The sequence below is a fragment of the Danio aesculapii genome, chromosome 23 (genome assembly GCF_903798145.1).
Source record: "Danio aesculapii chromosome 23, fDanAes4.1, whole genome shotgun sequence".
NCBI lineage: Eukaryota > Metazoa > Chordata > Actinopteri > Cypriniformes > Danionidae > Danio > Danio aesculapii.
Genome location: NC_079457.1, coordinates 5475300 through 5547388, shown reverse-complemented (window position 1 = coordinate 5547388; position 72089 = coordinate 5475300). Strand labels below are relative to the sequence as shown.

The following is a 72089-nucleotide window of genomic DNA, read 5'->3' as shown; positions in this document are numbered from 1 at the left end:
AACTACATATAGCAGATATTTCGTCAGTATTTAGGTTCAAAACAACACAAATTATAGCCTACAGTCAGTGTAAACCTCTTGTCTGTGTCTGTAAGCTTCAGCAGCACATGTAGCCTCTGTTAGAGAGTAATTCCGTCATTCCCGGTTCATGTTAGTCCAAAAGGTGAAGATAATAAGTTATACATGGCATTTTGTTCATGTTTGCAGAGAAATAATGTGCTTTTTTTTCCGGCTTCTCCTTTGTTTCTTCACGCTTCACTCTCGCGTTTGTCAGTGTCTGACAGGATCGGGTTTCAAAAGCATGTCAATAATCAAGCGCAGGTTATTATCATCAGCTCAAGAAGTTTGTTATTTCAGATATAATGTTAGACGCGCGCGAGCGCTAGCAAGAAAGAGAAACCGCTCGCGCCTCAGACTGGCTCGTAAAAAACTACAGGGCACAGGGTAAATCTGCTCTTCTTCTTGGCTTTGTGGCTGTTCATCAAGATGACAACAAGGTTTGTTTGAGCCCGGATCGACCATGGCTCGTTATTATATGTATTTATAATTCCGCTAAAATCTCTTGCTGTGTATTTCAAACATGGCGGCTTTTTTGTTTTCATTCTGGCTTGTTGCGTAAGCGAATGACGAATCTCTGTAAACCAATAGCGTTCAGCTGCGCGTGTGGCTCCGCCTTTTGGTACCCTTTCTCGTGCTTGGTACCCTTTCAAAAGGGTGCCGAAAAAGTGGTACGGTACGGTTCGGTACGCATTTTGACAGTGGAAACGGCCATAAAAGCGTACCAAACCGTACCGTACCACTCAGTGGAAACGGGCCTCTAATCAGAATGTATACAGCAGCGCCTCCGTTTTCAGATGTCTCCATTTCCCCCCATCTACACTGAGACAGAGCAGCAGCATTTTTGAATGAAAATGTTTTTTAGCACTCGTAGTGTGGACGGATGGCGTAACCGTAGCAAAACTTATGCAGTTCAAAACTAAAACGTATTAGTGTAAACAGGGCCTAAATCTACACTTCGCTGAAAAAGCTTAAACTCTTGAGGGGCAGCAACAACACTACCGTGAATACAGCCCTGCATGGGCCTTAAATATAAGCCCTAGGCCGGCCCTGGCCTGAGATGCACAGGCTGTAGCCCTGCCCTTGTCCAACAGCTTATCAAAATTTTTGGCTTGAGCCTGTTTTTTCCCGTCCAACAGCTTCTACTGTTACAGCCATTAAACTAGACCAGATTTGTATTCAATAGAAAGTATCAAAGATTTCCGCATTTGGTGTTTACATGGAAGCAATAATGGTGGCTTTTTCAAAAACTTGCACTTAGAGACCCCTTTTCTATAATACATTTAGTTGTGAAAACAGGAAAATGCATTAAAAGTTTACAGTGTTTTGACTAAAGCTTTGTCTTGCTAAATGCCTCCTAAAGCACAGGCAGTAGTCGCTGGATTGATCTGTGTGTTTGTTTTTTTAGGGCTGAGGGCCTGTCTGGGTGAATCACTGGTGAGGACGGAGCTCTTCCTGTTCGCCACTGTTCTCCTACAGAGGATTCATTTCTCTTGGCCGCCTGATGCAAAGCCCATAGACATGGATGGCATTGTGGGTATAGTCCGCTATCCTCAAACTTTTAGCATCATCTGCTGCAGTAGAGACACCAAAAAGTGACTCGAAACACATCAAGCCATCACATACAAGGGAAATAACAGTAACACCACAGCCGTTGAGACACAGAAGAGCACTTTGGCTCATCTAAATCATGTATTATTCACAGTTCTCAGGTAACTCTGATAAATGTTCAAGAAATGTTAAGACCTATTAAGTACAGCTGTATTTTAGTCTTCATGCAGTCAAAATTTAATTAGTTTTTGGGCAATGTTTTGACTTTATTTTAATTGTTTTATTATTAATGCTGTACTGTAATGATCTTTCATCAAATAAAGAATTCCATTCAAATGTAAAGTCATTTTTTTTAAAGACTCTGGCCTGCCATTTCATTGTTTTTAGCTTCAAATACCCATTTTGCATGAAAATCACTGGCTAATTGTCTGCTAAATGCAAGGAAAAGTATATTTTCTGAAGGCGCTACTTATAAACATCTGCATCTAAAAGAGTCTGTTTTTATATTGAGAAATAATTTTTGATTTTATCTATTAACTATAATAAAGAGCCCCTATTATGTTTTTTTTTTTTTTTTTTTGAAAATCACCTTCTATGCAGTGTGTAACACAGCCAGAAGTGAAATATCCAGCTAAAGCTTAAATCTGAAAGTGCACCGTGTTTAAAACTATTGATTCATCTATAAAAGAGTCGACTCATAATGGTTCAAATGAATCATCTTAGTAAAGAATCTTTAGCCATGTCGGCGTGACGTTGATCCGTAACTCAAGCCCCGCCCATTTGTTGCACGCATAGACCCGAGAAACTTGAAACCCCCGGCCACAAACACTATAGAAAAAAAAACAAGACAAACACTAGCAGATCCCGGATGAATCATGTCGCGAAGACGTGTGCTCTGAAGTGTGAGGGGAAAGTTAGTGTTATTTTCCCGACCCAAAGATGAGGCTGTGAAGAGTCAGTGGTTGAGGTTTATTTTTGCAGAAATACCTCAGCATTTTGATGACCCTTTGATGCAGTCAATCTATTATCGTCATTGTGCGCCTGCATGCTGCAGTGCGTGGCTTTTTCAGCCAAGGCTATCGTGCACCGTGTGTAGGCTAGTTTATGGAGACTACAGTGAGAAAGGCTAGAAGGATGACTACGCAGATGAGACATGGGAAGACGGCGAATTAACATGACTGATGCTGTCCTGTTTACATGCTTATAAGAGACATTTTGCTCGATCGGATCACAGGTAAACAAGAGAGACACATTCCAGTTCAAAAATATGCCGTTTAAATGCTTATGGTTAAAAGGCTTTTGTCCAATTCCTATCATACTGCACAGGATTTCTCTGATCTTTCAATCTAATACCGCGAAAATTAATTTGTGTTATTATTACTTTTTAAATTTACTATATGATTTTACATATAGGCATTTTAATCTTCAATTTTTTTTAACAAATGATTTACAACAATAAAAGTAACTTTACTGGGCAATTTGTGAATAAAACATAATGCAAAGGATCCTGAATTTATAATAAAAGATCATGTGCATGTTTTGTAGGTTGTAGTCACGCCTGTGTAAGTAGCTTTAAGAATAGAATAAATGTATTAACAGAATTAATGTTTAACCAATAAATAAAATATCCACAATACCCTCGAAAAACCCCACAAAAATAACGGCTTATGTGCGAGAGCTGCTAATGAAAAAAAAATTATTCGTTTTTTTTTTTTGATGACCTGCTTACATCATCTTTTAAAAGTGACTTGTATCCGATCGTCTGCATTTACACAGCACACGGCAAAGGCGCAATGACCAGGGAAAAAAGAGCAGGCGCTGACTGACAGCGGATAATTAACGAGGGCTCTTTTCTCTATTCCTGTATGTAATCTGTTCACAGCTTTTGACAAGCTGTTTTACTATAGTTTATGACAGAAAGGTTCTCATTTGGCCATCTTCTTTTGTTATATAGGCTTTTGTAAACCTTTAGGCATCTTAATGTAATACCCATGGCGTGATTTATGCATGTGATGTATGCGCTAGTTTATATTGGTTACGTGGCGGACATTTCGCTTTCTCGCTCTCATTAACATGCTTAAATCTCATACACAAGCTTTTATATTGTCATATAGCACAGGTATTTAAGGTTTGGGACTCTGCTGAAGTCTGTTCTGAAATGAAAGCGTCAGAGTTGACGTCATTCGCTATGGTTTTTAATGACGCGCGACTCGCATTGACAGGTGAAAATCCGATCTACCTGCTTACACTGCAGACACGAGGGCACAGATCCGATTCATATCGGATAAATTTCCACATACGAACAAGGCCTGAATCTGATTTGAGTTAATCGGAATCCATGTGATTTGTTCCTGCTTACACTTACATGGGCCATATCCGATCTGTGCCACATAGCAGAAAAAAATCGGAATTGAGTCACTTGTGCAGTGTAAATGCAGCCTTAGTCATGCAAAGCTGATGTAGTTAGTGTTGCATTATGAATGGGTTATATGCACAGAAGTGTTGTTCAGCCACTGAAATCTTCCGGAGAGAGATTAATGTGAGTATTCTCAGTTTCATAAGAACCTTTTACAGCATCAATAATGTCTATTTTTTTTTAGAACACAGCAAATACACATACAAATACAGCTTAAAAAACAAACAATAGTCCATTTCACTCTTTGGACATAAAAATAAATTAAAGTTTTTGATTTAAATGCGAGTGATCATTTTACAATGAAAATAAACGACAGAACCATGAATAAATAATAAAAAAGAATAAATAAAAATAATATTTGTCTAATGCTAATTTAAACTATTATATACATAATATTATATAAACTATATATTAGTTATTAGTTGTTATCGTCTGCGTTCACACATATATAATCATTTTAATAGTTTGTAATAATTCAACTAACATATGTTTTGCACTGAAAGCCACGCACAACATCTGATTTCTACTATGTGCGCCTGGAGGTCCGCTTGCGAGCCGTGCATGTACCGCTCGCAATATGTGCACGTCTCCATTGGAAATAATGAAGTTGCGTGAAGAAATAACGCAATATGTGAATGGCCTGCTGCTATTGTTGACCCAGTGTGTAATAAATTAAAGCGCGGTTAATAGTTAAATCAGCTAATCGTTGCAACACTATTAACGATATCAATGCATTGTGCAAAAGGCCTTTTCTACAAACATATCCAAATGTTTGCGGCTGCCCGCGCCACTCCCTTAATGTCAGGTGACTCATGCTCTGCGCAGCCTTCAACTGCAGTCGGGCTGTATTGAACAGACGCACGTCACTTCATATTTTGACTGAACTAAATGAATTTTTGATGTCTTTGTCGCACTATTTGGAGGGCCGGAACAAATTGCCTCGGGGGCTGGGTTTTCAGTACATACTTATGCGCTTTTCTGCTCCATTTTGTAGTATAAATAGTGCAAGTTGTGCGTTCACACTGAAAACTCTAAAAATAATAAGTGCACTTTAATTACCCGGACGATGCACTCATTCAGCTGGTAATATGAAGTGTGGAATGATGGACACTTCACGCACTCAACGACTGCAGGTTTGCTCGCGTAGCGGAAGGGGCGGAGCTATCGGGTGCACATGTTGGAGACCTTTATTTATTTTGGATGGTAAAAGCAAAATTCTCCTATTAGCGCCTCCCAATGGTGAATGCGGTTATACTCATGGCAGGTATTATTTGATAGTTTGGTCATTTATTTCACTGATTTGGCAATCGTCAAACGTCATCAGGGAAACGGTTTGAATTTCCGCTTAGTAAAAAAACATTGGTGCTCCATTTGGGACGACACTACATACATATGCTATGCTGTTGAGTGTATATGTGCACAAGTACATAGTGCGCCATTTGGGACGCAGCTTATGTACCAGTAGCCGCTAAGCCATGCTTTTGCCCCTTGTAAGCTATTTCTTCTTCTACTACTCACCCTACTTATTCATTACAATAATGCTCTCTAGCGCCCCCTTGTTGATGGAAATTAATAATACTTCACTCGCAAACATAACAGGATTGTGACTGTTATAATATGTACCATATTTTTTGTTTACTTTATCCACTTTCCATATATTTTGTACTAAATTTGTCAATCCGATAACAAGTGGATGATGCCAAGTACAAGTATGAACGAGGTGTGAAATGTTTTGAATTGGTCCACTTTGACCACTTCGAGAGGTAGACAAAAGCACATTAGATCAGATTGCTCTAACAGTGTGAATGCATATGTGATTGAATCCGCTTTAACTACCGGTTTAATGCTCTCTAGCGCCCCCTTGATGATGGAAATTAATAATACTTCACTCGCAAACATAACAGGATTGTGACTGTTATAATATGTACCATATGGGAGGCGCGCAAGATGGCAACCAGTGTGGAGGTAGTTTTGAGAAGCTGAGGAGAAAATTAGTTTCCTGCACTTCAAATTTATTTGTGTTGCTTAAAAGACTCACCAGTCGAAAGCTTAAATGTCAAGGCACATTGTTGATTCAACATTTTAAATAAAACAGAGTCAAATGGCGGAAAAATGGAAAGAGAGAGAGAGTAAAGTCAGAGAAAAGATTAACGCCATAACGAAACCGATCGCAAAAGGTAGGAATAAAGACGACGAAATGGACACTTGCCGCTCTGTTGTTCAAACATTGCACTCATATGTTGTGCAAGGCGATGTCATTTACCCACCGGATTCCACCCCAAGCACACCTGATCCAAAAAAAATGTAAAAATGAGCCGTCGCTCTCTGAAATGCAAGAAAATATCATGCGATGCATACATGAAAGAGTGAACGGATTAGAGGAGCTCTTAAGGGCAAATACGGTGAGCATCGAAGCGTTGAAGAAAACAACAGAATTTCTTTTCAACGAAGTGAAAGATGTTAAAGATGACATGAAAAATGTGAAGAAGGATATGAAGACAATCCATCAGGTCAGTGACCTAAATGTCAAGAAAATGTCGGAGATGGATTCCAGGCTCTGAGAAATTGAGAGGTATGAACGGAGGTGGAATCTAAGATTGTATGGTTTGACGGAGCGGGCAGGTGAAGATGTAAAGGCACAGGTGGTGGATATCTGTTGTGGAGTTCTCCCAGAGTTCAGCAGCAAAATAAAGCAAGATGTCGATGTCGTGCACCGTCTTGGACGGAAACTTGAAGAAAACGCCACGAGAGGGAGAACCGTTATCATCCAATTTATATCTAGATCCATACGTGATATGCTGTGGAAAGCAGCAAAATCCAGCACCTTCTTGAAGACAAAAGAACTGCGATTTGGAGAGGATTTAACAGCTATGGACAGAGCCATAGGTAAACAACTGTGGCCGAAGGTGGAGGCTGCTCGGCAGGTGGGAAAGAAAGCTTACTTTGTCGGCGTGCATGCATTCATCGATGGAAAGGAAATAAATAAAGATTAGAGGTCAATACTATACCCATTATATATCCGTCTCAAGAACTAAACGTAAACGGACATGATGTTTCTTTTCTTCTCGATCATGATAAATGCATACGCCATTTGCTTTATATATTTAACACAAGAGTTTAGTTTATGAATATTGATCTTTATTTTATTATTTGATTATCTATATTAAGAGTTAACTACAGTGTTGGCTGGATTGAGAAATAGTTATATTATGAGGTGTTGCAAACATGGTTGCTTTATTTGGTAAGTCTTAAGTGTTGTTAATAAAGCACGTTGGTAGCTTTATCAGTTTCATCCTTAAATGTCAGGGGAATTCGTGAATTGCTAAAAAGGAAAGCAATTTTTTAGTTTTTTCGGAAATTTAAATGTAATTTTTTTATTTTATTCAAGAAACGCATGCGTCCTTGTTAGACTATAACTTTTGGAAAAGCCAGTAGGGGGATGATTTATGGATGGCATATGGGAGTAATAGAGCAGCAGGTGTTGCGATTTTGAGAGGTTCATTCAAAGGGAAAATTGTTCAGACAAAAATACACGATTCAGGTCGATGGATAATATTGGTTATCGAAAAGAATGCTGAATTATATGTGTTAGGAAATATTTATGCAAATAACAGTAGCACACAAAACAAGTCTTTATTTTTGAGTTTTAAAGACCAAATTGAAAAAGTAGTGGAACAATATAATAATGTTAAAATAATAGTTGGAGGGGACTTCAACACAATATGGGATTCTGTAAAAGATTGTTTACCGCCTCGTCCTAATAGGTCTGTTCTTCCAGAGTTGAACAGTTTATGTTCTACCTTTGACCTGATTGATATATGGAGAAAACCAGCCTGATCTCACGAGAAAACGTAAGTATTTTAAGTTTTGACAGTTTAGTGGATAATTCGTACTAGTTTAGTCGTACGAAATGGTGCGATTTTAAAAAGCACCTAACCCCGCCCCTAAACCCAACCGTCATTGGAGGATGAGCAAATCGTACTAAATTGTACGAATTAGATCGTACGAATTAGCCACTAAAAAAAACGTTACAAATTGCCGTGAAATTGTGTTGAGAAAACAGTATCCTGAAAAAATTCAGTTTACTTGGGGTAATAAAAATCTGTCTCAACAGTCGCGTATCGACTATTGGCTAAATTCAAGGGATTTAATAGAGTGTTTTAAAGAGGTCTCTACAATGCCCTTGTTAGGGAAGCAGACGGACAAACAAGGTGAGTAAGTTATGAAAGATGTTTATTCCAACAGTGGAGCACACAAGGATAACGTTGGGGAAGTGAATGGAGTTTGGTTGAGCTGATGATCCTTCTTTGTGCCAGGTTGGATGACAGACACTGAGGAAGACCCAATGCACACACCAGAGGGCTTGCGGGGAAGACAGACTGACGATACACACAACTCTGACAGGACACCGGGAACACTGGACAGACTGGAAGGAAACAGAGATCAGGTAAGTTCAGACGATGATATATAATGATAGTGACTACCAGGAAGTACTCGCTATGAGTCCGCTTCGTGGGAACGAGACCGGACAATGAGTGAGGTGGGGTGTGAGCTTATATAGTGAGTCTGAGTGATTGGGTGCAGCTGTGCGTGGTTAATACTCAGGCGAGGATGCTCGTTGCGTGATACTGGTGGAAGAGCCTGGCCAATCTGTGACAATGGGATTCTGTAAAAGATTGTTTACCGCCTCGTCCTAAAGCTACGGTCACACCGGGCTTTGTGTGTGCGAAATTCTGTCGTGCGGCGCTGCGAAAAGGGGCGGGATTAAACAAGATGATTAGACATTAAAAAAGCCAGCGATTGCTCCATGTTTTAAATTTCTGTCCAGAGAGGTCCTGTTTTGATCCTCGATTGGTCTCACGCAGTCAAGTGATGCGATTTCGCAGGTCAGAGTTCACCAAGCTTGAACTTTGCACCGCAGTAACCTGCGAAACTTAACGTATGACCCCGCGTTTCCGGTCTGACGTATTCGCGTGCGTATGAATGGAAGTCTATGGGAAGAAAAGTCAAGTGTGACCGCACCTTAAAGCTGCGGTCACACTGGGCTTTGTGTGCGCAAAATTCTGTCGTACTGCGCTGCGAAAAGGGGCGGGATTAAACAAGCTTATTAGATATTTTAAAAAGCGAGCGATTGCTCCATATTTTAAATTTCTGTCCAGAGAGGTCGTGTTTTGATCCTTGATTGGTCTCACGCAGTCAAGTGATGCGATTTCGCAGGTCAGAGTTCACCAAGCTTGAACTTTGCACTGCAGCGACATGCGAAACTTGGCGCATGACCCTGCGTTTCCGGTCTGACGCATTCGCGTGCATATGAATGGAAGTCTATGGGAAGAAAATTCAAGTGTGACCGCAGCTTAATAGGTCTGTTCTTCCAGAATTGAACAGTTTATGTTCTACCTTTGACCTGATTGATATATGGAGAAAACAGTATCCTGAAAAAAATCAGTTTACTTGGGGTAATAAAAATCTGTCTCAACAGTCGCGTATCGACTATTGGCTAATTTCAAGGGATTTAATAGAGTGTTTTAAAGAGGTCTCTATAATGCCCTCTGTTCTTACAGACCTTTCTGTCATTAAATACAACTACACACAACAATGAAAAAGTTTTCATACTGGAAAATGAACAAAAATTTACTGACAGATGTCAAATTTAGAGAGGAAGCAAAATATATAATTATAAATAGCTGGAATGAGGCAGATGTAACTAATAATTTTGGTAATAAGTGGGAAATAATGAAGTTCAACATTAGAACTCTAGCTATAAGGAAAGGAAAAGAAATAGCAAAATGTAGAAGAGAAAAAGAAGAAACAAAGTGAAAGTGAAATTATAAGCCTCTCTGGAAATTATAACAGTAATCAAGATGGAAAAAACAAATTAATGCAAATACAATTAGAATTAGATAAAATATATGAATATAAAGCAAAGGGCGCCTTCATTTGATCAAGGAGAAAATGGTTAGAGGAAGGAGAAAAGAATACAAAGTATTTATTTAATATTGAAAAAAGAAATGCAGAATTAACAGCTATGGTCAAACTGAATATCAATGGAAAGTTAACAGAAAACGTTAAAGAAATATCAAAATATGTGGCAGACTTTCATGAGAAATTATATTCAAATAATAACCATTTAAGTAATGCTCAATCATCTTTAGATAATATTAAAGAAGATGTTCAAAAGATAGACGAGTCCTCTGTTCAAATGTGTGACCAAGATGTTACTTTAGATGAAGTACTGAATTGTATCAACAAACTCAAAGATAATAAGTCACCTGGGAACGATGGTTTAATTAGTGAGTTTTATAAATATTTTCAAAGGGAACTAGCACAATTTTTGTTAGCTGTATTTAGAGAGGCTATCCAGCAAGGTTATTTACCTAACACATTAAGACAAGGTTTGATAACTTGATTACCTAAGCCTAATAAGGATATATTATGTTTAGAAAATTGGCGGCCAATTACACTTATTAATAATGATGCAAAAATATTTGCTCGTATATTTGCAGAAAGAATACAAAAGTGTCTTGACCCTATTATTGATACATGTCAATCAGGTTTTATGAAAGGGCGACACATTTCCAATAATATAAGACTCATTTTAGATTTGATTGATTACAATGAATTAATTATGGATAATAGTTTTATTTTTTTTGGTGATTTTTTTTTTAAAGCATTTGATACAATTGATCAGTTTTATGTTGGAGACTCTTAATTTTTTTGGGGTTTGGAGATTATTTTAAAAAGGCTATTCAAACTCTATACAGTGACTGTAACAGCTCAATTAAATGATCACATGGAACAACATTAAGATTTGAAATCAAGAGGGACGTACGTCAAGGTTGTCCTATTTCACCCTTTCTTTTCTTACTGGTAACACTAACTATGGCCCTATATATTAAAAGAGATCAATTTTGTGGTATTGGAATTTTAGAGAAAGAATTAAAATGCTCTCAATTAGCAGGCGACACTGCCATTTAAAAAAAAAAAAGAAATAGAAATTAAAAATGCTATTGATTGCCTCAATCTTTTTTCATCTGTATCTGGTTTATGCTTAAATATTAAAAAGTGTGTGTTGTTCCCTCTGAAAATATGCAATGACAATGATATATTTGGTGTTCCAGTAAAGGAGATGGTCGAATATTTGGGTATAAAAATGTGTAAAGATCAAAAAGAGAGACGTAATCTGAATTTTACACCAATTATTAAGAAAATTAAACAAATTAAACTTATGGTTAATGAGAGATTTGTCAATCAAAGGAAGAATATTATTAGCCAAAACTGAAGGTTTGTCACGTTTAGTATATACGTCTCTTGCATTAGATGTTCCACAATCAGTCATAACAGAGGTGGATAAACTTTTGTTCAATTTCATATGGAGGAACAGACCACATTATTTAAATAAGATAATTTTGTGCAATCCAGTTGAAGATGGAGGTCTCAATGTTCTTGACTTTAGCACTGCTAATTGTGTATTTAAAAACAAATGGATTATGAATTACCTGAATTCTAAAGGCCAAATTTGGAGCATCATCCCTGAGTTAGTTTTTGACCAGGTGGGGGGTTTAGAATTTTTTTTTTTAATGTAATTTTGATATTAACAAGGTGCCGATAAAACTTTCCTCTTTTCATAAACAGGTATGCTTACTATGGATGCTTATTTATAAGCATAATTTTTCTCCACATAAATCAGTAATATGGTAATATGGAACAACAAATGTATAACCTTTAAAAATAAATCTTTATTTTGCAGAAATTGGTACAATAATGATATTATATTGGTGAGACAGTTATTCAAAAGTAATGGACAACTTTTTAATTATTGTGAATTTCTCAATTATTACAAGATCCCCATAACGGCTAAAGAATTTGCAATCGTATTTGATGCAATTCCTAGTGGAATTGTTCAGCTCTTATCTGGTAATTTATCCTCTGAATCAAATCTTTTACATAGTAACCAGTTAAGTATCAATGGTGTGAAAGTTATAGGCAATAAATTTAATAATTGTTACATTAAAAAGTTATGCAGAACCACATTGTTGCCTAAATGCAAATCTTTCTGGAATTCCTTATTTGAGCAAAGTGAGTGGAAAAAAAGATGGGAAGTTACCTAGTAAATACTGTCTCACCAATAAAGTTAAAGAAGTGACATATTCAATTCAATGCACCTTTATTTGTATAGCGCTTATACAATGTAGATTGTGTCAAAGCAGCTTCACATAGAAGGTCATAGTAAATAGGAACAGTGTAGTTCAGTTTGTAGTGTTTAAGTTCAGTTCAGTTTAGCTCAGTTCAGTGTGGTTTATTAATCACTAATGAGAGTCCAAATATTGAAGAGCAAATCCAACAATGCGCAGCTCTACAGATCCAGAACCATGTAAGCCAGTGGCGACAGCGGAGAGGGAAAAAAAACTTCACTAATGGCGAAAGTGAAGAAAAAAAAAAAACTTGAGAGAAACCAGGCTCAGTTGGGCACGACCATTTTAATTTCTCCGCTGGCCAAACGTCTTGTGCAGAGCTGCAGTCTCAGTGGCGGAGGCTGGAAGCTGGCCTCAGCGAAGACTCGTCTGTCTCTGGAGCGTCACAGGAATCAGTCTCATGTTCTCCACTCTTCCATGACCATCACAGTAGCTGCTCAGGATACGGCCTGGTCGAGGATATGGAAACCTTGGGATCATCTCGTCGTTGGTCATATAAACGAATACATTTAATTTATCCAGTGAAAGAAGTGGTTAAAACTTTTTTAGAGACATGGAATCTACGTGCACTTTTTGTGAACTAGAGGAGGAATCGATTAAACATCTATTTGTTGAATGCACATATACCCAAATGTTTTGGTTTGGTGTTGAATATCTTATATTTATACTTACAAAATTGAAAATTCAGTTTTCTTGTAAAGATATTTTTTGATTTACGACAATAATAACCATAACGATGGAGCAGAATTTGTTTATTAATTTGATGATAATATATGGGAAGTACAATGTACGCAAACAAAAATGGTCCAGTGATAAGCCTAATATTCATTTGTTTAAAATAGATCTTAAGCATTATATTGAAACCCTAAAAGACACACAAAATAAAAAAGCTATAAGAATGTATGCAATTTTGGAATCCTTATACAAATTTCTTGTAATTTCTATATCCCCTGTAAGTTTATTATTATTTAATTATTTATTTTTTTCTACTGATTTGTTCCTTTGATGTAAAAAAAAATGTAAACATTGTGTTCCTCATTTTTGTATACTATTGTTCTTGTTATGCAATAAAATAAATAAAAGTATGTACCATATTTTTTGTTTATTTTATTTATCCACTTTCCATATATTTTGTACAAAATTTGTCAATCTGAACAAGTGGACGATGCTAAGTACAAGTATGAACGAGGTGTGAAATGTTTTGAATTGGTCCACTTTGACCACGTCGAGAGGTAGACAAAAGCACATTAGATCAGATCGCTCTAACAGTGTGAATGCAAATGTGATTGAATCCGGTTTACAGCCGCTAAACACAGCCATCTCTCTGCCTATTGAGCTCATTCATAAACCAGCTGCTGGATTAATCTGCCATTGATAATGTTTGCTAATGTCCTGGTGAGGTATAGTTCCTACACCTCCAATACTCATCTCTGCTATGCAACTTTTGTTTTGTTGGTGTCATTTGATAGTTTATGACCTAAACTATGTAGTGGTGATGAAATCAGTAGAGGCATTGATGTATTTTAATGGACAACCTATGTATACCACTATGGCTTGAGGAGAATGCTGTGTGTTAATGTACTTCTCCCCCTCTTTATCTTATCACATTTGGTTTCGTAGTGGTTCAGCTGGATTTGAGGGTTGGTATTGCTTAAACTGGAAGAAGAAAAAGTCATCAGAATGAATGGCGTCACATTTAAAGGCAGTTTCACAGTGTTTTTAACATACCATGCGATACAGTTAAGTTTCGCTATGCACTGTGTTTTATTATATTATTTCCTTTATTATTCCTAGAAGGTCCTGTTGAGATCAACAGGCGTTTCATTCTACTATCTGTATATTTAAACATGTAACTTAATGTCTAACTTTACCTGCTTCAGGGCTATGAGGTTATTTCTCATAATTAATGATGATAACAACTTTAATGGAGTCAGATTAATCGTAACAGAGTCTGATGAATAATTATTTTATACACACTATGACTAAACTGCTTATTGGTTTAGAATAGCAGCGTAAGCTTCCAGTCCTACAGTGCACTAATATAATATGATACTCTTTTCACTAAACAAAGTTTGTCATTGATTGTTTTAATCAAATTAGGTACTGTGGGTAGTATTTTGCAAATCCCCATCTGTATGAGTGGGGATGAAGACTGGACTGAAAGGCTTCACAGCACGACCAACTCTTTCTGTCTCCTCCTCCTTCCTTTGTTATAAAGCTCCTGATCCTCTACTGCTGTTGTGTTTGTCCTGAACTCAATCTGTCATCATGTTTGGGGCTCTTGTAAGTTTAGACTTGGCCTCTGTGGGCTTGACTCTGATGATGGGCTTGATTTTTCTGGTTATGCTTGAGATCTTCAGGATTCATGCTTACAAAAGTCGATTTCCACCTGGTCCAACACCTCTGCCTTTTGTGGGAAACTTACCACATTTATTGAGGAACCCAATGGGCTTCAACAGATTAGTAAGTTTTTGCTGTTTTCTCTCATTGTGAAGCTCCGCTGCTGTATTCTGAACAACAAATACATTAACCTTGCTGTAAATGTTCTCCAAACAGTTGTCTCAGTATGGAGAAATAACCACTATGTATCTTGGGAGAAAGCCAGCAATAATCCTCAATACAATCCAGGTGGCTAAGGAAGCCCTGGTTCAGGAAGCTTTTGCTGGAAGACCACATCTGCCAGTCATAGACTGGATATCTAATGGATTTGGTCAGTAACACTTTTCTTATTAAAGCTTCCAAAAAATAACTTTTTTTTTTGTTTCCACAAAGAACCTTTCAGTAAACGGATCAGAATCAGTTTATAAATGTTAACACCTTTTGCACACTTTAAAACCTTATGCACAATAATAAGGTTTAATATATGTTAAAGGTTCTTTATGGAATCAACAATGCCAGCATTTATTTTAAGACTGTACAGTTCAGCAAAATGTAATCATATCACTATGCCAAAGATGTGTAGATATAAAGGTCTGTTTCTCTCTTTTTAGGTATAGTGATGGTCACATTTACCAACTCCTGGAAGCAGCAGAGACGGTTTGCTCTGCACACGCTCAAAAACTTTGGTCTGGGAAAGAAATCAATAGAAAGTCGCGTGTTAGAGGAAATCCAATATCTGATGGCTGAAATGCTCAAAGATGAAGGTATGACATGTTCATATTTTGTTTAAACACAGTTTAAGACATTGTGTGAGGCTCCAAACAAGCTCACCTGTGCTTTTAAATATCAAACAGAAACCAATGACCCTCTCTGAAACATTTGTGACAAGAATATGTTGTAGAATATCAAAAGCTTCATGCTTATTTTTGCATATTACAATTTTTACAAACAGTTTTAAATCTATGTTTCGTCTTTCTTTGCAGGCAAGCCAGTTAATCCCCATCATACCCTACAGAATGCTGTTTCCAACATTTTCTGCTCCATCATGTTTGGAGATCGCTTCGACTACGATAACAAACGCTTAGAGTACCTTCTGAAAATGCTGAATGAAAACATCATGCTCACAGGATCAGCTATAGGACATGTATGATCAAATTCCCAATTTATGACTTTGTCTTATACAGTATATATGCACCTGACATATTCATCCTCATGTAGTGTTGTAACTTATTCATTATTTGCCAAGGCCAACATATGTAGAAAATATTTATAGACAGAATTTAAATACCGAACACATCCCTTCTAAAACATTGTAGTGTGACCTGCACTCCCTGCATTGCCATATATTTTACAGTATGTGTTAAGTTTGTCTTTTTTTGTAAAATATAACTTTATATGGAGAAGAAAGTGCACATGTGGAATACAACAGGCCTGTTAGCTCATAATGCTTTATCTGTCTTAGATTTTCAACTTGGCCCCCTTCATCAAGCATTTCCCTGGTCCACACCAGAAGATCAATAAGAACTCCGTTGAGTTATTTGGTTTCATTGGGGATGAAGTTGAGGAACACAGAAAAACTCTGGATCCAAGCAGTCCACGAGACTTCATTGATGCCTATCTGCTGGAGATCGAGAAAGTGAGATTATGAAAGGATTCACATATGTATTAATTTAGTTGTAGTTACAATAAACTGACAGCTTTCTTCTATCTGAAACAGCAAAAGTCCAACAAAGACTCCACATTTCATGAAGATAACCTGATTGGTTCAGCAACTGACTTGTTATTTGCTGGAACTGACAGCACCGCAACCAGTATCAGATGGGGACTCCTCTTCTTGATTCAAAACCCAGATATACAAGGTACTAGAGTAAAACATCAACTGCAGTAATGACTGAATTCTGTTTATGTTTTCCGCTGAAATTGTACTTTAGGTTTCACCACTACTCTGAACCTTTAGCTTAGATGTGTGGTGATTATACATTTTAGCTTATCTGCTGATTTAGACCAGCATCTTAATAAAATGTTTCCTCTATGTTAGAAGAACGTATTCAGAACATTCTCTTTTAGATTCTATTTAAGTTGTTACAAAAACCCTCCCTGGAACTTTTCGGAAAGTTTAGTTTTTGGTTACCAAAAAAGCAAATGCTACAGAAAATGTTTGCCCCCCCCCCCCCCAATAGTATCCATATGGGAACTTTAGGAGAACATTTGTACTATCTGGGTCCTAAACGTTTTTCCCTTAACCGTCTGTTGCACGACACAGAGAGATGTCATGAGGAGATTGTTCAAGTTCTGGGTTACGACCGCTTGCCCAGCATGGATGACCGTGTCAGACTACCGTACACAAACGCCACTATTCACGAGATTCAACGCTTTGCAAAAACTGTACCATTATGTGTGATTCATGAAACGATTCAGCCCACAAAACTACGTGGATTCGACATTCCTCAGGTAATGAATGGAGCTTGAGTGAGTGGATGAAGCTAATGGATTGTAAAAATGGAAATTTGCCCTGGCTTTTCATATTCAAGTTGTTCTTATCAACGCAAATCAGTTCTTTCATGATAAAGATTAAGATTTAGGCATTTTGAATGTATAAAGAGTTTATACAGTTACTGTGGCACTAAATTGGTCTCCATAATAATTATCATTAAAGATATGATTCACACATGCATATACAGCTTATATATTTCAGGCTCCAGGTTATATTACATCAAAAGAAGGAACTATCATACAATTCATTCATTTATTTAATTATGCTAATCTTTTTTCTCATACAGGGAACTATGATCATGACAAACTTGGCTGCAATTTTCAGCAATAAGGATCACTGGAAGCATCCTGACACATTCAACCCAGAGAATTTCCTGGATGAGAACGGACACTTCAGCAAGCCGGAGTCGTACATTCCATTTTCCCTGGGTGAGTCGGGTGTTTGTGATATTATAATGATAAATGTATCATTTGCTGAAGTGTTTTATTGACTAAACATGAGGTGAAAACCTGTATTTGTATTTGCGGGTTACAAAACCTCTGTTTAAATGAGTCATAGCACACACACATCCCATGTCTAATCCAAAAACACCTTTTAAAGACACTGGTGTGTATTTAGAATTTGCTGTGTGTAGAGTGTTTGATACATCTCCGCTGCTTGTCGTAATGTTCCTTAAATAAAGCCCCATTTACACCAATACGTTTTAGTTTTAAAACGGCGTTTTAGAATGAAAACAATCCACGTCCACGCTGAAAACACACATCACGTGACCACACACACTCTCTGGCATGCACTGCAGCGTGCTTTGAGCATATAAGAGCTGTGCATGTCGCACGGTTCATCAAGGATCTACCGCTGGATCTAACCTCACTATATTTGTTAAACGCAATATTTTATTCATCTTGTCTATATCTAGTGACATATTCCCTGAATTTGGTCTTTTGAATCTATTACTTGTTCTCAGGTGACGTGTTTTGGCTGAGCGCAAAGATAAGTTAGGTTAATATATTAATTAATGTAACCGCGTACACTGATTCTGCATATTGACTCATTACTTGTCTTTATTTCCTGGATTGTATAAACTTATTATTGTACGTTATACTTTTATAATGGCCATTATTGATTATTAAAACTGATATTCAGCGAAAGAGAGGGTATGTTTCGTATTTTCAATGAAAATTAAAGGAGGCAGGTCTGTTATAGTTTTGTTTTGTTATAAATATGCATGAAGATGACGGTCATGTAAATATGCAGCTACACGACGCCTCAACATTTTTGGTGTCTGTTAAATTGCTGATATCAAAATAACAATAGGCAGTTCCTTATCATGTTACAGCCATTAAACTAGACCAGATTTGTATTCAATAGAAAGTCTCTGTTTTTCAAAGATTTCTGCATTTGGTGTTTATGGAAGCAATAATGGTGGCTTTTTCAAAAACTTGCACTTAGAGACCTCTTTTCTATAATACATTTAGTTGTGAAAACAGGAAAATGCATTAAAAGTTTACAGTGTTTTGACTAAAACTTTGTCTTGCTAAATGCCTCCTAAAGCACAGGCAGTAGTCGCTGGATTGATCTGTGTGTTTGTTTTTTAGGGCTGAGGGCCTGTCTGGGTGAGTCACTGGCGAGGACGGAGCTCTTCCTGTTCGCCACTGTTCTCCTACAGAGGATTCATTTCTCTTGGCCGCCTGATGCAAAGCCCATAGACATGGATGGCATTGTGGGTATAGTCCGCTATCCTCAAACTTTTAGCATCATCTGCTGCAGTAGAGACACCAAAAAGTGACTCAAACACATCAAGCCATCACATACAAGGGAAAAACAGTAACACCACAGCCGTTGAGACACAGAAGAGCACTTTGGCTCATCTAAATCATGTATTATTCACAGTTCTCAGGTAACTCTGATAATAGGTATAACATTTCTTGAACATTTAAGTACAGCTGTATTTTAGTCTTCATGCAGTCAAAATTAAATTAGTTTTTGGGCAATGTTTTGACTTTATTTTAATTGTTTTATTATTAATGCTGTACTGTAATGATCTTTCATCAAATAAAAAATTCCATTCAAATGTAAAGTCATTTTTTTAAAGACTCTGGCCTGCCATTTCATTGTTTTTAGCTTCAAATACCCATTTTGCATGAAAATCACTGGCTAATTGTCTGCTAAATGCAAGGAAAAATATATTTTGTGAAGGAGCTACTTATAAACATCTGCATCTAAAAGTGTCTGTTTTTGAGATATAATCATATATCTCATAGACAGCTAATACATTACCATTTATAGCCTATCAAAAACATTTTTCAGCGTTTATTTAGCAAATAACATGTTTTAATCGACGCACATATGGCGTTTAGCATGCTTTACCATGGCCCTCTATGTGTGTTCATTATTGAATCCTGAGTTTTCAATATTGTATTGCACTACTGTTAAGCACAACAGTGAACAGTAACAGTTTAAGACAGTCTAGTGTGTATATGTTTTTGACGTTTTTCCCTTGTCAGCTAAAAATCCAAAAACCGAGGGAGATCACAAATAATAACTTGAGAGATTTAAAGGGAAAATCGGCAATCGACAGCACTATATACGACTGTCTTATTTAAGTAATGGAATCAATGATATTGAAATTAGTTCAGTTACTAACAAGCATTGCCCCCTCAGAAAGAATTTGTGCCCCTCCAGTTTTCATAAAGGATTGTTCAGAACTGAAAATGATTTCTGTCATTCCAACCTCCAGAACACACATTTAGATATTTTATAATATGAAATAGCAATTAAATTAGGAAAAATGTGAGATTAAAGATAGGCCTATAGTACAGAGATCTGGTCCCCGCATCAGGTCAGGTGTGCTCATAGCCTTTAAAATGCGCACACGGCGGTGGAGGCACACTCTAAACTCACACAGTAGAAAACTGAAGGCGAGCTGCCTAAGTCATTACATGTTTCGGTTAACTTATTCTTTAAATATAACTGTCTTGAGCTCTAAAAGGAAAAAATGCAGAAGAAATTTGCTGTAAACTTAATTTAATCTAAAGCAGAGACGCAACTACCAATCATTTTCACATTAGTTTTTCAGTTAGGGGATATGTAGCCTAATAAAAATGTTTAGTTGGACACTGCTTATTCCCACAGCAGTCTACACTATAATTAGTATTTTAATTTATTATATGTATTTTTATTAATGTTGTTAAAATTAAGCTAAAATTGACAAATGCAGAACCCTTTTGGATGATTGCTTTCATTTTGACATCGCTAAAGCGCACCTTAACAGTTGTGAAAAGAAACATGCCATCATGCAGCAGACGATGTTTAAAGATCATCGGCCTGCGAAGTCAAGTTTACAGTGTTAGAAATTAAATTGGTGTATAGTGTGTGAGTGGATTTGCCGCAGATCAACCTCCCACACCTCTCGCTGCAGGTAGGCTGAATGATAATCTTTAAAATATGTGATGTAGACTATACTGCTATTTTAAGAGCTAAAATACAGTTAGCATATCTTGTTTTGACTTAGCGCATGGCCCTAAAAAATGAAAATGTAACCTGAAAACAAGTTATTAAAATAGACTTAATAACTAAATAAAATCACAGGTAAGCCTAGTGACCTAATGGTTTATGATGGCGTTTTTACAACCAACCGGACAATATCACGAAAAAACCTCACTTATAGCCTAACATAAATCTTTATTTTTACCGTTAAAACTATGAAAAATGGCTATATAGCCTATTGAGTTGCGTGTTATCCATGCCAATTTCCCAAATTTAACCAATTTTCACAGTAATAACTGTGAATTTAGACGTCTTTTTTTTTTTAGGTATTTTTCTAGCTACACTAAAGCCTTAAAATGTAACTAACACATTTAGCTACTATTTTTTAACATTTAACTTTTTCTTAACACTGATATTGGTTGGAGAATAGGTAGGCCCTCACAGAATCTGTGCGCGCAGAACGCCACAAATTTTTAGGCCATCGTTGATGCTGTTTATTTACTTGTGTAAATGTCTGAAAATGTATATTTATTCAGTTTTTAAATTAATTTCACTAATATTATTGACTAATATGAAAATATTCATATTAATTATTTACAATACAGTTTGTAAAGTAATATTTTTGTCTTTTAGTAGATATATTATATGAGAAACTTGCTTTGTTTACCATCTAATTGGATTTGCATTGTAAACATTCAATAAAAGTTAAAAAGATTTTACTTCTTATTTAATATATGAAGGTTTTAGTTATGATACTCCCAAAATAATTCTGCATAAATCCGCAGATTTTTAAGACAATTCTGCGCAGAAATAGCAAAAAATGTCCGCAGGTTCCTTCTGGCCCTGGTAATAGGCTATGTGAAGCGTGATGACTCTGTTATGCTGATTTCCCTGTATTTATTTAGCGGTTATACGAATAGTCTAACCATGGGTTAGCTTGCTTGTGTGGGCATAGTTTGACGTCTGTACCTAAAACTTTAAACATTCCTATTATTTAAAATAAAATGGAAAGAAATAAGGAGAATAAAATATGATTTAAAGCACTCATTCGGCGCCGAAGCCATGATCTGTCTGCGTACAGTATATGTAAATGGTATCGTTGCATTACCTTCATTGATAAAATCAGTAATTGCAAAACTGTGCATATTATTATAACTATAAAAAAAGCATATTACTGCCTTAAGTCAATAACTTAGGCAGTAATGCAAAGTAATAATAAATAAGTGAATAAATAGCCTAAACGAAAGGAACAAGAGGGACTAAAATCATTCACTAGGTCTATGATTTATCAGTCACCCCCTATGGGATTAAAATGCCCCCTCAGTTATAACATCCAGGTGCCGGGCCTGCTGAATGGTTTATAATTATTAAAACTGAATACTTTAATCAAGATTGTAGATGAGTCTGGCGTGCCAAAACATGTTTTAAAGCACATGGTCACATCGTAGCCATGTTGCTTTCTCAGTTATGAAATGCCTCACAAAAAAAAAAGCAGCAGAATAATTGACCCTTGTCTGTTTGATTACTGAATAATAATAAATAATGCACAACTCGAGTTGTAACGGCCACTCAGACATAATATGCCAGTCTACAGTGTGGGAAATTTATCCATGAATGAAACCATTGGTCAAATCCCATAATTCATAAGTTGTAACCAAGAGACTCCTGCCAGTAGCAGAAACAGAGAAACTTTAGCGCTGCTGGACTCATTTATATTCACTATTAGTTATCATTATCAGTTTTTTACCATCATACTGATAACTTTTAGTCATTCGGCATAACTACAGTTCAAACCGCTGTGGCTAAAACCCATTCTTACATTATGTACTATAAGGCCCTTTTCACACCGGGTATTAAGATGCACTTTTGTCAGTCCGATAACAAGTAGACAACGCTAGGTGTGAAGCATTTTAAATTTCTCCATTTGCGCCCACTTCCAGAGGTAGTTGAAAACACATTAGATCAGATCGCTCTAACAGTGCGAATGCAAATGTGTTTCAATCCGGTTTAACAGCCGCTAAACACAACCTTCTCTCTGCCTATTGAGCTCACTCATAAACCAGAAGCTAGAGAGAATGATTCAATCTGTCATTGATAATCTTAGATTTTGTATTACAGGACAAGAAAATGTATAGATTAGAATGATCTTTTAACAGTCCCCATATGTTATATCTCCTTTTGGGTCCCACTTTATATTAAGTGTCCTTAACTACTATGTACTGTAAGATTGGGTTTTAAAACCACAGCGGTTCGAACTGTAGTTCTGCCGAATGGGCAGTATTAATAGCTATAAATGTGGGAGAGCGTTGACATTATGTGATTGTATTGTATTGCAATATGGAGCAGTTAAGTGTTGATGTTAAATCAAAAGTAATTCACAAATACTTGAAAATGAAATGATTTAATAACAATTATTCTCTATGGTTACAACTGAATTAATTACAAAATAACTGTATAAAATGATCAAATATGAAATGATAAAAGCATATGATATAAACTGTACCCAGCTTAAATGTAAAATTAAAGTTACCAGAGGTAGAAGGAGAGACACAGGGGGAGGGAGAGAGAGACAAAGAGAACAGGCCCAGAAGTTAGCCTGATTGCAGTAGAGTCAGAGAAGATAGACTCCAGACGAGGAGAGGAGAAGAGCAGACCAGGAAAAGACAGGTCAGGAAAAGAAAAGAGGCAGAGCAGCGTTTTACCACCTATTTTGTATCTTTCTTGACCATGTGACTAAAGCCCAAATGCTGAGACATTCAAACTGACCAATCAACATGTGACCACATCGTAAAACCCCCAAAGTCCACATACCAGGCCCTGATCTTATCAGTATCTGCCTTTGGAGTCAGTATGGACCTTCTTGAGTCAAAAATACATGTTTTGTCATGTGAACAAACGCATATAATAATTTAGCCTCTTACAATACTTACACCGAAATGAATAATTCGTTACAATGTACTTATTGTGTAAATACATGGATTTACTGTGTAATTATGCTTGATTAAATACCTGTGTGTGATTACATCTGCAATTCAATTCTGTAATTACATTTGTACGTACACTGGTGACCATTCCTTACACCTTAACCCACCCTTAAACCTACCCATATCACCAAACCTGTCCATAACCCTACCCCTATCCAAACACTCAAGAGCACCACGAGTGTTCTCAAATACATTATAACCCCAGTAAGTACATTGTGTTTATTTTTTGATGCAACTACATAGTAATTAAGGACACTTGATATGAAGTGGGAATAATAAACAGATTTTTGAAATATGGCTGTTTAATTCTCTTTAAACAGCAGATCCCATGCAGCACCAGAGAACTAGTGTTTCTATCAACTTCTAAGGCCTAGAATATAGACGTGTTCTGTTTAAAAGAGCCCCTATTATGGGTTTTTGAAAATGAGCTTCCATGCAGTGTGCAACACAGCTCTAAGTGAACGAAAACATCCAGCTGAGGTTTAAATCTAAAAGTGCACCTTGTTTAAAACTATTGCATCTTTAGTGAAATATTTGACTCTGAGTCTAATAAACGAATCGAGTTGGGTTTGGATCTTTAGTTTGATCGCATCGACACGGTACATCAGCAAATATGTAGTTTCAGTTCCGGTAAAATGTGCACATGCTTTCCCTCCACACACTAGCAGAGGCGCGGGGGATCACAGGACTGATCATGCCGCGAAAATGATGATCACTGACAGATGGAGATTCGGCTGAGGGGAATAAAGGGTTAAAGTTCTTTTACACAACAACACCACAGTATAGCCAACCGTGTGCTGTTTGTTACTGTCATTTTTCTGATTTTTGATACAATAACGTACGCTGCAACTTGGGATTCGTCAGCCGTTTGTTATTGAAGGAGCAGCAGAGACTATGGGACTTTGTCAGACTTTGACAGGGATTTTGTCAGTAAATTTTACATTTCAAATGGACCAGTTTCTTCTTCCTCCGGATCATATCATGTAAGTTTCATTAAAATTGTTGCCTCGTTTTGTGTAGTTTGCAAAATATGTGTTTAATTGTGTGTTATACGTTATAACGACTAGTAATCACATATCTATTATAGATCAGTGCTTGTACTGTATCTCTCAGATTAAATCTGTATGGGGCTGTCCTCCTTACACTGGCTGCCTGTTAGGTTTCGTATTGAATTTAAAATATTGCTTCTTACATATAAAGCTTTAAATAATCTAGCTCCTGTTTATCTAACCAACCTACTGTCTCGCTACAATCCAACTCGCTCTTTAAGGTCTCAAAACTCAGGGCTTCTGGTAGTACCTAGAATAGCAAAGTCGAGTAAAGGAGGTCGAGCCTTCTCATTTATAGCTCCTAAACTCTGGAATAGTCTTCCTGATAACGTCTGATGGTCTGACACACTCTCCCAATTCAAAACTAGATTGAAGACCTATCTGTTCAGTAAAGCATACACTTAGTGCACCACTTAGCGGGCTTCCACACAGGTTCTGCATCTTGTTGATATACACTATGAACAACAGCTACGCTAATTATTCTCTTTATTCTCCATTTCCACCTGGGGATACTCTTTCCCAGGGCCTCAGACTATGCAGAGTCACTGATTCGATACAGGACCAACAATGAGATGATCCCAAGGTTTCCATATCCTGGACCAGGCCGTATCCTGAGCAGCTACTGTGATGGTCATGGAAGAGTGGAGAACATGAGACTGATTCCTGTGCCGCTCCAGAGACAGACGAGTCTTCGCTGAGGCCAGCTTCCAGCCTCCGCCGCTGAGACTGCAGCTCTGCACAAGACGTTTGGCCAGCGGAGAAATTAAAATGGTCGTGCCCAACTGAGCCTGGTTTCTCTCAAGGTTTTTTTTCTTCACTTCACTTTTTTTTTACCTCTCCGTTGTCGGCACTGGCTTGCATGGTTCAGGATCTGTAGAGCTGCGCATCGTTGGATTTGCTCTTCAGTGTTTGGACTCTCAGTAGTGATTATTAAACCACACTGAACTGAGCTCAACTGAACTGAACTTAAACACTACAAACTGAACTACACTGTTCCTATTTACTGTGACCTTTTATGTGAAGCTGCTTTGACACAATCTACATTGTATAAGCGCTATACAAATAAAGGTGAATTGAATTGAATTGTTCACATATGGCGTAAAAAACGTGACGCATGCTTCTTCCTTTACCGATTTAAATGCGTTTCTGAACTCGTGATTCTCTGCTGTTTGGCTCTATGGCCATCATCAGCTGTTCCTACACACACACGGCGTGGTCAATTTTCAAAATAGTTCAACTTTTGCCACTGTGTGGATTAATACTGAATGTGTGTCGTAATTACTTGGGGTTAGGGTTAAGAGTAGAGCAATATGCTGGTGTTCAACTGCATTGCTTTATTGCATTCCTGCATTGGACTCTCACATACTTTCTGCTACTTCATACTGTAGCCGTGGTGGGCATTTCTCTCTGCCTTGTGCTTAACGCAGTTGACCAATCGCAACATACTGGGTCATCGGACCAATCAGTGCAGACTAGCTTCGCACCAAGGAGGGGTTTGGGAACAACTGAATCACTGAACGAATCATATAGGAGTCGCCTTTTTAAATGCAAAATAGGTGCTATTTAACAAATTGGCTGTTGTGTTTATAAAATTAATTTAACAGTTATTTTAGAACATCTAAAGTAACTTAACTAGGTGTCTTTGAGTAAAACTATTATGCAAAGGATAACAGGAAAAGATGATCATCCAACACATGCATCATTTATTTTTTCCGATCAACTGCTTAGACACTTTACTCTGTTTTACAGCTGTAGTATGAATATATGCTGTTGTTTCTATAAAATTGGTCTAACAAATATTTCAGAACTTCAAAATTAATTCAGGCGAATAAGAAACATTATGCAAAAGATGAGGAATGATCACACAAAACAAAGACGGATCACTCTAAACATGCATTATCTAACAGTTTCGAAGCTCAAACTTGCGTTTCTGAAGGTAGCTTTGAATAGAATAAAATAATTAAAAGGACATTAAAGCCTTTGCACAGAAATAAAACTTTCTCAAAAATGGATCCTATGAAAAATCTATATTTTGATTAGTCAATACATAAAGTAACATATTTCTAAAGTATTTTCAATTGTTTTGGTAGACTACTTTTTATTTTGTGTAAGTTGTGAAAATTGCACTAGCTTTCCCAGTGTCAAAGCATGAAATCCAACACCCACCCACAGTCCCATCAACAACATTATCAGAAAAATGGTTGACAATGGACAAAAGAAACACATTTAAATGTCAGGTGTGAATGGCAGTGTGTCTCTTTTGTCCTCTAGAGTTCAGACTGATGAAAACACATCTTAATGCGAGGTGTGAACAGGGCCTTGTGGTCTCTTCTATGCTAATAAAGGACTGCTGGGACATTCCAAGCACAGGACGAGTTCCTACACATCCTATACACATCTTTGGCTTTTAACTTTTGGTCATGTTTGGTGTCATTTCACAGTTTATGGTCTCAATAAAAGACATTGAGTATTTTGTACAATCAGTGTGCACCGCTGTCTAGCCATGGCTTGAGGAGAATACTGTATGTTAATGTGCCTCTCCCCCTCTCTATCTCCTCACCTTTGGTTTCACAATAGATGAGCTGGTTTTGGGGGTTGGTTTTTTACTCATGTTTGACAATGCTTTGCTCAGGGTGTAACAAGAAAAGGCGATCAGGAAGAATTGCGTCATACAGTAATAAAGGCAGTTTTACCATGTTTTCAACATAGCAGTGCACATGTTACAGTTAAGTTTCTCTATACACTTATTATTGTTATTTCCTTTATTTTTGCTAGGATGGTTCCATTGAGATTAAGAGAAATACAGAAACAAGTTTCATGTTAAGATATGACAGATATGATATAAGATAATAATTATATTACTCACACCGTTCCCTTCAACTGCTCTCTCTTCTGATTGTTGGTTTAGAATAGCAGCATAAGCTTCCAGCTTTACAGAGCACTAATATAATGTGATACTCTTTTCACTAAACTCAGATTGTGATTGTTTTAATCAAATCAGGTACTTTTAGGTAATAATTTGCAGGTCAATAGATTTTATTTACAATATGCGGGGCTCTGGATGAAGACGGGGCTGAAAGGCGTAACAGCAGGTCAATCACTTTCTGTCTCCTTCCTCTTCTCCTTCTGTTGTTATAAAGCTCCTGACCCTCTGCTGCTGTTGTGTTTGTCCTGAACTCAACTGGTCACCATGTTTGCGGCTCTCATGAAGTTAGACTTTTCCTCTGTGGGCTTGTCTCTGTTTCTGGGCTTGATTTTTATGTTTCTGTTTGAGATCTTCAGGATTCATTCCTACAATGGTCGATTTCCACCTGGTCCAACACCTCTGCCTTTTGTGGGAAACTTACCACACTTATTGAACCCAGTGGAGTTTATAAGATCAGTAAGTCTTTGCTGTTTTCTCCATTTTGAAGCTCTGTTGCTGTATTCTAAACAAAAAACTGCATTGAGCTTACTGTAAATGTTCTCTAAACAGTTGTCTCAATATGGGGAAATGACCACTATGTATCTTGGGAGAAAGCCAGTGATAATGCTCAATACAATCCAGGTGGCTAAGGAAGCCCTGGTTCAGGATGCTTTTGCTGAAAGACCCCCTCTGCCAATAGTAGACTGGACGTCTAATGGACTTGGTCAGTAACACTTTTCTTAATAAAGCTTTCAATAGAGGGTTTTCACAGACATGGAGTAGAAGAACCATTTTTGTTTCCCCAAAGAACCTTTCAGCAAATAGATCAGAATCATTTTTATAAATCTAAATACCTTTTGCACATTTTAAAAACCTTAAACACAATAATAAAGTTGTTAAAGTGTGTAGATGTTAAAGGTTGTTTATGGAATCAAAAAGATCATACAGTTAAGCAAAATGTAATCATATCACTATGCTAAAGATGCCCTTACAAAAGAATACTGCAGTTTTTTAAGGTAATATTGCAGTTTTAGTTCATTTCTGAAAAGTTTTGAACACAAAAACTGTGTTATTTAAGTATTGCAGTATTACTGCAATACAACTATAGTACTACAATACAACCAACTGCAGTACATCTACTGCAATTTAACTGAATTACTACTACAGTACAACTGCAGTACAACTACTGGTCAGTGGACAATGGTTTCCAAATAAGGTTTCAGTACTTTAGTTGAATTGCAGTAGTACCACAATATATTGTATTGCACTTTTCAGAAGTATAACTAACTCCAGAAATACATCTGCAATATTGCAATACATAATAAACTAAAGTGTATTTTTAATACTTATGTACTTAAGTGCAATAAATAATGCAGTGCATCTGGAAAGTATTCGTAGCACTTCACTTTTTTTCAATTTTTTTATGTTACAGCCTTATTCCAAAATGGATTAAATTCATTTATGTCCTCACAATTCTACACACAAAACCCCATAATGACAATGTGAAAAAAGAGTTGTTGAAATTGTTGCAAAGCTCTAAATTGAGCTCAGGTACATTCTGTCTCCACTGCTCATTCTTGAGATGTTTCAGCAGCTTCATTGGAGTTCACCTGTGGTCAATTCATTTGATTGGACATGAAAAGGCATACACCTGTCTATATAAGGTCCCAGGGTTGACAGTGCATGTCAAAGCACAAACTAAGCATGAAGACAAAGGAATTGTCTGTAGACCTCTGAGACAGGATTGTCTTGAGGCACAAGGCTGGGAAAGCTTACAGAAAAATTTCTGCTGCTCTGAAAGTTCCAATGAGCACAGTGGCCTCCATCATCCATAAGTGGAAGATGCTTGGAACCACCAGGACTCTTCCTGGAGCTGGCCGGCCATCTAAGCGGAGTGATCGGGAGAGAAGGGCCTTAGTCAGGGAGGTGATCAATAACCTGATGGTCACTCTGTCTGAGCTCCAGCGTTCTTCTGTGGAGCAATCATCTGTGCAGCAATCCACCAATCAGGTCTGTATGTTAGAGTGGCCAGACGAAAGCCGCTCCCCACCTAGAATTTGCCAAAAGGCATCAGAAGGACTCTCAGACCATAAGAAACAAAATTCTCTGGTCTGATGAGACTAAAATTGAACTTATTGGAATGAATGCCAGGCATTTTGGAATAAGGCTGTAACACAAAAAAATGTGGGAAAGTGCTATGAATACTCTTCTTGATTCAAAACCCAGATGTACAAGGTGCTAAATTTAAACATTAGCAGTAGATGAGATTTATTTTAATGACTGGATTCTGTATACCTTTTCCACTTATGCTAAATTCAGACTGCATGATTTTTCAAGTTGTCGCGTCACAGATGTTTTCACATTGCATGACTATCTGGGGTAGCGTTCCGTCGCTGTTGTGTTTACACTGCAAGATGGATCATGACATTGACAACTTTGAATCGTTGACAACCTTGTCTCGGTCCGCAAACTATGTCTCACAGCCACACACACGAGAAGTGAAATAAAAAAAACAAACCTTTTGTTCTTAACTACATAATGAGAAAAGAGTCTGTAGTGGGGTAAAAATAGTACTTATTTTGCTCACCTGGCTTTTGAAGGGAATCAGCAATTGCTATCCGACTTTTTTCTTTTTCTACCCAGTTGTGGAATTGCTCAGATGACTGTCAAAAAGATACTGGCGCTCATGCCAAATTTACATAGTTTTTCCTCCATTTCATGGGTCTAAATAGACCGAACAGAAGCCCTTTTAACTTCTCCTCCAACCTCCCGCTGTCCTGCAGATACCCATACTAGTGGATGCTGCTCTCTCATTTGCTGTTGGTGATGGCCGATGTTATTTTCAATCAGAACATATTTCGCAAGGCATTATTTTGAATCGCAGACAGCTCCAGATATTTAGCATGCCAAATATCACACGGGTGTCAGCGACTCATCATGAATGAGCACCGATTTGCTTGTGATTTCAGGTATTTGTCAGCCATTTCTCAAAATCTGTCAGGGAGTTAAAATCAGGCCTAAAATCATGCAGACTGAACTCGGCATTATCTGAAACATTACATTAGATTGCACCACAGTATTTTGAACCGTTTATCTTGGAGATGTGACGATAATTTATTTTAGCTTAGATGTTGGTCTTGGCTAACCAACCGGCAAAGTTGGTTAGCCAGGACTAGTGTCCAAATAGAATGTTCCCTTTAGGTTAGGAGAACGTATTCAGAACATTCTCTTTTAGGTTCTATTTAAGTTGTTACAAAAAAGCCTCCTTGTAACTTTCTGCAAACTTTAGTTATTGGTTACAAAACAGTACCTACAGAGAACGCTATTTGGTTCACAAAAAACAAAAACAACAACAAAAAAACTAAAACAAATGCCGTCGCATTTGTCGCACAACACAGAGAGATGTCATGAGGAGACTGTTCAGGTTCTGGGTTACGACCGCTTGCCCAGCATGGATGACCGTGACAGACTACCGTACACACTCGCCACTGTTCACGAGATTCAGCCATGTGGAAACATCACACCTGTTGGGTTGGTTCATGAAACAATTCAGCCCACAAAACTACATGGATACGACCTTCCTCAGGTAATGAACGGAGCTTGAGTGGATGAAGCTGTTTAATTAATTTGAATGAAAATAAACATCTGCCCTGGCTTTTCATGTTCATATTGTTCATAGCAAAACAAATCTATTCTTTTTATTGAATCGGTTGATTCAACTCTGCTAAACTTTCCTCATACAGGGAACTGTAGTCATGGCAAACTACACTGCAATTTTCAGCAATAAGGAGCACTGGAAGCATCCTGACACATTTAACCCAGAGAATTTCCTGGATGAGAACGGATGCTTCAGCAAGCCGGAGTCTTTCGTTCCCTTTTCACTGGGGGAGTCAGCTGTTCAAAAATGGAAAAGGTTTTCCCTTGAACGGTCTACAATTTTCACACATACATCACAACATTTCTAAAACAGTTTGCATTTACACATTTGCAAAAACTGCCAAAAGTGCTGCATTGTGTATGACAGGCCAGTAGATGGCGATGTCACCTTGTTAGTAAACAGTATCTGTAGGGAACTGGCGATTACCGATTAAAATCCCCATCATTCAACAGCAAACAACTTACAAATTTTCAAAGGAGCATCTAATCAGAAACTACCTTTTTACCTTAGAACTCGCATGATCTGAGTAAAATAAATTTTGATTGTGTTTTTATATTTAGACTTTATAACGTACATTAAGTTATTAGATTTTCAAAAACCATTTGATATTTGAATAAAGCTATTTCTTGATAAATTATTATATCAGTTTTGACTTAATGATTTTTAGCGTTTTATACAGATTTCTGTCAGCTTGTTGATTTGTCTACACTGCTATTTTTAACAAGTAGGCAATACATATGCTCTTATTTTTATTTTTATGACTGCCTAAAGTTGATGATCATGATAGAAGCACATGCACAGTATATATCGGTGACCTATTTTTAGTTTTTTTTTTGAAGAATTTGACATTGTGCTTAAATACCCTGCTGAAAAATCCAGCTTAAACCAGCCTAGGCTAACTTTTTGGTTTTACAGGGGTTTTGGCCATTTCCAGGCTGGTTTCCATCCATTTCCAGCCTGGTCTTAGCTGCTCAGGCTGGAAAATGACCTGCTAAAACCAACTTGACCAGCCTGGTTTAACCTGGACATAGCTGGTTTTGGCTGGGCTCCCAGCCTGGCTAAGCTGGTCAAGCTGGTTTTAGCTGGTCATTTTCCAAAAACACATTTTAAAGACATGTATTTGACACTGGTGTATATTTGGAATTTGCAGTGTGTACTGTATTACCTCTCCGCTGTTTGTTGTAATGTTGGTGAAGAAAATATACAGTACAGCAACAACAGCACTACTATGCACTCCATCACTGCTGTATTTGTTTGTTCATGCTTGTCTTTAAAATCAGCATGTTCTGCACATCTACATAACCAATATGTACTATGCATCACCCTTTTCAAAGTTTCCCATATGGGGTGCTTACACATAGCAATAATGGTGGCATTTTCAAAAACTTGCACTGAGAATCAAAATTTCATGATTTCAGTCCCCAGATTTCCGTTGTTTTTAAAACAGGAAAGCTTTAAAAGTTTCCAGATTTTTGTTCAATGCCCCCTGAAGTACAAGCAATAGTTGTTGGATTGACTTGTGTGTTTGTTTTCAGGGCCAAGGTCCTGTCTGGGTGAGTCACTGGCGAGGACGGAGCTCTTGTTGTTCATCACATCACTCATACAGAGGATTAATTTCTCCTCACCACCTGATGCAAAGCCCATAGACATGGATGGCATTGTGGGTATAGTCCGCTATCCTCAAACCTTTAGCATCATCTGCGGCAGTAGAGACACCAAAAAGTGACCCGAAACATATCAAGCCATCACAGACAGAGGAAAAACAATAACAGCACAGCTGTTGAGCGCAGAAGAGCACTTTGGCTCTTCTATATCATCCCCTGTTGTCAGGCCTTCTGATAATAAAGATCACATGGTCACAAGGATATGATGAAACTAGGCTTTTTGAACTTTTTGTCTATTTCTCAGGTAACTTTTATAGATTTTAAGCTCATAATAATATTGTTTTAGCATTTCATGTTTTTTTCCACTTCATACATTTATGTATAACTAATTCAGTCGTAACCATAGCAAAATATTAATAAACCATTTCATTTGAAGTGTTCTGTGAATTACATTTCATTTAACATTAATATTTAAAGGCTAGATATTGCATTACAATATATTCACATAACAGCAAGGCTTCACTGGCCTGCATGTAAATCTCAGGCTGATTGACCGATGAACACAAGGAAGGAATATTTAGGAATACTTCTGATAATCATTTGCAATCATCTGAAAGTGCCTGATGATCTGAATGTGTTTCTTTTGATTAGCAATCTTTTTCAATTAATTTATTTTAAATGTATAGTTCACTTAACTTTTTTGATGAGGTAGGAGAAGCCACTGTGGGCTTTTATCTTATATCAGAAGTGTAAACTTGTCACCTTTTGGCAAAAATCTGGCATAGATCTGTGGGAAAAAAAGGCATTGTCAACTTTTTCATTAAGACAATTTTTTCTTGCAATTTGATGATATTAATTTTATTCTTGGAACTTCTGAACACACACTGCATAGTCAGAATTGCATTGGTGGATGTGTGTTTACTACTGTGCGCACCCATGAATAGGTTAACAGATTTTGATTATTGGACATCAAACTTTGGCCAGGTCTCTTCATTATCAAATTCAATAGATTTCATTGATTAACATTGATTAACTGTGACTGTTAGATACTTTTACGTCTTTATTTTTGATACAAAACTCAATTTTCCATAATTATTAACTTAATTTCGACCACTTTAAAGGTGGTTCTCTCAATATCTGATTCCAGATTTTCAAATAGTCATATATCAGCGAAATATTGTCATATCCTAACATAAAGCTTGTTTGTTCAGTTTTAAGATAATGTATAAATCTCAGTTTCCAAAACATACACTTATGATTGGTTTTGTGGCACATGATCACAAATGTAATTTTGTGTACTTTACATAATTATATATCTTAATACCAAAAATAATTCCATTTGCTAAAACACAGAGAAAGTTGTGGCCAAATTAGGACCTAGAAGCACCCCAGAGTGGGTCAAGCATCCCCTACAGCACACAATGGTTGATGGATGATCTTTAACACTGTTAAAAGTTGTGTTCCTTGCTAACCTGCATAACTTTAATAAATAAAAGTAAGCTGAAACTCCACTCACCCTCGGGCCATCCAAGATGTGGATCAGGTAGTTTCTTCATTTGAAGAATTCTTTGTAGTGAATGAGCAGCTGATAAAACCATCACAAAAACACCACACACATATCAATTAACGCATTGTAGAGTGAACAGCTGAGTGTTAGTAAGAAATAAATCCATTAAGACATTTTAACTTCACACTAATGCTTCATAATCAATTTAATAATTCGAGTTTCAAACTTTCATTATTGGGTGAACTAATCCTTTTAATAATAGACATGCAAAACTTATTTAGACTCAGTCATAACACCCTTCAAGTTTACTTCAATGCTTGCTTGTGATTGGCCGATAAACATTATGAGGTGTGCAATTATTTTCAGGGAATCACACGGCTATATAGTTGTCCCAGGCATATCTTGACTGCATTACAGTTCCATATCATTATACCGAATGATTGATATTTCACAGCCTACAACATTCAAAAATCGACTCAAAACAAAGCTAAAGCCTTTGGAGAAGATTATGTAAGGATGTACACACACTATGTACATTTCACTTGAACCGGGCCAAATCACGCTTGTCCCCCTCCCGTCTCCCCCGACGGCCCGCACTCACATTACATTCGGGCCTGGGCACGCTTACGTCATCGATGATGCACTGTTCAGTAGAGAAGCGCTCTCGCTCAGCACAGTGGAGATTTCTTCATTTATATTGTTTTAGTTGTTTGGGATGCGGTGAAACACAGTCAAATATTTCGCCCAACAGATCCGCCACTTTTGACGCTCATAAACAGTCATAAAGTCCTCATGCTGCAGGAATTAGGAGGTTTGCTGAAGGCGAAGCTGTGGTGCAGTGAGGAGTTTGCGTCTTTAATAAACTACGACAGTTTGCATTCATTAAACAGTGAGAATGATTAATAAACACATATGAAACAGCCCCTTAAAAGTCACGTCTTACTTTCAGTTTCGGACTTGGCCAAAAGCCAAAGCCCAAGTGAACCGCGCTCAGGTACACCTCTTCCAACCGGGCCAGGGCTGGCCAAGTGAACCATGCCTGAGTCCGATTCAGCGCACTCACACTTCTCAAACGATCCGGGAAAGGGCCTGGGCATGGTTCGGATAGCATAGTGTGAGTAGGCCCTAAGAAGCAAGAGCTACATAGAGGAGCTGTTTGAGGGCAAAACCTGACCTGTCCTGAAATACATCATCTGAACCTTGTCTTTAGGTGTGGTCACCATAGTATAAGCAGAATAATTGGCTCTTGTCCATTTGATTATTGAAAAATAATTAATAATGCACAACTTGAGTTGTAACGGCCACTCAGATATTATATGCCAGTCTACGGTGTGGGAAACGTGCCCATGAATGAAAACACTGGCTAAATTCCTTAATACATAAGTTGCTACCAAGAGACTCCTGCCAGTAGCAGAAACAGAGAGAGAAACTGTAGTGCTGCTGGACTCATTTATAATCATTATTAATGATGTTCTCCTTATGCTTGACATATTTGTTTTGAATAATCAGGAACAACCCTTTCTACGAACTCAAGATCTTTTTCTTGAAACCTTACACATGAAGAATGTGTAAATGTGGTTTTGGTCTGAGCAATTTTTCTACTAGTCTAGATCTGGCTGTCACCTTTGTTCACCCCTGTTGAGTTTGCACCCCTGTACAAAAGAATAGGAGCGAGACAGAACTTCCCTCATCCCAAGTCCACATCAGCTTAATGCATTTCTCGTGCTGCAGCTAGAGAGCAACAGTATTTACTGAAGCTACAAAATCTACAAGAATCGACACTGCAAGCGGTCCAGTCGGCTGAGGGGTCAAAGTACGCAAAGATATACAGCTCGCTAGAGAGAGCGAGACTCAATGACTGATGTGGGGGTCCAGCAGCCAGCAAATGCTATGAGCAGAGCCAAAGTTGCCAGTCTTCAAGCACGAAGAGGATACTGAGAATGTTTTTCTTCCTGCATAACATGGTCAATGAAACTGGTTGCTCTGTTTCCTGGTGGGCATGGTCCTCAGATTATGACATTCTGTCCCTATCCCCATTAAGATCCCCATACTTGAATTCCACTCCAATTCTAGGCCCAGAGGCAATGATGAGCTACTAGATCACTAATCCCACTCTGACTATCTTCATCTCCAGAGTGCCTATTGCCCCTGATAGACAGCCAAATGTACCCCACGACTAACCACCTTCGAGCTCCTGTTTCTTTGTTGTGTGCCTCTTTTTTAAACGTTGTATTCTGTCCACAGGTCAATTTAATCAGAGCAGTCACATGATCATGAAGTCTCAACATACTACAGCAGGGGTGTGGACCATTGATCCTGTTGGACAGGTTTCCCTGCAGTTTACCCCCAACCCACCAACACAACTGAACAAGCTAATCAAGGTCTTAGGTCAGGGGTGTCAAACTCTGGAGGGCCGTAGTCCTGCAGAGCTTCATTCCAATCCTGCTTCAACAGACATGCAACCTCTTTATTTATAGGGTAAGCGCAAAACAACAGTTTCCATATGGAGACACTTGTCGAACAACACTCGCTCCAATGGACTCGGGCTTCACCAGGGACTCTCAGCCACGTTCAGATTCGTCAACCCTACCAAGCCAACCAATCACAGAGCTTAAGCTACATGTTCTCATAACATGTAGTTACATTTATTTAAGAGACGCATGTCAGCCACGGCGAATGGTATCCGACTGTGTGAAGGCTGCACTGGATCATCCGTATGCACTTGATGCATAAGTATTAATGCGTCTTTCAGGTTTCAAACAAGCCTAAAGGACTTTGGTTTGGTCAGATGTGTCTAATTAAGATGAAACTAAACTGTGTTGAGCTGCAGTCCTTCAGGAACTGAGTTTGACAACTGTCTTCAGTATTCATGCATGTATTTGTTTTCAGAGTTAGAGCTTAACTCTGCAGGACAGTGGCCCTCCATTATCAACATTCCCCACACTTTTTCTACATTTAGTATGGGCAACTTTGGTCCTAGAGGGCCATTTTTGTGTAGTAGACTTGTATAAAGTATGTTACTTTGACACTGTGAGCTGAGAAAATATATATTATGGACTATAAGGCCCTGTTCACATCGGTTATTAAGATGCGTTTTCGTCAATCCGATAACAACTGGACAATGCCAAGTACAGGTGTGAATGCGATGTGAAGCATTTTGAGTTTGTCCACTTGCGCCCACTTTCAAAGGTAGTTGAAAACTCATTAGATAGGATCGCTCTAACTATGCAAATGTGGTTGAATCCAGTCAAACAGCCACTAAACACGGCCTTCTCTCCGTCAATTGATATTGTATTACAGGACAAGAGAAATGTATCAAGTAGAATGATCTCTTAACAGTCCCCATATGTTTAATCTATTTTTGTTCACAAAAATAAACCTTTAATACATTTTTGAAATATGGTTGTTTGAAGAGCAGATCTCATGTAGTGCTGGTGAACTAATGTTTTTCATAGGATCCATTTTTGGGAAAGTTTTATTTTTGTGCAATAAATGTCCTTTTAATTATTTTAATCTATTCAAAGCTACCTTTAGAAACGCAAGTCCATCTTTTTTTGCATGATCATTCCTCATCTTTTGCATAATGTTTCTTAACCTGAATTAATTTTGAAATATTAAACAAATTTTATAGGAACAACAGCATATATATATATATATATATATATATATATATATATATATATATATATATATATATATATATATATATATATATATATATATATATATATATATATGTATATGTGTATATGTGTGTGTATATATATATATATATATATATATATATATATATATATATATATATATATATATGTGTATATATATATATATATATGTGTGTGTATATATATATATATATATATATATATGTGTATATATATATATATATGTGTGTGTGTGTGTGTGTGTGTGTGTGTGTGTGTATATATGTGTATATATATATATATATATATATATATATATATATATATATATATATATATATATATATATATATATATATATATATATGTGTGTGTGCGTGTGTATATATATATATATATATATATATATTTATGTGTGTGTGTGCTGTTGTTCCTATAAAATTTGTTTAATATTTCAACAAAATTATATATATATACCTAGATGTCTACCTAGTACCTATACACCTAGCATGTCTTTGGACTTGTGGGGGAATTCGTAGCACCCGGAGTAAACCCACGTCAACATGGGAAGAACATGCAAATGCCAAACAGTAATTGTCAGGGTTCTGTCTTATGTTTATTTAATTCTTAGTTTGTGACCGAACTCTGACACTCTTGTTTGTTTTCGTGAATGCATTGGTTTGAGCTTGCTTGAACCATGTACTCTTCTTCTGTGTTGTGAGTGCACAGCGTCAAGTTATTTTGAGCTGTGTACTTATGTCAATTTGTGTGCGTACATGGCATTCGGATTCTGGCACTGGTCTACTGTGGTTACAGTTTTGTAAGGATTCGGATGATATTGCTCCATGTCTGTTTGTCTGCTGTTTGTTTGCCATTTTGCTTTTGTCAGATTCCTGTTCATGTCTTTTCGGATTGGTTCCTGCTTTTTGTGTTTAGCACATGGCTTGCGTTGTGTCTTTTCCCATATGCTCATTTGTCTATCAGTTAGACTCCACCCGTCTTGTTACCTGTTCATTTTGTTAATTTGTTTCACCTGAACTCCTCGTTTTTGGCCTTTGTTTGCTCCTCTATTTATTCTCCCAGTCTGCTGTTGTCTGTGCTGATTCGTTTCTCATGTTACGTGTAGTTCGATGTCTGTCTGTTTTTCTGCCCAGTTTGGTTTTATTTTGTTTTACTTAAAATGACTAATTACCCTACCTGGGGTTTGTTGTTTTTTTCTAGCCCTGTTGGCTGTTTTCTGGGCTCTGTGTTCACTTTTTTGTTCCTCCTTTTTATTGCTGATCTGCGTCTGGGTTCTGTCCACACACGTGACAGTAATGCCAACTGACCCAGCTGAGGCTCGAACCTGTGACCTTCTTGCTGTGAGGCAACAGCGCAAATCCACTGCACCACCAAGCCGCCGACATATCAATTATCTCTATTTTCATTAGTCAATACATATTAACCTATTTCTAAAGTATTTTCAATTGTTCTGGTAGACTACTTTTAAAACCTTTTATTTTTTGTAAGTTATGAAAATTGCGCTAGCTTTCCCAGTGTTAAAGCATGAAATTCAACACCCACCCACAGTCCCATCAACATCATTATCAGACGAATGATTGAAAGTGGACAAAAGAAACATTTAAATGTAAGGTGTGAATGGTAATGTGTCTCTTTTGTCTACTTGCAACCAGATTGATGAAGAACAGGGCCTTGTGGTCTCTTCTATGCTAATAAAGGACTTCTGGGACTTTCCAAGCACAGGCCGAGTCCTCCTGGTGAGGCAGAGTTCTGACACATCCTATACACATCTTTGGCATTTAACTTTTGGTCATGTTTGGTGTCATTTCACAGTTTATGGTCTCAATATAACATTGATGTGTATTTTGTTGTAAAATCAGTGTACACCACTGTCTAGCCATGGCTTGAGGAGAATACTGTATGTTAATGTGTTTCTCTCCATCTCCTCACCTTTGGTTTCACAATAGTTCAGCTGGTTTTGGGGGTTGGTTTTTATGACAACACTTTGCTCGGTGTAAACAGGCGATCAGGAAGAATACTGTCATACAGTAATAAAGGCAGTTTTTAGGTACAATATATAACATACAACATAGCAGTGCACATGTTACAGTTAAGTTTCTCTATACACTTATTATTATTATTTCCTTTATTTTTGCCAGGAAGGTTCCATTGAGATTAAGATAAGTCTCTTCCTCCAGGGAGTCTTATCCAAGATGACCATACAGAAACAAGTTCCATGATAAGATTTGACATACAAAAACAAGAAGTATATATCTAAGACACAAGACACGTGTTAGTATGTTTCATTATACTGTCTATTTAAACTGAATGACCAACTTTGCCTGCTTCAGAGCTAGGAGATTATCGATAATTTATCGATAATTATTGATAATTTCTCATTATCAATGATGATAACATCTTTAATGGAGTCAGATTAATCATAACAGAGTCAGAAAAATAATTATATTACTCACACCATCCCCTTCAACTGCTCTCTCCTCTGATTGTTAGTTAGAATAGCAGCATAAGCTTCCAGCTTTACAGAGCACTAATGTAATATGATACTCTTTTCACTGATTTGTTTTAATCAAATCAGGTACTTTTAGGTAATATTTTGCAAATCAACAGATTTTATTTATGAGATGCGGGTCTCTGTATGGGTAGGGGATGAAGATTGGGCTGAAAGGCGTTAACAGTAGGTCAATCTCTCTCTGTCTCCTCCTCCCTCTCCTTCTGTTGTTATAAAGCTCCTGACCCTCTTCTGCTGTTGTGTTTGTCCTGAGCTCAATCTGTCATCATGTTTGCGGCTCTCCTGAAGTTAGACTTGGCCTTTGTGTGCATGACTCTGGTCCTAGGCTTGATTTTTATGGTTCTGTTTGAGATCTTCAGGATTCATTCATTCAAAAGTCAATTTCCACCTGGTCCAACACCTCTGCCTTTTGTGGGAAATCTACCACTTTTCTTGAAGAACCCAATGGAGTTCATAAGATCTGTAAGTCTTTACTGTTTTCCTCTCATTGTGAAGTTCTGCTGCTGTATTCTAAACAAAAATGCATTGAGCTTACTGTAAATGTTCCCTAAACAGTTGTCTCAATATGGAGAAATGACCACTATGTATCTCGGGAGAAAGCCAACGATAATGCTCAATACAATCCAGCTTGCTAAGGAAGTCCTGGTTCAGGATGCTTTTGCTGGAAGACCATGTCTGCCTGTTCTAGATTGGGTATCTAATGGACTCGGTCAGTAACACTTTTTAAGAATAAAGTTTGCAATAGAGGGTTTTCACAGAGATGCAATAGAAGAACCATTTTGTATCCATAAAGAACCTTTCGGTGAATAGATCAGAATCATTTTCATAAATCCAAAACCTTAAACACAATAATAAGGTTTCATAGATGTTAAAGGTTCTGCACGGAACCAACAATGCCAGCATTTAGTTTTTAAAGAGTGTATAGTTAAGCAAAATTAAATCATATCACTATGCTAAAGATGTGTAGGTTTGAAGGTCTGTTTCTCTCTTTTTTAGGTATCGTGATGGTCACATTTAACAACTCCTGGAGGCAGCAGAGACGGTTTGCTCTGCACACGCTCAGAAACTTTGGTCTGGGGAAGAAATCAATAGAAAGTCGCGTGTTAGAGGAAAGCCAATATCTGATTGCTGAATTGCTCAAAGATGAAGGTATGACATGTTCATGTTTTTCTTTTGAGCACATTACATAGTGTGAGCCTCCAAACAAGCCGTCAACTTAGAATTAAAAGGTTCTATCTGACATTTTTGTCAAAATTGAGTTATTACCATATTCTTATTAAATGACAACTTATTTACATCATGGGATGTTTTTTTTTTATAAGTTGTTTACATTTTAAGACTTTTTATTTAAAAAACAAATGTTACACACGTACTGTTTGCTATATGGAATGCAAAAACTTTGAAGCTCAATATCTCAAAATCATTCAGAACACAGATAGAACTTTATAATTTCAAGGTGACGAAGCTCGTCTGTGCTTATAAATGTCAAACAGAAGCCAAGAACCCTCTCTGAATTATTAGTGACAAGAATATGTTGTAGAATATCAAAAGCTTCATGCTTATTTTTGAATATTATCATTTTTACAAGTAGTTTCTTTTAAAATTTATATTTCATGGGAAATTTTCTTTGTAGGAAAATCAGTGAATCCCCATCATGCCCTACAGAATGCCTTTCCAACGTTATCTGCTCCATCGTGTTTGGAGATCGATTCGACTACGATAACAAACGCTTTGAACATTTTCTGAAAATCCTGGGTAAAAGCATGATACTGACAGGATCAGCAGCAGGACAGGTATGATCAAGTTCCTAATTTATGACTTTGTCTTATACAGTATATAATAATAATACATTTTATTTATAATGCGCTTTTCTCAGTCCCAAAGCGCTAACAGAGATACGAGGCAAACAAAGCAGACCAATAAAAACAGTCAAAAAATAAAATGAACACAATAAAATATGAACGATTCGATACAATTGGATGATAAAATTATCAAAATTATCCAATCTAAGTTAAAAGCAACGGTAAAAAGATGAGTCTTAAGAAGTTTCTTAAAACATTCCAGAGAAACAGCATTCCTGATGCTGGTGGGAAGGCCATTCCATAACTTAAGCGCACTATACGAAAAAGCACGACCACCCTTAGTCTTCAGTTTACAGCGTGGCTGATACAGCAAGATTGCAGATGAAGAACGAAGACTGCAGGTGGGAGTGGCCAGAGTTACCAGGTCACAAATGTAGTCAGGTGCTAGTCCATGCACTGCTTTGTATGTTAAAATCAGAGATATATGCAGCTTACATATTCATCCGCATGTAGTGTTGTAACATATTCATTATTAGCCAAGGCCAGCCTGTGTGGTAAATATTTATAGACAATTTAAATATCAACACATCCCTACTAAAACATTATTAGGTGGTGAATAATGTGACCAGCACTCACTTCATTGTCATATATTGCTTATATAACTTCTTTTCTTGATTAATTAAAACACAAAATGAAAGATGATATGAGTATCATAACTGCAGGTTAAAATATTTACAGACACTAACAATAAGCCACAAATGTAGAAAAAAAATCCAAACGTATAATACAACAGGCCTGTTACCTCATAATGCTCTATCTGTCTTAGATTTTCAACTTGGCCCCCATCATCAAGCATTTCCCTGGTCCACACCAGAAGATCAAGCAGAACTCCATTGAGTTATCGGGTTTCTTTCTACATGAAGTTGAAGAACACAAAAAAACTCTGGATCCAGGCAGTCCACGAGACTACATCGATGCCTATCTGCTGGAGATGGAGAAAGTGAGATCATGAAAGATGGCTTCTTCTCATATATATTAATTTAATTGTAGTTTACAGTAAACTGACAGCTTTGTTCCATCTGAAACAGCAAAAGTCCAACAAAGACTCCACGTTTCATGAAGATAACCTGATTGGTTCAACAATTGACCTGTTTGTGGCTGGATCTGACAGCACAGCGACCACTATCAGATGGGGACTCCTCTTCTTGATTCAAAACCCAGATGTACAAGGTGCTAAAGTAAAACATGAGCAGTGCACAGCATTCATTTTAATGACTGGATTCTGTATGCTTTACACTTACCTGAAATCTTACTTAAGGTTTCACCACAGTTTCTGAACGTTTTATCTTAGAGATGTGATGATAATTTGTTTTAGCTTAGATGCTGATTTAGACCAGCTTCTAAGAAGAATGTTCCTTCTGGGTTAGGAGAACGTCTTCAGAACATTCTCTTTTAGGTTCTATTTAAGTTGTTACAAAAACCCTCCCTATTCCGGAAAGTATAGGTTTTGGTTTCCGAAAAAGAACCTACAGAGAATGTTGTTATTTGGTTCACAATAAAACAAACAAATGGCATACATGTGGATACTTTAGGAGAACATTTGTACCTGCTGGGTCTTAAACTTTTTATCCTTAACATTTGTTCCACAACACAGAGCGATGTCATGAAGAGATTGTTCAGGTTCTGGGTTACGACCGCTTACCCAGCATGGATGACCGTGACAGACTACCATACACACTCGCCACTGTTCACGAGATTCAGCGATGTGCAAACCTTGCACCTTTTGGGTTGATTCATGAAACAATTCAGCCCACAAAACTACATGATACGACCTTCCTCAGGTAATGAATGGAGCTTGAGTGGATGAAGCTAATTAATGAATTGTAAAAACCGACACCTCCCCTGGCTTTTTATGTTCATATATATTGTACCTTTCAAAACAAATCAATTCTTTTGACTCAACTCTGTTGAACTTTCCTCACACAGGGAACTACAATCATAGTAAACCTCACTGCAATTTTCAGCAGTAAGGAGCACTGGAAGTATCCTGACACATTAATCCAGAGAATTTCCTGGATGAGAACGGACACTTCAGCAAGCACGAGTCTTTTATTCCATTTTCACTGGTGAGTCAGCTTGGTCAAATTAATTTTAACAGATTTATAAATTAAATTTTCTTCATTTCATTTTTTTAACAGATTTAAGTTACATTTACATGACAATGGTGTAGTCAAAATGGAAAACATTTTTCCTTGAATTTTACAAATTTTCCACACAAACAACACAACATTTTTAAAACAATTTGCACATTACCACCGCGCCGATACACATTTTTAAATGTACTCAAAAAGTACATGTTGCCCAACAATTTTACTCAAGTAAATGTAACGAAGTAAATGTAATTAGTTACTACTACCCACCTCTGCCCCCCCTCCACCGAGCCAAAATTATAATGCATGTGGAAACATCAATCACATATTACTTGCTGCGTTTAAAGTGTCTAAAGTGCATAGCATTAATGACATTGAAATATATATATAGCTTAACTGATTTAGTGTGATGGCTGAGCCTGTTTCTGTTAGGACAACGTGGTTGGATTCCTGACACGACTAATCATAAATGATCTTCCACTCTCAATAAGTGAGAGCCATAGCATACTTCCTTTTGATGTAAGTACATACAGAAAATGCTGCTTCGCAAACCAAGTTCGCAGAGCCCTTATAGTGTGGTTGAGTCGAACATTGAGTATGTTTACATAGACTCCAATACTTTGATAGATTTGAAGACAATACTTTGATTAAGAGTCACCATGTAAACAGCGATTTTTGATCACCTTAATCCGACTAAAGTCATAACTGAACTAAACAGAAGTGGAATTAAGGAGTATGCATATATTAGTGGCGTTATTGAAGTAAACACCACAATCAAACTATTACTGTCATGCTGGACTGTTCGCCATATTTTCAGACAAAAATCCACACACGCTGTCAGTAAAGAACCACAGACACGCAGATCGCGAAATGCGGAGGATTTTTTCTTTCCATTCATTGTGCGTTATTAAATTCCATAACACTCTCACCAGCCCGTACTCCTTAATTGCGTCTAACTGTGCGTTCACACCGAAGGCAGCGAGAGTATCAAAGGTCGCTCTGGCCACCCTGGTGACAAACGCTGTCTGCCTTCAGCTCCGGTGGCGAGAGCGTCAAAATTCGCCACATTGATCTTGTATTTAAAGAGGCCGTTGCAGCATATCAGTTACATTCCTGCATAAAACATGCTTTCTAGCGTGAAAATGTTGCACACTTCTTATCACATTCATTTAACAATGGAAGATCAAGTTGCATGTGGTGTGGTTTTGCTCCACTTAATTATCCAATATGTCCATGTGTCTGAAATATCCTGAAGCAGCTATACTGCTTTGTACTGTCGCATGAGATTCCCGCTTTTTAAAAGATAAATATATATGACATTAACGCACATAAGTAACTCACCAGTAACTTATTTAATGCATGTTCCTGTAAGCAAAACTTTGTAAATAACTGAAAATCCGGCGACTACAATAATCAAACCCTTGGGAACAACTGTGGTCGGAACCAAAGTTCACAGGTCTGTGTTCTCTGAACTCCTCTTAAGCGGTGGACTTCTTCATTCTGATTGCTTGCAGGCGAACCGCATCATAGCTCATTACCTTAAAGTTAACTTGATTTCAACTTTCCTCGACGCTCACACCGGTGAAGACGTGCCGTGCTGCTCCTCGTCCTTCCTTGTGTATAAGGCATCTGTTTGGTGAGAAGATATGATATGTGAATGACCCGTACAGCTTTACTTTGACTTTCCTTGAACAAGAATGACGTCAACTGAAACTTTTTGTCATTCCATTTGTACCGATTGGCAGTGGAAACGCAAGCCTGATAAAGGTGAGCCGTACCATACTGTACCACTCAGTGGAAAAGGGTCATTAGAGTTAGCTACAAAACCTCTGTTTAAATGATTATCAAAAGAGTCAGTGCATACACCTGATCTAATCCAAGACATAGAATGCATAGACATGTATTTGACACGGAATTTGCAGTGTGGTACTGTATTTGATCTCCGCAGTTTGTTTTTTAAAGGGCACCTATGGTAAAAAATCTACTTTTCAAGCTGTTTGGACAGACTTATGTGCATGTATGGTGTATAGTCTGTCATATTGGGGTGATATAAGCACACCCAGTGCTTTTTTTTCAATTTAACAACATAAACAACGGTGGACTGATTGGAGCGGTTTTCAAACCGACCGCAACTTTACGTAGGAGAGCGGTCCCCCCGCCCACCAATATTGATTGACAGGTGCGTCATCATATCCTCAGTTTGTTGATTCACGCCCGCCATTTTCAGCGTGAGTCAAAGCAATATCACTAAAGGAACACCCTAGCTCTATTTTTAGATGCAAGGCTCATTGGGCTCAACACAAGATCAATATTCTCCACATTATCGCTCTAATCAGAATTATTAGTTGTATCTTTAGGTAGGTTTGCAAACATGTGTACTTCTCATTGAGTCTAACTTATACTTCAGCCGTTTGCATTTCTCGCGATCCCAGAAGCTCCCTGTGATCTTAACTAGCATGCGTTTTAGAGTTCTAAACATCGGTTTCTATCAGGGTACACTCAAGTCGACGGCTGGGTGCCACGGACCGCTGCAGAAACCGATGTTTAGAATTCAAAAATGCGTGGCGTGACGATTCGGGACACTTTGTGTTTCGGCCGCGCTACAGAGAGTGTCTGGTGTGCCGTGTCGCAGCTTCGAGCGGTGCATCCGGTGCCTCAGTCAAAGTTAATTCAGTGTGTGTGGTTATTAGTTTCTGTGTACAAGCTCGGCACTTGAAACTAGCACACAGTTGGCTGTAAAACTGTACAAAGACACAAATGATTGTGTACTCTCTGCTTGGTCTGTGTCAGTGTCGTACATGTACGACTGAATGCGGATCCTCTCACTCCAGCTCGTTCTCTCAGTCTGCCTGTCAGACTCTGTTGCAAACGCAGAGCGGGTGAGCTCATGGCCCCGCCCCCTTGTTATTTGGCGGGAAGCCGAAACTAATTTACATGTGAAGCAACACACCCCTAAATCAGCGAACTGTGGACACGCCCCCAACATGACACTATTTAACACATTATAATAAAAAAACCTGAATTGTGTTTGAACTGAACCTAAACTGACACACTCAGAAGAACCATAATATTAATATTAAATCAGAAAAAAGAGGTAAACTATGTGCCCTTTAATATAGGTGAAGTAACCTACACTTTGCTGAAAAGGTTTGAGTGGCATCAACAGCACTATGAACCTAGCCATTGCCATGTATGTTTGTTTGTTCATGCTTGCCTCTAAACTCAATACGTGCTGCAGGTCTACATACCTTACACACACTATGCGTGCGCATGACATCACCATTTTGGGCTGAAAACTTTGTCATGTAAATGGCTTCTCTAGCATAAGCAAAAGTTGCTGGATTGATTTTTTTGTGTTTGTTTATCAGGGGTGAGGGTCTGTCTGGGTGAGACACTGGCAAGGACGGAGCTCTTCTTGTTCATCACGGCTCTCCTACAGAGGATTCGTTTCTCTTTGCCACCTGATGCAAAGCCCATAGACATGGATGGAATCTTGAGTGTATTGCGCTATCCTCACATTTTCAGCTTCAACTGCTGCAGTAGGGACACCAAAGTGTGACCCGAAACACATCACGCCATCACATACAGAGGAAAAACAATAACAGTACAGCTTTTGATACACAGAAGAGAACTTTGGCTCATCTAAATCATGTATAATTCACCTTTCTCAGGTCATTCTGATTATAAGAAAGATCACATGGTCAAGGAAGTGATTTGTTTGTTTTCTCAGGTAACTGTTTTACATATTAAACACCGTACAATAATATATATTCAATCGTGTTTTTATTCCACTTCATTTATTTTCTAACTAATTCAGCCATAACCATAGAAATATATTGTTATTTAACCATTTTATTTGGAGCATTCTGGGATTGCTTTTGATTTAATATTAATTAGGAAGGCCACCGACATGGATTTTTTGGCTGATCTTAAGATCAACTTAAGATTTGGAGGCTGACAGCCGATATACTATAGCGATAATTATAATATTTCGAAATGTTATATATTTATACAATGAACAACTGATTTTATTTTAAAAACTTCATAAAAGGGGCGACACAGTGGCGCAGTAGGTAGTGCTGTCGCCTCACAGCAATAAGGTCGCCGGTTCCAGCCTCGGCTGGGACTGTTGGTGTTTCTGTGTGGAGTTTGCATGTTCTACCTGCGTTCGCGTAGGTTTCTCCGGGTGCTCCGGTTTCCTCCACAATCCAAACACATGCGCTATAGGGAAATTGGGTAGGCTAAATTGTCCGTAGTGTATGAGTGTGTGTGGATGTTTCCAGAGATGGTTGCGGCTGGAAGGGTGTCCGCTGCGTAAAACATGTGCTGGATAAGTTGGCGTTCATTCCGCTGTGGCGACCCCAGATTAATAAAGGGACTAAGAAAATGAATGAACTTCATAAAATTTGAACTGCTCTTTTGAACTGAATAGACTGTTCAAAGAAAAAAAAAGCTATAATTTCAAAATTGCAAGATGATTATATACATGATTTAATAGCATGCCAAAATAAATGATTCCTTTTCTTCGCATAGCAAATTAACATGCAGCTTATATATACAATATACAGTGGTGTAAAGTAACTAATTACAAATACTCAAATGACTGTAATTGAGTGGTTTTTCTCAGGAATTGTAATTTACAAAGTGGTTTTAATAATGTGTACTTTACTTTCCCTTGAGTACATTTTTAGTGCAGTATCTGTACTTTACTCCACTACTTTCCTTCAACCTGCAGTCACTACTTTATTTTGTCTTGTCTATGGGGATTAGAGAAATCAGTCCTGTGATTCCTGTCCAATCAAATCACACATAGAAGGTAAATCACATCATATGAACTACCTCAGACATGGGCGATTTATTATTGCAGCAAACTGTTTGGAAGCATTAAAAGTGTCCAAGATGAATGTTCAAAATCTTTACATGGCATAGACCCAGAGACTGTTTAGATGCATGTCACTGATGAGAAGATGACGGATGTTGACTGTATGATGACCGAAATGGCACAGGATGTCAACATGACGCCTGATTGATGTTGAACCCTAACGTCATGGGGGACTTTGCATTTTGTTTGGAAATGAAAACTGGGTTGAGGTCAGAACTCAATGCCAGGCCAACGTCAATGTCCAACCTAAAACCACCAAATATCACGTCTAATGATGTTACCTGCTTGATGTTGTGTGGACGTTATGCATATGAACATCTATCAGACGTTGGATTTTGGTTGCCTTACCTGACAAATAATGTCAGTATTTTGATGTTAATATGACGTTGGTTATGATGTTGGCTTGACGTTGGATTTTGGTCACTTTCTAACTACCTAAAATCAACCAAATATCAACGTCATCTGATGTCGTTATTGGACATCAAAATAACGTTGTCCTTAGATGCTGGTTTGATGTTTAATTTGGTCACCTGACATCACAACCTAAATCTAACCTAACATTAACATCATAAGATGTTGTGTGCCTGCTGGCCAATAACCAAATGCACTACAGAATGTTACGTTTACACTGTACACACAGAGATGTATAGTAACGAAATAGAACTACTTCACTACTGTACTTAAGTACTAAAAGGCAGTATCTGTACTTTTTCTGGAGTATTGTCTTTCTCCTACTTCCACTTTTACTTAAGTACATATTTTCGATGAGTTTAATACTTTTACTCCGATAGATTTTTTATGAGCTGCATCATTACTCGTTACTAGAGGTGTCAAAATGGTCGATATCGTTCAGTAATAGATCATAACGGTTTACGTACTGACGTCATTTATCTCCTATGTGGGTGTCGCAATACTATGGCGAAGGACGGAGGCGCGAGGGGCGAGTGAAGGCGGCACAGCACACGAGCCGCTATTTCACTACTACAGAGAAATGTTGTGAGACTCCATCTCTGCCTCTCTCACTTTGGACATTGACCCGCTGGCCTGTTTGTGAGGTAACTTTTTCATCTCCTCTTGGCTGTTAAAGCGATACTTGTGGATCCAGACCTGGGCGTGTATGAGGTGCAAGTTTCTCCACTGTGTCTATTATAGATTACTTGTGATAACCGCGTATTAACATACATAGACTGTAACCGCGGCTGTTCTTCCTGCCAGCATGTGAACAACGCTTTCATTTCTATAGCCGATAGCAGCCTTTCTGTTGAGAAGGTGAAGACAATAACCAATCAAAGGGGTGTAAGAACCTCGGCCTGTCAGCGTTTAAAAAGCAGGCGGGAGAATATTTACATTAGTTTATTTGCTATAAATGCTCATGCTGTCTTCAGTGCATGAGTGTTGTGTTTGATACATTCAGAAAGAGTGTTTTCTTTGGAGCGGGTCAAATTAAGGGTACAGTTCATATATATTACTGCTGTATTAAAGGACACAATTTTATTACAAGTAACCATTTAACGGTCACACCTAGAAAAAAAAACCAATAGAATTTTTTTATTTATTGCATTTCTTAACTCCCTAATGTCGCTAGTTAACACAATCAATACATTTTCCCCCCAACACATCCCATAATTTTTAAATATCAGCCTCTACCAATGGTTGAGATGTTGGTTATGGTAAAAGTACCAGAATGAATAATATACTATAAAAATATGAAAAATATGAAGTTTAAAAGACCAATTTAATTAAAACATAATCAAAATGAAACATTTTGAATACTAAAAATCATAGCCATAAGCCATAAAAATATTTCAGATTTTCATTTAAACACAGTAATATACACGTTTTCTTTTTTTTACAATAAAATCAAAATAAATGTGGAATAAAAACAGGGCCTATACCCTGAATCAGAAAACCTTTAGGACAGTATGAAAACACAAAAAAAAAAATTAAGTACTGATTCCTAAATTTACTTTAACTTGTATTTCATAGTAAACAATACAACAAACATTATTAAATGGTGTTACTCATTTTTATTATTATTTTATTATTTAGTTATATTATTATTTATAATATTTATTATTTTTCATAATGAATACGTATTTCATATTGGTTCTTCCAACACATTAAAAAAAAAAAAGCTGGATCAGTAAAGCATTTACCACTTTGTAATGTTGCCATTCATTTTACAACTATTAAAAGACATTTAGGGATGACCTTTCTTATTTAGTGCAGAAGCACACAACGTCTGTTTGTCCCCCAAAAAATACCTGAAATACTGATTCATCTGACCACAGTACAGGTTTCCACTGTGTGATGGTCCAGATGCCTCCAAGCCCAGAGAAGTCATCGGCGCTTCTGGACACTGTTAACATAGGGCTTCCTTTGGCACAGTGCAGTTTTACCTGCCATTTGTGGCTGTTACTACATATTGAGGTCCATGACCAGGGCTTTCAAAGTAGTCCTGATCCCATGTGGTGATATCACTGATAGATGAATGAGGATTCTTGATGCAGTGCCGCCTGAGGGATCAGAGATCACAATTGTTCAGCTTAGGCTTGCACCCTTTTCTTTACGCACTGAAATTCTACAGATTCCTTGAATCTTTTAATGATATGCCCTGTTGAAGGTGAAATATCCAAATGTCTTCCTATCTTTCTTTGAGGAACATTGTTTTTAAACATTTCAATAATGTTCTTACATATTTGTTGGCAAACTGGCGATCCATGGCCAATATTTGCTCCTAAAGGACTAAACTTTTCTTGCATGCTGTTGTACCAAGTCATAATTACAATCATTTCTTTGACATCACCTGTTCTAAATCCTATCAATATTTTTTTTTTAATTACCTGATTGCTAGCCCTAAATTGCTCCTGTCCCAACTTTTTTTAAATGTGTTGCAAGAACCAAATTTGGAATACGTGTTTACAAAAAAAATCCACAGAAACACATTAAATAATGTGTTGTTGTATTGTCTATAACAGGGGTCACCAAACTTGTTCTTGGAGGTCCGGTGTCCTGCAGATTTTAGCTCCAACCCTAATCAAACACACCTGAACAAGCTGACCAAGGTCTTACTAGGTATACTTGAAACACCCAGGCAGGTGTGTTGAGGTAAGTTGGAGCTAAACCCTGCAGGGCACTGGACCTCCAGGAACGAGATTGGTGACCCCTGGTCTATAATGAAACACGTCGATGAAAAAAGTCAAAGTAAATTTAGAAATCACTACTTTCTTTTTGTGTTTCCCATACGGTCATAACTTTTTCTGATTTTTCTTTATCTCTCTTAGATTTTCAACTTGGCACCCTTCATCAAGCATTTCCCTGGTCCACACCAGAAGATTAAGCAGAACGCCAATGAGTTATTTGGTTTCATTCGGGATGAAGTTAAAGAACACAAAAAAAACTCTGGATCCAGGCAGTCCACGAGACTTCATTGATGCCTATCTGCTGGAGATAGAGAAAGTGAGATCATAAAGAAGTCTTTACATATGTAATAATCTAGATGTAATTTTATAAACTGACAGTTTGTTTCATCTGAAACAGCACAAGTCCAACAAAGACTCCACGTTCATGAAGATAACCTGATTGGTTCAGCAATCGACCTGTTTTTTGCTGGAACTGACACCACAGAAACCACTATCAGATGGGGACTCCTCTTCTTGATTCAAAACCCAGATGTACAAGGTACTAAAGCAAATATCAGCTGCAGATAAGGTTCATTTTAATGACTGGATTCTGTCTACCTTTTCCACTTGGCTAAAACCGTACTATAGGTTTCAGCACAGTTTTCTGAACCATTTATCTTGGTGATGTGGTGATAATACAATTTATCTTATATGCTGATTTGGACCAGTGTCTAAATAAAATGTTCCCTCAATGTTACGAGAACGTATTCAGAACGTATTAGAATTTTTTTGGGTTCTATTTAAGTTGTTACAGAAACCCTCCCCTGTAACTTTCTGGAAAGTTTAGTTTTTGGTTACCAAAAATAAACCTACTGAAATGTTATTTGTTTCACAAAAGATTAACCAAATGGTATCCACTTGGGGAGCTTCAGGAGAACATTTGTATTTTCTGGGTCCTAAACGTTTTTCCCTTAACCATTTGTCACACGACACAGAGAGATGTCATGAGGAAATTGTTCAGGTTCTGGGTTACGACCGTTTGCCCAGCATGGATGACCGTGACAGACTACCCTACACACACGCCACTGTTCACGAGATTCAGCGATGTGCAAAAACTGTACCTTTAGGTGTGATTCATGAAACGATTCAGCCCACAAAACTACGTGGATTCGACATTCCTCAGGTAATAAATGGAGCTTGAGTGATATCAATGGTGTGAAAATTATAGACAATAAATTTAATAATTGTTACATTAAAAAGTTATGCAGAACCACATTGTTGCCTAAATGCAAATCTTTCTGGAATTCCTTATTTGAGCAAAGTGAGTGGAAAAAAGATGGGAAGTTACCTAGTAAATACTGTCTCACCAATAAAGTTAAAGAAGTGACATATTCAATTCAATGCACCTTTATTTGTATAGCGCTTATACAATGTAGATTGTGTCAAAGCAGCTTCACATAGAAGGTCATAGTAAATAGGAACAGTGTAGTTCAGTTTGTAGTGTTTAAGTTCAGTTCAGTTTAGCTCAGTTCAGTGTGGTTTATTAATCACTAATGAGAGTCCAAATATTGAAGAGCAAATCCAACAATGCGCAGCTCTACACAGCCAGAACCATGCAAGTGGCGACAGCGGAGAGGGAAAAAAAACTTCACTAAAGGCGAAAGTGAAGAAAAAAAAAAAACTTGAGAGAAACCAGGCTCAGTTGGGCACGACCATTTTAATTTCTCCGCTGGCCAAACGTCTTGTGCAGAGCTGCAGTCTCAGTGGCGGAGGCTGGAAGCTGGCCTCAGCGAAGACTCGTCTGTCTCTGGAGCGTCACAGGAATCAGTCTCATGTTCTCCACTCTTCCATGACCATCACAGTAGCTGCTCAGGATACGGCCTGGTCGAGGATATGGAAACCTTGGGATCATCTCGTCGTTGGTCATATAAACGAATACATTTAATTTATCCAGTGAAAGAAGTGATTAAAACTTTTTTAGAGACATGGAATCTACGTGCACTTTTTGTGAACTAGAGGAGGAATTGATTAAACATCTATTTGTTGAATGCACATATACCCAAATGTTTTGGTTTGGTGTTGAATATCTATATTTAAACTTACAAAATTGAAAATTCTGTTTCTTGTAAAGATATTTTTTGATTTACAACAATAATAACCATAACGATGGAGCAGAATTGTTTATTAATTTGATGATAATATATGGGAAGTACAATGTACGCAAACAAAAATGGTCCAGTGATAAGCCTAATATTCATTTGTTTAAAATAGATCTTAAGCATTATATTGAAACCCTAAAAGACACACAAAATAAAAAAGCTATAAGAATGTATGCAATTTTGGAATCCTTATACAAATTTCTTGTAATTTCTATATCCCCTGTAAGTTTATTATTATTTAATTATTTATTTTTTTCTACTGATTTGTTCCTTTGATGTAAAAAAAAATGTAAACATTGTGTTCCTCATTTTGTATACTATTGTTCTTGTTATGCAATAAAATAAATAAAAGTATGTACCATATTTTTTGTTTATTTTATTTATCCACTTTCCATATATTTTGTACTAAATTTGTCAATCTGAACAAGTGGACGATGCTAAGTACAAGTATGAACGAGGTGTGAAATGTTTTGAATTGGTCCACTTTGACCACTTCGAGAGGTAGACAAAAGCACATTAGATCAGATCGCTCTAACAGTGTGAATGCAAATGTGATTGAATCCGGTTTAACGCCGCTAAACAGAGCCATCTCTCTGCCTATTGAGCTCATTCATAAACCAGCAGCTGGATTAATCTGCCATTGATAATGTTTGTTAATGTCCTGGTGAGGTATAGTTCCTACACCTCCAATACTCATCTCTGCTATGCAACTTTTGTTTTGTTGGTGTCATTTGATAGTTTATGACCTAAACTATGTAGTGGTGATGAAATCAGTAGAGGCATTGATGTATTTTAATGGACAACCTATGTATACCACTATGGCTTGAGGAGAATGCTGTGTGTTAATGTACTTCTCCCCCTCTTTATCTTATCACATTTGGTTTCGTAGTGGTTCAGCTGGATTTGAGGGTTGGTATTGCTTAAACTGGAAGAAGAAAAAGTCATCAGAATGAATGGCGTCACATTTAAAGGCAGTTTCACAGTGTTTTTAACATACCATGCGATACAGTTAAGTTTCGCTATGCACTGTGTTTTATTATATTATTTCCTTTATTATTCCTAGAAGGTCCTGTTGAGATCAACAGGCGTTTCATTCTACTATCTGTATATTTAAACATGTAACTTAATGTCTAACTTTACCTGCTTCAGGGCTATGAGGTTATTTCTCATAATTAATGATGATAACAACTTTAATGGAGTCAGATTAATCGTAACAGAGTCTGATGAATAATTATTTTATACACACTATGACTAAACTGCTTATTGGTTTAGAATAGCAGCGTAAGCTTCCAGTCCTACAGTGCACTAATATAATATGATACTCTTTTCACTAAACAAAGTTTGTCATTGATTGTTTTAATCAAATTAGGTACTGTGGGTAGTATTTTGCAAATCCCCATCTGTATGAGTGGGGATGAAGACTGGACTGAAAGGCTTCACAGCACGACCAACTCTTTCTGTCTCCTCCTCCTTCCTTTGTTATAAAGCTCCTGATCCTCTACTGCTGTTGTGTTGTCCTGAACTCAATCTGTCATCATGTTTGGGGCTCTTGTAAGTTTAGACTTGGCCTCTGTGGGCTTGACTCTGATGATGGGCTTGATTTTCTGGTTATGCTTGAGATCTTCAGGATTCATGCTTACAAAAGTCGATTTCCACCTGGTCCAACACCTCTGCCTTTTGTGGGAAACTTACCACATTTATTGAGGAACCCAATGGGCTTCAACAGATTAGTAAGTTTTTGCTGTTTTCTCTCATTGTGAAGCTCCGCTGCTGTATTCTGAACAACAAATACATTAACCTTGCTGTAAATGTTCTCCAAACAGTTGTCTCAGTATGGAGAAATAACCACTATGTATCTTGGGAGAAAGCCAGCAATAATCCTCAATACATCCAGGTGGCTAAGGAAGCCCTGGTTCAGGAAGCTTTTGCTGGAAGACCACATCTGCCAGTCATAGACTGGATATCTAATGGATTTGGTCAGTAACACTTTTCTTATTAAAGCTTCAAAAAATAACTTTTTTTTTTGTTTCCACAAAGAACCTTTCAGTAAACGGATCAGAATCAGTTTATAAATGTTAACACTTTTGCACACTTTAAAACCTTATGCACAATAATAAGGTTTAATATATGTTAAAGGTTCTTTATGGAATCAACAATGCCAGCATTTATTTTAAGACTGTACAGTTCAGCAAAATGTAATCATATCACTATGCCAAAGATGTGTAGATATAAAGGTCTGTTTCTCTCTTTTAGGTATAGTGATGGTCACATTTACCAACTCCTGGAAGCAGCAGAGACGGTTTGCTCTGCACACGCTCAAAAACTTTGGTCTGGGAAAGAAATCAATAGAAAGTCGCGTGTTAGAGGAAATCCAATATCTGATGGCTGAAATGCTCAAAGATGAAGGTATGACATGTTCATTTTGTTTAAACACAGTTTAAGACATTGTGTGAGGCTCCAAACAAGCTCACCTGTGCTTTTAAATATCAAACAGAAACCAATGACCCTCTCTGAAACATTTGTGACAAGAATATGTTGTAGAATATCAAAAGCTTCATGCTTATTTTTGCATATTACAATTTTACAAACAGTTTTAAATCTATGTTTCGTCTTTCTTTGCAGGCAAGCCAGTAATCCCCATCATACCCTACAGAATGCTGTTTCCAACATTTTCTGCTCCATCATGTTGGAGATCGCTTCGACTACGATAACAAACGCTTAATACCTTCTGAAAATGCTGAATGAAAACATGATGCTCACAGGATCAGCTATAGGACATGTATGATCAAATTCAATTTATGACTTTGTCTTATACAGTATATATGCACCTGACATATTCATCCTCATGTAGTGTTGTAACTTATTCATTATTTGCCAAGGCAACATATGTAGAAAATATTTATAGACAGAATTTAAATACCGAACACATCCCTACTAAAACATTGTAGTGTGACCTGCACTCCCTGCATTGCCATATATTTACAGTATGTGTTAAGTTTGTCTTTTTTTGTAAAATATAACTTTATATGGAGAAGAAAGTGCACATGTGGAATACAACAGGCCTGTTAGCTCATAATGCTTTATCTGTCTTAGATTTTCAACTTGGCCCCCTTCATCAAGCATTTCCCTGGTCCACACCAGAAGATCAAAGAACTCCAATGAGTTATATGGTTTCATTGGGGATGAAGTTGAAGAACACAGAAAAACTCTGGATCCAGGCAGTCCACGAGACTTCATTGATGCCTATCTGCTGGAGATCGAGAAAGTGAGATTATGAAAGGATTCTCATATGTATTAATTTAGTTGTAGTTACAATAAACTGACAGCTTTCTTCTATCTGAAACAGCAAAAGTCCAACAAAGACTCCACATTTCATGAAGATAACCTGATTGGTTCAGCAATTGACTTGTTTTGCTGGAACGACAGCACCGCAACCAGTATCAGATGGGGACTCCTCTTCTTGATTCAAAACCCAGATATACAAGGTACTAAGTAAAACATCAACTGCAGTAATGACTGAATTCTGTTTATGTTTTCTGCTGAAATTGTACTTTAGGTTTCACCACTACTCTGAACCTTTAGCTTAGATGTGTGGTGATTATACATTTTAGCTTATCTGCTGATTTAGACCAGCATCTTAATAAAATGTTTCCTCTATGTTAGAAGAACGTATTCAGAACATTCTCTTTTAGATTCTATTTAAGTTGTTACAAAAACCCTCCCTGGAACTTTTCGGAAAGTTTAGTTTTTGGTTACCAAAAAGCAAATGCTACAGAAAATGTTTGCCCCCCCCCCCCCCAATAGTATCCATATGGGAACTTTAGGAGAACATTTGTACTATCTGGGTCCTAAACGTTTTTCCCTTAACCGTCTGTTGCACGACACAGAGAGATGTCATGAGGAGATTGTTCAAGTTCTGGGTTACGACCGCTTGCCCAGCATGGATGACCGTGTCAGACTACCGTACACAAACGCCACTATTCACGAGATTCAACGCTTTGCAAAAACTGTACCATTATGTGTGATTCATGAAACGATTCAGCCCCAAAAACTACGTGGATTCGACATTCCTCAGGTAATGAATGGAGCTTGAGTGAGTGGATGAAGCTAATGGATTGTAAAAATGGAAATTTGCCCTGGCTTTTCATATTCAAGTTGTTCTTATCAACGCAAATCAGTTCTTTCATGATAAAGATTAAGATTTAGGCATTTTGAATGTATAAAGAGTTTATACAGTTACTGTGGCACTAAATTGGTCTCCATAATAATTATCATTAAAGATATGATTCACACATGCATATACAGCTTATATTTCAGGCTCCAGGTTATATTACATCAAAAGAAGGAACTATCATACAATTCATTCATTTATTAATATGCTAATCTTTTTTCTCATACAGGGAACTATGATCATGACAAACTTGGCTGCAATTTTCAGCAATAAGGATCACTGGAAGCATCCTGACACATTCAACCCAGAGAATTTCCTGGATGAGAACGGACACTCAGCAAGCCGGAGTCGTACATTCCATTTTCCCTGGGTGAGTCGGGTGTTTGTGATATTATAATGATAAATGTCATTTGCTGAAGTGTTTTATTGACTAAACATGAGGTGAAAACCTGTATTTGTATTTGCGGGTTACAAAACCTCTGTTTAAATGAGTCATAGCACACACATCCCATGTCTAATCCAAAAACACCTTTTAAAGACACTGGTGTGTATTTAGAATTTGCTGTGTGTAGAGATCTCCGCTGCTTGTCGTAATGTTCTTAAATAAAGCCCCATTTACACCAATACGTTTTAGTTTTAAAACGGCGTTTAGAATGAAAAACATCCAGTCCACGCTGAAAACACCACATCACGTGCACACTCTCCATGCATGATAAGAGCTGTGCATGTCGCAGGTTCATCAAGGATCTACCGCTGGATCTAACCTCACTATATTTGTAAACGCAATATTTTATTCATCTTGTATATTAGTGACATATTCCCTGAATTTGGTCTTTTGAATCTATTACTTGTTCTCAGGTGACGTGTTTTGGCTGAGCGCAAAGATAAGTTAGGTTAATATATTAATTAATGTAACCGCGTACACTGATTCTGCATATTGACTCATTACTTGTCTTTATTTCCTGGATTGTATAAACTTATTATTGTACGTTATACTTTTATAATGGCCTATTGATTATTAAAACTGATATTCAGCGAAAGAGAGGGTATGTTTCGTATTTTCAATGAAAATTAAAGGAGGCAGGTCTGTTATAGTTTTGTTTTGTTATAAATATGCATGAAGATGACGGTCATGTAAATATGCAGCTACACGACGCCTCAACATTTTTGGTGTCTGTTAAATTGCTGATATCAAAATAACAATAGGCAGTTCCTTATCATGTTACAGCCATTAAACTAGACCAGATTTGTATTCAATAGAAAGTCTCTGTTTTCAAAGATTTCTGCATTTGGTGTTTATGGAAGCAATAATGGTGGCTTTTTCAAAAACTTGCACTTAGAGACCTCTTTTCTATAATACATTTAGTTGTGAAAACAGGAAAATGCATTAAAAGTTTACAGTGTTTTGACTAAAACTTTGTCTTGCTAATGCCTCCTAAGCACAGGCAGTAGTCGCTGGATTGATCTGTGTGTTTGTTTTTTAGGGCTGAGGGCCTGTCTGGGTGAGTCACTGGCGAGGACGGAGCTCTTCCTGTTCGCCACTGTTCTCCTACAGAGGATTCATTCTCTTGGCCGCCTGATGCAAAGCCCATAGACATGGATGGCATTGTGGGTATAGTCCGCTATCCTCAAACTTTTAGCATCATCTGCTGCAGTAGAGACACCAAAAAGTGACTCAAACACATCAAGCCATCACATACAAGGGAAAAACAGTAACACCACAGCCGTTGAGACACAGAAGAGACTTTGGCTCATCTAAATCATGTATTATTCACAGTTCTCAGGTAACTCTGATAATAGGTATAACATTTCTTGAACATTTAAGTACAGCTGTATTTTAGTCTTCATGCAGTCAAAATTAAATTAGTTTTTGGGCAATGTTTTGACTTTATTTTAATTGTTTATATTAATGCTGTACTGTAATGATCTTTCATCAAATAAAAAATTCCATTCAAATGTAAAGTCATTTTTTTAAAGACTCTGGCCTGCCATTTCATTGTTTTTAGCTTCAAATACCCATTTTGCATGAAAATCACTGGCTAATTGTCTGCTAAATGCAAGGAAAAATATATTTTGTGAAGGAGCTACTTATAAACATCTGCATCTAAAAGTGTTGTTTTTGAGATATAATCATATATCTCATAGACAGCTAATACATTACCATTTATAGCCTATCAAAAACATTTTTCAGCGTTTATTTAGCAAATAACATGTTTTAATCGACGCACATATGGCGTTTAGCATGCTTTACCATGGCCCTCTATGTGTGTTCATTATTGAATCCTGAGTTTTCAATATTGTATTGCACTACTGTTAAGCACAACAGTGAACAGTAACAGTTTAAGACAGTCTAGTGTGTATATGTTTTGACGTTTTTCCCTTGTCAGCTAAAAATCCAAAAACCGAGGGAGATCACAAATAATAACTTGAGAGATTTAAAGGGAAAATCGGCAATCGACAGCACTATATACGACTGTCTTATTTAAGTAATGGAATCAATGATATTGAAATTAGTTCAGTTACTAACAAGCATTGCCCCCTCAGAAAGAATTTGTGCCCCTCCAGTTTTCATAAAGGATTGTTCAGAACTGAAAATGATTTCTGTCATTCCAACCTCCAGAACACACATTTAGATATTTTATAATATGAAATAGCAATTAAATTAGGAAAAATGTGAGATTAAAGATAGGCCTATAGTACAGAGATCTGGTCCCCGCATCAGGTCAGGTGTGCTCAGCCTTTAAAATGCGCACACGGCGGTGGAGGCACACTCTAAACTCACACAGTAGAAAAACTGAAGGCGAGCTGCCTAAGTCTACATGTTTCGGTTAACTTATTCTTTAAATATAACTGTCTTGAGCTCTAAAAGGAAAAAATGCAGAAGAAATTTGCTGTAAAAACTTAATTTAATCTAAAGCAGAGACGCAACTACCAATCATTTTCACATTAGTTTTTCAGTTAGGGGATATGTAGCCTAATAAAAATGTTTAGTTGGACACTGCTTATTCCCACAGCAGTCTACACTATAATTAGTATTTTAATTTATTATATGTATTTTTATTAATGTTGTTAAAATTAAGCTAAAATTGACAAATGCAGAACCCTTTTGGATGATTGCTTTCATTTTGACATCGCTAAAGCGCACCTTAACAGTTGTGAAAAGAAACATGCCATCATGCAGCAGACGATGTTTAAAGATCATCGGCCTGCGAAGTCAAGTTTACAGTGTTAGAAATTAAATTGGTGTATAGTGTGTGAGTGGATTTGCCGCAGATCAACCTCCCACACCTCTCGCTGCAGGTAGGCTGAATGATAATCTTTAAAATATGTGATGTAGACTATACTGCTATTTTAAGAGCTAAAATACAGTTAGCATATCTTGTTTTGACTTAGCGCATGGCCCTAAAAAATGAAAATGTAACCTGAAAACAAGTTATTAAAATAGACTTAATAACTAAATAAAATCACAGGTAAGCCTAGTGACCTAATGGTTTATGATGGCGTTTTTACAACCAACCGGACAATATCACGAAAAAACCTCACTTATAGCCTAACATAAATCTTTATTTTTACCGTTAAAACTATGAAAAATGGCTATATAGCCTATTGAGTTGCGTGTTATCCATGCCAATTTCCCAAATTTAACCAATTTCACAGTAATAACTGTGAATTTAGACGTCTTTTTTTTTTAGGTATTTTTCTAGCTACACTAAAGCCTTAAAATGTAACTAACACATTTAGCTACTTTTTTAACATTTAACTTTTTCTTAACACTGATATTGGTTGGAGAATAGGTAGGCCCTCACAGAATCTGTGCGCGCAGAACGCCACAAATTTTTAGGCCATCGTTGATGCTGTTTATTTACTTGTGTAAATGTCTGAAAATGTATATTTATTCAGTTTTTAAATTAATTTCACTAATATTATTGACTAATATGAAAATATTCATATTAATTATTTACAATACAGTTTGTAAAGTAATATTTTGTCTTTTAGTAGATATATTATATGAGAAACTTGCTTTGTTTACCATCTAATTGGATTTGCATTGTAAACATTCATAAAAGTTAAAAAGATTTTACTTCTTATTTAATATATGAAGGTTTTAGTTATGATACTCCCAAAATAATTCTGCATAAATCCGCAGATTTTTAAGACAATTCTGCGAAATAGCAAAAAATGTCCGCAGGTTCCTTCTGGCCCTGGTAATAGGCTATGTGAAGCGTGATGACTCTGTTATGCTGATTTCCCTGTATTTATTTAGCGGTTATACGAATAGTCTAACCATGGGTTAGCTTGCTTGTGTGGGCATAGTTTGACGTCTGTACCTAAAACTTTAAACATTCCTATTATTTAAAATAAAATGGAAAGAAATAAGGAGAATAAAATATGATTTAAAGCACTCATTCGGCGCCGAAGCCATGATCTGTCTGCGTACAGTATATGTAAATGGTATCGTTGCATTACCTTCATTGATAAAATCAGTAATTGCAAAACTGTGCATATTATTATAACTATAAAAAAGCATATTACTGCCTTAAGTCAATAACTTAGGCAGTAATGCAAAGTAATAAATAAGTGAATAAATAGCCTAAACGAAAGGAACAAGAGGGACTAAAATCATTCACTAGGTCTATGATTTATCAGTCACCCCCTATGGGATTAAAATGCCCCCTCAGTTATAACATCCAGGTGCCGGGCCTGCTGAATGGTTTATAATTATTAAAACTGAATACTTTAATCAAGATTGTAGATGAGTCTGGCGTGCCAAAACATGTTTTAAAGCACATGGTCACATCGTAGCCATGTTGCTTTCTCAGTTATGAAATGCCTCACAAAAAAAAAAGCAGCAGAATAATTGACCCTTGTCTGTTTGATTACTGAATAATAATAAATAATGCACAACTCGAGTTGTAACGGCCACTCAGACATAATATGCCAGTCTACAGTGTGGGAAATTTATCCATGAATGAAACCATTGGTCAAATCCCATAATTCATAAGTTGTAACCAAGAGACTCCTGCCAGTAGCAGAAACAGAGAAACTTTAGCGCTGCTGGACTCATTTATATTCACTATTAGTTATCATTATCAGTTTTTTACCATCATACTGATAACTTTTAGTCATTCGGCATAACTACAGTTCAAACCGCTGTGGCTAAAACCCATTCTTACATTATGTACTATAAGGCCCTTTTCACACCGGGTATTAAGATGCACTTTTGTCAGTCCGATAACAAGTAGACAACGCTAGGTGTGAAGCATTTTAAATTTCTCCATTTGCGCCCACTTCCAGAGGTAGTTGAAAACACATTAGATCAGATCGCTCTAACAGTGCGAATGCAAATGTGTTTCAATCCGGTTTAACAGCCGCTAAACACAACCTTCTCTCTGCCTATTGAGCTCACTCATAAACCAGAAGCTAGAGAGAATGATTCAATCTGTCATTGATAATCTTAGATTTTGTATTACAGGACAAGAAAATGTATAGATTAGAATGATCTTTTAACAGTCCCCATATGTTATATCTCCTTTTGGGTCCCACTTTATATTAAGTGTCCTTAACTACTATGTACTGTAAGATTGGGTTTTAAAACCACAGCGGTTCGAACTGTAGTTCTGCCGAATGGGCAGTATTAATAGCTATAAATGTGGGAGAGCGTTGACATTATGTGATTGTATTGTATTGCAATATGGAGCAGTTAAGTGTTGATGTTAAATCAAAAGTAATTCACAAATACTTGAAAATGAAATGATTTAATAACAATTATTCTCTATGGTTACAACTGAATTAATTACAAAATAACTGTATAAAATGATCAAATATGAAATGATAAAAGCATATGATATAAACTGTACCCAGCTTAAATGTAAAATTAAAGTTACCAGAGGTAGAAGGAGAGACACAGGGGGAGGGAGAGAGAGACAAAGAGAACAGGCCCAGAAGTTAGCCTGATTGCAGTAGAGTCAGAGAAGATAGACTCCAGACGAGGAGAGGAGAAGAGCAGACCAGGAAAAGACAGGTCAGGAAAAGAAAAGAGGCAGAGCAGCGTTTTACCACCTATTTTGTATCTTTCTTGACCATGTGACTAAAGCCCAAATGCTGAGACATTCAAACTGACCAATCAACATGTGACCACATCGTAAAACCCCCAAAGTCCACATACCAGGCCCTGATCTTATCAGTATCTGCCTTTGGAGTCAGTATGGACCTTCTTGAGTCAAAAATACATGTTTTGTCATGTGAACAAACGCATATAATAATTTAGCCTCTTACAATACTTACACCGAAATGAATAATTCGTTACAATGTACTTATTGTGTAAATACATGGATTTACTGTGTAATTATGCTTGATTAAATACCTGTGTGTGATTACATCTGCAATTCAATTCTGTAATTACATTTGTACGTACACTGGTGACCATTCCTTACACCTTAACCCACCCTTAAACCTACCCATATCACCAAACCTGTCCATAACCCTACCCCTATCCAAACACTCAAGAGCACCACGAGTGTTCTCAAATACATTATAACCCCAGTAAGTACATTGTGTTTATTTTTTGATGCAACTACATAGTAATTAAGGACACTTGATATGAAGTGGGAATAATAAACAGATTTTTGAAATATGGCTGTTTAATTCTCTTTAAACAGCAGATCCCATGCAGCACCAGAGAACTAGTGTTTCTATCAACTTCTAAGGCCTAGAATATAGACGTGTTCTGTTTAAAAGAGCCCCTATTATGGGTTTTTGAAAATGAGCTTCCATGCAGTGTGCAACACAGCTCTAAGTGAACGAAAACATCCAGCTGAGGTTTAAATCTAAAAGTGCACCTTGTTTAAAACTATTGCATCTTTAGTGAAATATTTGACTCTGAGTCTAATAAACGAATCGAGTTGGGTTTGGATCTTTAGTTTGATCGCATCGACACGGTACATCAGCAAATATGTAGTTTCAGTTCCGGTAAAATGTGCACATGCTTTCCCTCCACACACTAGCAGAGGCGCGGGGGATCACAGGACTGATCATGCCGCGAAAATGATGATCACTGACAGATGGAGATTCGGCTGAGGGGAATAAAGGGTTAAAGTTCTTTTACACAACAACACCACAGTATAGCCAACCGTGTGCTGTTTGTTACTGTCATTTTTCTGATTTTTGATACAATAACGTACGCTGCAACTTGGGATTCGTCAGCCGTTTGTTATTGAAGGAGCAGCAGAGACTATGGGACTTTGTCAGACTTTGACAGGGATTTTGTCAGTAAATTTTACATTTCAAATGGACCAGTTTCTTCTTCTCCGGATCATATCATGTAAGTTTCATTAAAATTGTTGCCTCGTTTTGTGTAGTTTGCAAAATATGTGTTTAATTGTGTGTTATACGTTTATAACGACTAGTAATCACATATCTATTATAGATCAGTGCTTGTACTGTATCTCTCAGATTAAATCTGTATGGGCTGTCCTCCTTACACTGGCTGCCTGTTAGGTTTCGTATTGAATTTAAAATATTGCTTCTTACATATAAAGCTTTAAATAATCTAGCTCCTGTTTATGCTAACCAACCTACTGTCTCGCTACAATCCAACTCGCTCTTTAAGGTCTCAAAACTCAGGGCTTCTGGTAGTACCTAGAATAGCAAAGTCCGAGTAAAGGAGGTCGAGCCTTCTCATTTATAGCTCCTAAACTCTGGAATAGTCTTCCTGATAACGTCTGATGGTCTGACACACTCTCCCAATTCAAAAGCTAGATTGAAGACCTATCTGTTCAGTAAGCATACACTTAGTGCACCACTTAGCGGGCTTCACACAGGTTCTGCATCTTGTTGATATACACTATGAACAACAGCTACGCTAATATTCTCTTTATTCTCCATTTCCACCTGGGATTACTCGTTCCCGAGGCCTCAGACTATGCAGAGTCACTGATTCGATACAGGCCAAAAATGAGATGATCCCAAGGTTTCCATATCCTGGACCAGGGCGTATCCTGAGCAGCTACTGTGATGGTCATGGAAGAGTGGAGAACATGAGACGATTCCTGTGCCGCTCCGAGACAGTACGAGTCTTCGCTGAGGCCAGCTTCCAGCCTCCGCCGCTGAGACTGCAGGCTCTGCACAAGACGTTTGGCCAGCGGAGAAATTAAAATGGTCGTGCCCAAACTGAGCCTGGTTTCTCTCAAGGTTTTTTTTTCTTCACTTCACTTTTTTTTTACCTCTCCGTTGTCGGCACTGGCTTGCATGGTTCAGGATCTGTAGAGCTGCGCATCGTTGGATTTGCTCTTCAGTGTTTGGACTCTCAGTAGTGATTATTAACCACACTGAACTGAGCTCAACTGAACTGAACTTAAACACTACAAACTGAACTACACTGTTCCTATTTACTGTGACCTTTTATGTGAAGCTGCTTTGACACAATCTACATTGTATAAGCGCTATACAAATAAAGGTGAATTGAATTGAATTGTTCACATATGGCGTAAAAACGTGACGCATGCTTCTTCCTTTACCGATTTAAATGCGTTTCTGAACTCGTGATTCTCTGCTGTTTGGCTCTATGGCCATCATCAGCTGTTCCTACACACACACGGCGTGGTCAATTTTCAAAATAGTTCAACTTTTGCCACTGTGTGGATTAATACTGAATGTGGTGTCGTAATTACTTGGGGTTAGGGTTAAGAGTAGAGCAATATGCTGGTGTTCAACTGCATTGCTTTATTGCATTCCTGCATTGGACTCTCACATACTTTCTGCTACTTCATACTGTAGCCGTGGTGGGCATTTCTCTCTGCCTTGTGCTTAACGCAGTTGACCAATCGCAACATACTGGGTCATCGGACCAATCAGTGCAGACTAGCTTCGCACCAAGGAGGGGTTTGGGAACAACTGAATCACTGAACGAATCATATAGGAGTCGCCTTTTTTAAATGCAAAATAGGTGCTATTTAACAAATTGGCTGTTGTGTTTATAAATTAATTTAACAGTTATTTTTAGAACATCTAAAGTAACTTAACTAGGTGTCTTTTGAGTAAAACTATTATGCAAAGGATAACAGGAAAAGATGATCATCCAACACATGCATCATTTATTTTTTCCGATCAACTGCTTAGACACTTTACTCTGTTTTACAGCTGTAGTATGAATATATGCTGTTGTTTCTATAAAATTGGTCTAACAAATATTTCAGAACTTCAAAATTAATTCAGGCGAATAAGAAACATTATGCAAAAGATGAGGAATGATCACACAAAACAAAGACGGATCACTCTAAACATGCATTATCTAAACAGTTCGAAGCTCAAACTTGCGTTTCTGAAGGTAGCTTTGAATAGAATAAAATAATTAAAAGACATTAAAGCCTTTGCACAGAAATAAACTTTCTCAAAAATGGATCCTATGAAAAATCTATATTTTGATTAGTCAATACATAAGTAACATATTTCTAAGTATTTTCAATTGTTTTGGTAGACTACTTTTTATTTTGTGTAAGTTGTGAAAATTGCACTAGCTTTCCAGTGTCAAAGCATGAAATCCAACACCCACCCACAGTCCCATCAACAACATTATCAGAAAAATGGTTGACAATGGACAAAAGAAACACATTTAAATGTCAGGTGTGAATGGCAGTGTGTCTCTTTTGTCCTCTAGAGTTCAGACTGATGAAAACACATCTTAATGCGAGGTGTGAACAGGGCCTTGTGGTCTCTTCTATGCTAATAAAGGACTGCTGGGACATTCCAAGCACAGGACGAGTTCCTACACATCCTATACACATCTTTGGCTTTTAACTTTTGGTCATGTTTGGTGTCATTTCACAGTTTATGGTCTCAATAAAAGACATTGAGTATTTTGTACAATCAGTGTGCACCGCTGTCTAGCCATGGCTTGAGGAGAATACTGTATGTTAATGTGCCTCTCCCCCTCTCTATCTCCTCACCTTTGGTTTCACAATAGATGAGCTGGTTTTGGGGGTTGGTTTTTTACTCATGTTTGACAATGCTTTGCTCAGGGTGTAACAAGAAAAGGCGATCAGGAAGAATTGCGTCATACAGTAATAAAGGCAGTTTTACCATGTTTTCAACATAGCAGTGCACATTTTACAGTTAAGTTTCTCTATACACTTATTATTGTTATTTCCTTTATTTTTGCTAGGATGGTTCCATTGAGATTAAGAGAAATACAGAAACAAGTTTCATGTTAAGATATGACAGATATGATATAAGATAATAATTATATTACTCACACCGTTCCCTTCAACTGCTCTCTCTTCTGATTGTTTGGTTTAGAATAGCAGCATAAGCTTCCAGCTTTACAGAGCACTAATATAATGTGATACTCTTTTCACTAAACTCAGATTGTGATTGTTTTAATCAAATCAGGTACTTTAGGTAATAATTTGCAGGTCAATAGATTTTATTTACAATATGCGGGGCTCTGGATGAAGACGGGGCTGAAAGGCGTAACAGCAGGTCAATCACTTTCTGTCTCCTTCCTCTTCTCCTTCTGTTGTTATAAAGCTCCTGACCCTCTGCTGCTGTTGTGTTTGTCCTGAACTCAACTGGTCACCATGTTTGCGGCTCTCATGAAGTTAGACTTTTCCTCTGTGGGCTTGTCTCTGTTTCTGGGCTTGATTTTTATGTTTCTGTTTGAGATCTTCAGGATTCATTCCTACAATGGTCGATTTCCACCTGGTCCAACACCTCTGCCTTTTGTGGGAAACTTACCACACTTATTGAACCCAGTGGAGTTTATAAGATCAGTAAGTCTTTGCTGTTTTTCTCCATTTTGAAGCTCTGTTGCTGTATTCTAAACAAAAAACTGCATTGAGCTTACTGTAAATGTTCTCTAAACAGTTGTCTCAATATGGGGAAATGACCACTATGTATCTTGGGAGAAAGCCAGTGATAATGCTCAATACAATCCAGGTGGCTAAGGAAGCCCTGGTTCAGGATGCTTTTGCTGAAAGACCCCCTCTGCCAATAGTAGACTGGACGTCTAATGGACTTGGTCAGTAACACTTTTCTTAATAAAGCTTTCAATAGAGGGTTTTCACAGACATGGAGTAGAAGAACCATTTTTGTTTCCCCAAAGAACCTTTCAGCAAATAGATCAGAATCATTTTTATAAATCTAAATACCTTTTGCACATTTTAAAAACCTTAAACACAATAATAAAGTTGTTAAAGTGTGTAGATGTTAAAGGTTGTTTATGGAATCAAAAAGATCATACAGTTAAGCAAAATGTAATCATATCACTATGCTAAAGATGCCCTTACAAAAGAATACTGCAGTTTTTTAAGGTAATATTGCAGTTTTAGTTCATTTCTGAAAAGTTTTGAACACAAAAACTGTGTTATTTAAGTATTGCAGTATTACTGCAATACAACTATAGTACTACAATACAACCAACTGCAGTACATCTACTGCAATTTAACTGAATTACTACTACAGTACAACTGCAGTACAACTACTGGTCAGTGGACAATGGTTTCCAAATAAGGTTTCAGTACTTTAGTTGAATTGCAGTAGTACCACAATATATTGTATTGCACTTTTCAGAAGTATAACTAACTCCAGAAATACATCTGCAATATTGCAATACATAATAAACTAAAGTGTATTTTTAATACTTATGTACTTAAGTGCAATAAATAATGCAGTGCATCTGGAAAGTATTCGTAGCACTTCACTTTTTTTCAATTTTTTTATGTTACAGCCTTATTCCAAAATGGATTAAATTCATTTATGTCCTCACAATTCTACACACAAAACCCCATAATGACAATGTGAAAAAAGAGTTGTTGAAATTGTTGCAAAGCTCTAAATTGAGCTCAGGTACATTCTGTCTCCACTGCTCATTCTTGAGATGTTTCAGCAGCTTCATTGGAGTTCACCTGTGGTCAATTCATTTGATTGGACATGAAAAGGCATACACCTGTCTATATAAGGTCCCAGGGTTGACAGTGCATGTCAAAGCACAAACTAAGCATGAAGACAAAGGAATTGTCTGTAGACCTCTGAGACAGGATTGTCTTGAGGCACAAGGCTGGGAAAGCTTACAGAAAAATTTCTGCTGCTCTGAAAGTTCCAATGAGCACAGTGGCCTCCATCATCCATAAGTGGAAGATGCTTGGAACCACCAGGACTCTTCCTGGAGCTGGCCGGCCATCTAAGCGGAGTGATCGGGAGAGAAGGGCCTTAGTCAGGGAGGTGATCAATAACCTGATGGTCACTCTGTCTGAGCTCCAGCGTTCTTCTGTGGAGCAATCATCTGTGCAGCAATCCACCAATCAGGTCTGTATGTTAGAGTGGCCAGACGAAAGCCGCTCCCCACCTAGAATTTGCCAAAAGGCATCAGAAGGACTCTCAGACCATAAGAAACAAAATTCTCTGGTCTGATGAGACTAAAATTGAACTTATTGGAATGAATGCCAGGCATTTTGGAATAAGGCTGTAACACAAAAAAATGTGGGAAAGTGCTATGAATACTCTTCTTGATTCAAAAACCAACCAGATGTACAAGGTGCTAAATTTAAACATTAGCAGTAGATGAGATTTATTTTAATGACTGGATTCTGTATACCTTTTCCACTTATGCTAATTCAGACTGCATGATTTTTCAAGTTGTCGCGTCACAGATGTTTTCACATTGCATGACTATCTGGGGTAGCGTTCCGTCGCTGTTGTGTTTACACTGCAAGATGGATCATGACATTGACAACTTTGAATCGTTGACAACCTTGTCTCGGTCCGCAAACTATGTCTCACAGCCACACACACGAGAAGTGAAATAAAAAAAAACAAAACCTTTTGTTCTTAACTACATAATGAGAAAAGAGTCTGTAGTGGGGTAAAAATAGTACTTATTTTGCTCACCTGGCTTTTGAAGGGAATCAGCAATTGCTATCCGACTTTTTTCTTTTTCTACCCAGTTGTGGAATTGCTCAGATGACTGTCAAAAAGATACTGGCGCTCATGCCAAATTTACATAGTTTTTCCTCCATTTCATGGGTCTAAATAGACCGAACAGAAGCCCTTTTAACTTCTCCTCCAACCTCCCGCTGTCCTGCAGATACCCATACTAGTGGATGCTGCTCTCTCATTTGCTGTTGGTGATGGCCGATGTTATTTTCAATCAGAACATATTTCGCAAGGCATTATTTTGAATCGCAGACAGCTCCAGATATTTAGCATGCCAAATATCACACGGGTGTCAGCGACTCATCATGAATGAGCACCGATTTGCTTGTGATTTCAGGTATTTGTCAGCCATTTCTCAAATCTGTCAGGGAGTTAAAATCAGGCCTAAAATCATGCAGACTGAACTCGGCATTATCTGAA

General features: G+C 37.4%; 3 protein-coding genes and 2 pseudogenes across 3 annotated transcripts in view; all 5 read left to right on the top strand.

Annotated features, from left to right (window-relative positions):
* LOC130217212 (cytochrome P450 2B1-like) overlaps window positions 1–1694 on the top strand; it is a 10134-nt gene extending 8440 nt beyond the window's left edge. The window contains exon 9 of the mRNA XM_056449278.1: window positions 1466–1694. Coding sequence (XP_056305253.1) covers window positions 1466–1656 — 191 coding nt within the window. The 3' untranslated portion in view covers window positions 1657–1694. The remainder of the gene's footprint in view (window positions 1–1465) is intronic.
* A 12787-nt stretch (window positions 1695–14481) lies between these two features.
* Window positions 14482–18875, top strand: LOC130217313 (cytochrome P450 2B1-like). Its single transcript, XM_056449401.1, has 9 exons — window positions 14482–14679; window positions 14773–14926; window positions 15207–15359; window positions 15579–15739; window positions 16058–16231; window positions 16313–16454; window positions 16859–17046; window positions 17376–17517; window positions 18685–18875. Exons 1-9 carry the CDS (start codon window positions 14485–14487, stop codon window positions 18873–18875), a joined length of 1500 nt encoding a protein of 499 aa, XP_056305376.1. The 5' UTR covers window positions 14482–14484.
* Window positions 18876–29717: 10842 nt separating this feature from the next.
* LOC130217468 (cytochrome P450 2J1-like) lies at window positions 29718–32918 on the top strand (the record flags this gene model as incomplete). The annotated part of the gene is made up of 4 exons (XM_056449579.1): window positions 29718–29748; window positions 30912–31099; window positions 31257–31396; window positions 32705–32918. Coding segments are annotated over 4 exons (552 nt in total), but the record flags the coding sequence as incomplete, so codon positions are not given.
* A 7805-nt stretch (window positions 32919–40723) lies between these two features.
* LOC130217467 (cytochrome P450 2B19-like) lies at window positions 40724–52724 on the top strand (annotated as a pseudogene).
* Window positions 52725–56104: 3380 nt separating this feature from the next.
* LOC130217065 (cytochrome P450 2B4-like) lies at window positions 56105–60416 on the top strand (annotated as a pseudogene).
* The last annotated feature ends 11673 nt before the right edge of the window (window positions 60417–72089 follow it).

Bases quoted from the DNA above. Each gene is read 5' to 3' on its own strand.
- LOC130217313 (XM_056449401.1), top strand. From the start codon at position 14,485: ATGTTTGGGGCTCTTGTAAGTTTAGACTTGGCCTCTGTGGGCTTGACT. The intron at 15,740-16,057 runs GTATGATCAAAT...TATCTGTCTTAG, and splicing joins CAGGATCAGCTATAGGACAT to ATTTTCAACTTGGCCCCCTT. The intron at 16,232-16,312 runs GTGAGATTATGA...TATCTGAAACAG, and splicing joins ATCTGCTGGAGATCGAGAAA to CAAAAGTCCAACAAAGACTC.